Source organism: Eschrichtius robustus, chromosome 19, assembly GCF_028021215.1.
Source record: "Eschrichtius robustus isolate mEscRob2 chromosome 19, mEscRob2.pri, whole genome shotgun sequence".
NCBI classification, from domain to species: domain Eukaryota; kingdom Metazoa; phylum Chordata; class Mammalia; order Artiodactyla; family Eschrichtiidae; genus Eschrichtius; species Eschrichtius robustus.
Genome location: NC_090842.1, coordinates 70046121 through 70115845, shown reverse-complemented (window position 1 = coordinate 70115845; position 69725 = coordinate 70046121). Strand labels below are relative to the sequence as shown.

At 52.7% G+C, this 69725-nt stretch overlaps 4 protein-coding genes and 1 long non-coding RNA gene across 5 annotated transcripts in view; 2 read left to right on the top strand and 3 right to left on the bottom strand.

Annotated features, from left to right (window-relative positions):
• Positions 1 to 23872: 23872 nt before the first annotated feature.
• Positions 23873 to 28279, bottom strand: A1BG (alpha-1-B glycoprotein). The gene is given in 9 exon segments (XM_068527277.1): positions 23873 to 24051; positions 24407 to 24694; positions 25488 to 25784; positions 26405 to 26701; positions 26978 to 27250; positions 27732 to 27867; positions 27869 to 28011; positions 28097 to 28132; positions 28221 to 28279. Coding segments are annotated over 9 exon segments (1512 nt in total). The 5' UTR covers positions 28255 to 28279; the 3' UTR covers positions 23873 to 24043.
• Positions 28280 to 30023: 1744 nt separating this feature from the next.
• Positions 30024 to 30978, top strand: LOC137752603 (uncharacterized). The gene is made up of 3 exons (XR_011071217.1): positions 30024 to 30050; positions 30169 to 30228; positions 30879 to 30978. It is a non-coding gene; the product is annotated as an uncharacterized lncRNA (long non-coding RNA).
• Positions 30979 to 31054: 76 nt separating this feature from the next.
• LOC137752583 (alpha-1B-glycoprotein-like) lies at positions 31055 to 35461 on the top strand. Its single transcript, XM_068527278.1, is given in 9 exon segments — positions 31055 to 31113; positions 31202 to 31237; positions 31323 to 31465; positions 31467 to 31602; positions 32084 to 32356; positions 32633 to 32929; positions 33550 to 33846; positions 34640 to 34927; positions 35283 to 35461. Coding segments are annotated over 9 exon segments (1512 nt in total). The 5' UTR covers positions 31055 to 31079; the 3' UTR covers positions 35291 to 35461.
• Positions 35462 to 44060: 8599 nt separating this feature from the next.
• On the bottom strand, positions 44061 to 52747 carry ZSCAN22 (zinc finger and SCAN domain containing 22). Its single transcript, XM_068527276.1, has 3 exons — positions 52692 to 52747; positions 49291 to 49743; positions 44061 to 45582 (listed from the first exon to the last, which is right to left on the bottom strand). Exons 2-3 carry the CDS (start codon positions 49688 to 49690, stop codon positions 44447 to 44449), a joined length of 1536 nt encoding a protein of 511 aa, XP_068383377.1. The 5' UTR covers positions 49691 to 49743; positions 52692 to 52747; the 3' UTR covers positions 44061 to 44446.
• Positions 52748 to 67491: 14744 nt separating this feature from the next.
• ZNF8 (zinc finger protein 8) overlaps positions 67492 to 69725 on the bottom strand; it is an 11355-nt gene continuing 9121 nt past the window's right edge. The window contains exon 4 of the mRNA XM_068527250.1: positions 67492 to 69166. Within this exon, the coding sequence (XP_068383351.1) occupies positions 67770 to 69166 (1397 nt within the window). The 3' untranslated portion in view covers positions 67492 to 67769. The remainder of the gene's footprint in view (positions 69167 to 69725) is intronic.

The window sequence follows — 69725 nt, the reverse complement described above, 5'->3', positions numbered from 1 at the left end:
ACTGACTACTCTACTTACTGTAATTTTTTTGAGATATTAGTCATGTACCATAAAACTATTTCAAAGTGCACAACTGAGTGTTTTTAGTATCTTCACAAAGTCATGCAACCATCACCACTTTTGTAATTCCAGAACATTTTCATAACCCCAAAAAGAAACCCCATACCCATTAGCAGTCACTCCCATTCCCCCCACCCTCCAGCCCCTGGCAGCCACTAGCTTACTTTCCGTATGGATCTGCCTATTCTAGACATCGTATAAAAGTGGAATCATGGAATATGTGGCCTTTCATGTCTGGCTTTTTCACTTAGCTCCAAGCCCAGCTCCACTTTGTCCAAGCGACCCTTTCCTCCAGCACGTGCCTCCTGTGCTTCATGGTTTTCTTTACACCAGGGTTTCTTCACCTCAGCACTACTGACGCGTTGTCCTGGGGTTGGGGGTGGGGCTGTGCCGAGCGTTACAGGGTCCCTGGCCTCCGCCCAGTGGATGTCACAGCTCCCTCACCCCCAGTTGTGACAACCAAAACTGTCTTCAGACATTGCCAAGGGTCCTCCTGGGGGGGCAAAACTCTCCCTGGTTGAGAACTGCTGATTTACATCAACTCACTTGTTTTTGCTTAGAAGGAAACCTGACGGCATCCACCAAAACATACAAACAGCCAGAAAAAGAAGGGAACTCGAAGTGTGAATTCCTGGACAGACTCCTTTGGTTAAACTGTGCTTGATGATGCTGAAAGCAGAGGCCCCGGGCTTGAGGCCTGCCCTCGCTCTGACAAGAGAGAGAGGAGCCAGAGTGGAAATGTCAAAGACCTCCCAGTGCCTCATGGAGGTTTCCTGCTCGCTGCTGCTGCAGCAAATTACCACAAACTTAACACATGTTTATTATCTTAAAGTTGTGGAGGTCAGAAGTCCAAAGTGAGTCTTAGGGGCTAAAATCAAGGTGTGGGCAGGGCTGCGTTCCTCCTGAAGGCTCCGTGCCTTTTCCAGCGTCCAGAGGCGGCTCGAATTCCTCATTTCTGTGGCCGCACCGCTCTCACCTCTGTTTCTGTCATCACACCTCCTCCTCCCCTGACTCTGGCTCTCCCTCTTATAAGGAGCATCGTGACCACATTTAGGGCCCACCTGGCTGATCCAGGGCACTCTCCCTATCTCCTGGTCTCTCATCCCATCCACAAAGTCCCTTTTGCCGTACGAGGTGGCACGTCCGCAGGCTCTGGGGATTGGGATGTGGACCTCTTTGGAGTCTGTTATTCCGTCGAGCACACGTATACATTGCACTTTAATCCCTGGTCAGCAGCAGTTTCCATCGTGGGGCTGGCGCAGACACCAAATGGCCAGCACTGGGTGAGTGCTGTCAGATGGGCAGTCCGGAAGTATGTGCAGGGCAGCTGGTGAAGGGGATGGGTCTGAGGGAAGCAGAGGTCAGCCGGGGGCCAGTGGTCAGACAGGTGAGAGAGGACAGTGGAGGGGCGGGGCAGAGCCAAGCCTGGAGACGCAAAGAGTTACCCCTGACCACCTCACCCACTGAGCTGGCTGCTTAAGCTCCTGCTGAAACGCCTTTCTTTATGTTCTCCCCTTTTTACAGCTTTCAAGACTCTCGAGGAAGTTTGGCCAAGCCATCCGGGATGCCTCAGCCATGGGGGTTTGCTTTCATGGCTCCTGGCACCTTTTCCCCTCTTGGAAACGTCCAGCCTCTCCATTTCTCGGCTCTTCGGGCCAGTACACTGAGCAGGCTGGTTCCCAATGAGCTGCCCTGGGATGTCAGGAGAGGCTGAGGTGGAGCCTAGGACTCCGGCCGAGGACCGTGCTGAGAGGCCCCCCGCTCAGGAGGGCGGCCTGAGTGGAGGGGTGGTGGGCAGCAAGACAGCTACCCCGGGGCGCAGGCTCCCCGGGCTGTGGCCTTGGTATGAGCCCCAGTCCAGGACCTGACATTTCAAGGAACCTCGTGTGGGAGCCCCACTTCCTCTCCAGTGTCCTGTGTGACCAGGGGTCTTGCTCCTAATCCCCCCCCCCGCACCCCGTGAGTGTACTGAGGTGCTTTTCTGATGCTGCTCCCAGCATAAGCCCTAGGGGGCAGGGGGCAGGGGGCTGGGGTAGGGGGAGCGCATCTTATGCAACAAGCTTCTGTAAAGGCAGACGCTGCAGCCGGCCCCCGTCCAGACAAGCGCCGCACACTGGCGCCCGCCTTCAGTCGGCGTTCCAACCTCCAGGCCTGCCTGACAGCAAGAAGGCCTTTGGTAGGCGGGCCTGTGGCAGCGCCAGATTATTCACTCGAGAGGGAGTGGCCCTTTCTGTGCACCCAGAGTGCGAGGTCCTTCCACAAGAGCTCCACGCTCTTCCAGCAGCAGTGCGCCCACAGACATGAGAGGTCCCAATTTTGTAAGCCTCTTGAGCCCTGGGAGAGCCAGCAGTGAGAAGCCCCAGGGAGTGCGCAAGGGCCTTCTGCCAGAGGTGGAAGTTGCCCACACGCCGGCACACCCGCGCACCCACACTTTTTCCTCTGCAGCAACCCTGGCCAAGCCTCCGTGTTCCATCAGGGTAGGCATGCAGGCGAGCGGCCCTCCGAGTGCCCTTCAGCCACCGCTCCAACCTCACTGAGCGTGGTAAGCCCCACCAACAGCGTCAACCAGGCCCTAACACTGCCCCTGGGCAGGGAGACAGACCTCACCGAGGCAGGGCAAACACACCCATAGGATGGAGAAGGGGACACACAGTGGGAGCAGACCGTTGGGGCCGTCACAGCCGGCTGCTGAGTGCCGTACGGGGGCCGCGTCGGCTAACAACATCAGATGTGTCTGTATGGTTGTGGTGCAGGGGCCACGGGATAGGTGGGCACAAGATGCGGGTTGACATAGGGGGCGGGGGAGGGCGGGGCCTGACCAGCGCATCCCGCCCAGGAGAGCAAGCAGGCTCAGGTCACCTTTGGGGCCCCGGGGGCCGCGGAATCTGCCCTGAAGCTTTCAAACCCAGATGCTCGAGCCCCACTCCCAGAGATTCTGATTTCAGCTCTGGCGAGCGACCCGCTCACCGGGACGTTTCAGAGCCGCCCAGGTGTTTCCCACCCGCGACCCTCCCACGCCTTTCCCTGTCCAGATCTCCCAGAAGTCTGACTGGGGGCAAGGGCTCTCAACCACCGTCCTGGCCACTCACCCGCTTTTCCCCGGCCGGGTGGGCCGGACTGCCCCGTCCGGGACGCCATCTCCTTGGCGACGACGCAGGCTCACGCCTCGCTGGCCTCGGTTACCACGACAACCGGAGTCCTGGGGCGGACGGAGAGCCGGGGACCCGTGCCGGCAGCCCTCAGCGAGTAAGTGGCATCCTGCGCGTACCCACGACCCCAGCCAGCGAGGCGGGGCCTCGGGGCGCTCGGCGCGGCCGCCACCCCCGCACGCGGGGTCCCCGGCGGAGGCCTGACATGCGCACTTCCGGTCCGCATGCTATGGGCCGGGGCTGGCCGCCGCACGTGGGTCCTTCAGGTCCGGGCGGGTCTGTCTTCCGTAGATCTGGCTCCCGCGTCCCCCATCCCGATCGTGGAGGCTGAGGCCCACGAGGGGAGGCAGCACCGGGAGGACAGGCCTAGAAGGGAGTTTAGCCCGCACTCAGAGGGTACTCCTTTCGCCCTACTGTGTGTCATGCTCTGCCTTCCCATTGGGTGTACGGTGTAGAATAGGACAGACGCGCTAGGATTTGCGTCCTCTGGGGCTGTCAGTGGGGGTGAGCTTGGCTTGTGATTCAGGGTGGTGGAGCCGCCCCGGCCTCGGCACGGAATCGGTGCCCTCCTCACCTCAAAGCTGCCTCTCTTGATTTCCCTGAAAAGCCTCTTATTAGCCTCAGTGGGCCATGTCCAGGTTCTGAGAACGTTCACCCTCACTAACCTCCTTTCCATGGGCTGTTGCCATGCGGTTCTGCAGGACTCGGCCTGGGTCATATTAACCTCTCAGCACCCCGCCTCCCTGCCCAAAGGTGGCTGCCTCGTGCCCTATTCCCATACACCAGCAGCCCCGGGGACAGTTAGAAAAGCTGGGCGAGCACTCAGAGTGGAGGTCATGGTTACCCAGGGCAGACGGGAGGTTACCGGTAGAACACCTGGAGCAGCTGCAGTTCAGGGCCAGGGACAGGCTCCTGGCAGCCCTTGCCGAGCTCAGTCACAGATCCTGGGTCCATGGCGGGAAGGTCATCCAGCTACAGGTAAGGGAGTTCGATGGTGCAGGCTAGGAGCAGGGCAGGAGAGGCAGAGAGACGCAGCCATGGTCTGCAGCTTCCCTCTGCTGAGTCCAGTGTTGGGAAGCAGTTGGGCAGAGGGGCCACGGTGGGAGCAGGGTGTCTGGGGACAGTTCTGGAGGTGCCCTGTGCACATGGCTAATGGGTGCCCTCAGCCCCTGCCTCCTGTGAGTTCAGGGTCCCTTCCTGTAAGACGGGGGCTGCTGCTTCCTGGGACCACCCAGTCTTCCTGACCCTCTGTCTAGGCACTGAGCAGTCATCTGACTCTGCATCACCAGGGATCAGGAGAGGCCCCTGTGCAACCCACCCATCCTGTTGGGGGTGCTGGGCTGGTCTCTGCATTGGTTTCCTGTAGCTACTACAAATTACAACCTACTGGGCATCTTAAAACAACAGAACTTTATTCTCTCAGTTCTATAGGCCAGAAGTCTGAAATCAAGGTGTTGGCAGGGCCATGCCCTCGGCAGGCTCTGAGGCAGAAACCATCCTGTACATCTGTCGTGGCTGCTGGTAGTTCCATGTGTTCCTTGGCTTGCGGCTGCCTCACTCCAATCTTGGTCATCTCTGTCTGCCTCCCTCTTATAAAGATTCTGTCATTGGATTTAGGGACCACCCCAGGAATTCAAGATGATCTCATCTCAAGATCCTTTTTTTTTTTTTTTTTTTTCTGGCCGCACCCAGCGGCATGTGGAACTTCCCCAACTAAGGATCAAACCCGCACCCCCTGCAGTGGAAGCACAGAGTCTTTTTAAAAAATTTTATTTATTTATTTAATTTTTAAATTTAATTTTATTTATTTTTTTATACAGCAGGTTCTTATCAGTTATCTATTTAATACATATTAGTGTATATATGTCAATCCCAATCTCCCAATTCATCCCACCACCACCACCACCACCCCGCCACTTTCCCCCCTTGGTGTCCATACGTTTGTTCTCTACATCTGTGTCTCTATTTCTGCCCTGCAAACCGGTTCATCTGTACCATTTTTCTAGGTACCACATATATGCGTTAATATACGATATTTGTTTTTCTCTTTCTGACTTACTTCGCTCGGTATGACAGTCTCTAGATCCATCCACGTCTCTACAAAAGACCCAATTTTGTTCCTTTTTATGGCTGAGTAATATTCCATTGTATATATGTACCACATCTTCTTTATCCATTCGCCTGTCGATGGGCATTTAGGTTGCTTCCATGACCTGGCTATTGTAAATAGGGAAGCACAGAGTCTTAACCACTGGACCACCAGGGAAGTCCTCAAGATTCTTAAGTACACCTGCAAATACCCTTTCCCCAAATAAGGTCACATTCACAGGTTCCAGGGATTAGGGTGTGGACGTATCTTTTGGGGGTGGCGGTGCCATTCAATCCACTACAGCCTCCTTCAGTGGAACCTGCTCAGTCCTAGGTGACCTCATGTCCACTGATTCCACGGTGATTGGTTGTCCTGGGTTGGCCAGGCTGCCCTGGCGTCTTCTCTCATCCTGTGGGTCCTTGGCCTCTGGGCCCCTGGGGGTCCAGGAAGTCATACTCGGGGTGGCCTGAGGCCCTGCTCTGGCTGCCAGCTGTTGTGCAAACCGGGATGTGAGGCCAGCAGTCATGACCCCACGGGGGCAGCATTCACTGGAAGCCTTGGGGCAGGTCCCAGTGTCCTTCACACAGGTGACCTGGTGTCGTGTCATAGGGACCTGGAACCCGGCTGTGGGGCTTCCAGGATGCACATTGTAGAAGTCTGGTCCCTCTCCTGAGCTGATGCACAGACACCTGGGCGCCTGCCCTCCTGCTGCTCAGCACCCATGCGGCGTCCCCTCCTCTGTGTGAGGGGCTGGAGCTCCCCCTGGGGTTATAGTTGTACAAGGAGAAGGGGTGGCAGGGTCCCCACATCAGCACTCGTGGCTGGGGAGCCCCCACTCTCTTGTGTGTGGGGACCTCAGATCCTAGCCTGGTAGTGTCCCTGGACTGATCCCCTTTAGTAGAGGGTCCTGGTGGCAGCGCCAGCAGCTCTGCAGTTGGTCCCCCTGCAGGGTCAGCCTGGCTTCTCGGAGGCAGACCAAGGAAATCCACAAAACCTGCAGCGCCCAGAGGCAGAGACTCGGGGGTACAGGGGAAGCTGGGGTGATGGCAGCATGGGCCTGCCCTGCACAGCTCTCTGGCTGGCAGACACCTGCCAGAGGGTGGAGCCCACACCTGTGAGAGGCAGATGCTGAAAGCCGTGGGTGGTGGTAGGAGCCAGTGGGCCCCCTGGGTGCGGAGACAGGGCTCCAGGGTCAGACAGACTCGGCATGAGCACACGTGCTCCACGTCCTGCCCAAGTCTCGCTCTCGCTGAATCACAGCTTGCCATCTGTGAATTGGTGACAGCAGTGCCCTGGGGCTGGGGAAACCATAAGTCATCACCCTGTGCCCAGCATGCTACCCATTATTCCCAGCAGCTGTGTCCATCTTCCCACAAAGCGTTTTCTTCTTGAAACGAGTGGATTAAGAGACACCCAATTGAAGAAAAGTCTGTGCCCTGTGGGAGAATGCTGTCAACCCGGCATTAAGCTTCTGATGTGAAAACTGCTTGGTGTGCAGTTAGCTTGGCCACGGGCAAGAAGTTGATGTTTTATTTTTACCTAACAGTTTTGAAGACCTTGTTTTTCTTACTACAAGAGTATTGTTTAAACACACACACATGAGACTTCCCTGGTGGCACAGTGGTTAAAAGTCTGCCTGTCAATGCAGGGGACATGGGTTCGATCCCTGGTCCGGGAAGATCTCACATGCCGCGGAGCAACTAAGCCCGTGCGCCACAACTACTGAGCCTGTGAGCCACAACTACTGAAGCCCGTGCACCTAGAGCCCGTGCTCCGCAACAAGAGAAGCCACTGCAATGAGAAGCCCACACAGCACAACGAAGAGTAGCCCCCACTCACACCAACTAGAGAAAGCCCGCGCGCAGCAACGAAGACCCAACTCAGCCAAAAATAAATAAATATAATTAAAAAAAATAAAAAAATAAAAAAAATAAACACACACACACACACACACACACCTCCTTTCCATGCAGTATTGTCCCTGTGGCCGGGGCTCAGATGACATCCCGGATGTGGCAGGGTGGGCTGGCCCAGGCGGCCTTGGGCAGACACACCGGCACGCCAAAGGCAGGAACACCTTGTGGCATGAGTGCATTCCATTTTTTTGGGGGGGGGGGGGATACAATTCACATAACATAAATGAACCATTTTAAAGTGTACAGTTCAGGTTGGTTTTTGGTATATTTTTTAGTTTATGTATTATCTGTGTTGTGCAGTCATCATCACTAATTCCAGCACCCCAAAGTGAAACTCCATATTCATTAAGCAATTACTCCCCATTCTTCTGCCCCTCAGCCCCTGGCAACCATGAATCTAACCTTTGTCTCTGGATTTGCTTTTTCTGGATTTTTCATATAAATGGAATTATACACTATGTGGTCTTTTGGTGTCTGGCTTCTTTCACTGACCATGATATTTTCCGAGGTCCAACCGGGTATCAGTACTTCATCCCTTTTTATTGCTGAGTAATATTCCATTGTATGGATAGACCACAATTTGTTTATCCATTCATCAGTTGATGGACATTTGGGTTGTTTCCACCTTTTGGCTGTTATGAAGAATGCTGCAGTGAACATTAGCATACAAGTTTTTGCTTGAACACCTGTCTTCATTTCTCTCGGCTAGATACATAGGAGTGGAGTTGCGGTGTCATGTTTAACCATCTGGGGCAACTTCCAGGCTGCTGTCCACGGTGGCTGGCCGCGTCCTTTTCCATTGCCACCAGCCGTGTGGGAGTGCGTTCTGCACTTGCCTTTTTCTGCCAGCTCTTCCTGCGCATCTGTCCTTGTTGGGGCAGACGCTGCCTGTGGAGAGTGCTGGATGAGTCTGAGCAGTTTACCTGCAGTGGGTGACGCACAACAGGGCTTGCTGCCGGCAGCTCTGCCAGTCCTGGGGGACAAGCGACGCTTTTTGGGACCTGGACCCTCCAACCTGTCTACTTGCTTTGCACAGCAGGCTCCACATTCTAGAGAAAGCACCTCCCTTGACCTCCCCCAGGCAGGGCCCCTCAGGAGCCACGGCCACTGAGCCCAGCTCCATCAGCCCTGAGCTGGTGTCCGCTGTAGGTTAGATTTGTCCCCACCTGCTGATGATCACGCTGGTGGGCAGGTGGGGCCCACAGCTGCCTGTTCCCCAGTGTGCCCACGTCACCCCCACCCATGTTCTCAGGAAGCTGCACAGTCAGTGTCTCAGGTGGAGAGGCAGGATTGCAGCCAGGCCACTTCCCACCTGGGAAGAATATCCTGGGACTCAAGCCCACAGGTGTTTGGGGAAGAGATGTTCTTTCTCACATCCTCCCATTTGTTCACGTGGTGACGGCTGGTGACTCTGTCAGGGCCCCGTGGGCAGTTTGGCATGGGGTGAGATGGGCCGGTGTTCATTGCCACCCAGGTGTCCTCACACTTGCTTGGAGAAGGGGCTCCGAGTACCCACCCTTTGGTCTCGACATCCAGCTGGCTAACTTGTCAGGTGGAGAAACCAAGGTACAAAGTGGCAGTTGCCACAGTGCGGGGGAGGTGTTGGATTTCCGAGGAATTAGCCCTGATCAATGCCACCGGTGGGGGAAGGAGAGCCAGCAAGGGGAGGGGGTGGTGTCGGCTTCACCTGCCCTGGGTCAAAGGCCAGTCCTGCACAGGCCCAGAGGGGATGGAAGCGTTGTGCAATTATCACATGTGTGATGAGTGAGGGCTGTTTGAGAAACCTCGGGTCCTGGCCGTCTTGTCATCCTTTTTTTTTTTTTTTTGAATTTTATTTTATTTATTTTTTATAACTTGTTATACAGATAACTAACTTATTAGTTATCTATTTTATACATATTAGCATATGTATGTCAATCCCAGTCTCCCAATTCATCGCCCCCCACCCCACCTGCCACTTTCCCCCCTTGGTGTCCATACGTTTGCTCTCTACATCTGTCTCTGTTTCTGCCCTGCAAACCAGTTCATCTGTACCATTTTTCTGGGTTCCACATATATGTGTTTATATATGATATTTGTTTTTCTCTTTCTGACTTACTTCACTCTGTATGACAGTCTCTAGATCCATCCACGTCTCTACAAATGACCCAATTTTGTTCCTTTTTACGGCTGAGTAATATTCCATTGTGTATATATACCACAACTTCTTTATCCATTCGTCTGTTGATGGGCATTTAGGTTGCTCCCATGACCTGGCTATTGTAAATAGTGCTGCAATGAACATTGGGGTGCATGTGTCTTTTTGAATTATGGTTTTCTCTGGGTATATGCCCAGTAGTGGGATTGCTGGATCATATGGTAATTCTATTTTTAGTTTTTTAAGGAACCTCCATACTGTTCTCCATAGTGGCTGTATCAATTTACATTCCCACCGACAGTGCAAGAGGGTTCCCTTTTCTCCACACCCTCTCCAGCATTTGTTGTTTGTAGATTTTCTGATGATGCCCATTCTAACTGGTGTGAGGTGATACCTCATTGTAGTTCTGATTTGCATTTCTCTAATAATTAGTGATGTTGAGCAGCTTTTCATGTGCTTCTTGGCCATCTGTATGTCTTCCTTGGAGAAATGTCTATTTAGGTCTTCTGCTCATTTTTTTGATTGGGTTGTTTGTTTTTTTAATATTGAGCTGCATGAGGTGCTTATATATTTTGGAGATTAATCCTTTGTCCGTGGATTCATTTGCAAATATCTTCTCCCATTCTGAGGGTTGTCTTTTTGTCTTGTGTGTAGTTTCCTTTGCTGTGCAAAAGCTTTTAAGTTTCATTAGGTCCCATCTGTTTATTTTTGTTTTTATTTCCATTACTCTAGGAGGTGGATCAAAAAAGATCTTGCTGTGATTTATGTCAAAGAGTGTTCTTCCTATGTTTTCGTCTAAGAGTTTTATAGTGTCCGGTCTTACATTTAGGTCTCTAATCCATTTTGAGTTTATTTTTGTGTATGGTGTTAGGGAGTGTTCTAATTTCATTCTTTTACATGTAGCTATCCAGTTTTCCCAGCACCACTTATTGAAGAGACTATCTTTTCTCCATTGTATATCCTTGCCTCCTTTGTCATAGATAGTTGATCATAAGTGCGTGGGTTTATCTCTGGGCTTTCTATCCTGTTCCATTGATCTATATTTCTGTTTTTGTGCCAGTACCATATTGTCTTGATTACTGTAGCTTTGTAGTATAGTCTGAAGTCAGGGAGTCTGATTCCTCCAGCTCCATTTTTTTCCCTCAAGACTGCTTTGGCTATTCGGGGTCTTTTGTGTGTCTCCATACAAATTTTAAGATTTTTTGTTCTAGTTCTGTAAAAAATGCCACTGGTAATTTGATAGGGATTGCACTGAATCTGTAGATTGCTTTGGGTAGTATAGTCATCTTCACAATATTGATTCTTCCAATCCAAGAACATGGTATATCTCTCCATCTGTTAGTGTCATCTTTGATTTCTTTCATCAGTGTCTTATAGTTTTCTGAGTACAGGTCTTTTACCTCCTTAGGTAGGTTTATTCCTAGGTATTTTATTCTTTTTGTTGCAATGGTGAATGGGATTGTTTCCTTAATTTCTCTTTCTGATCTTTCATTGTTAGTGTATAGGAATGCAAGAGATTTCTGTGCATTAATTTGGTATCCTGCAACATTACCAAATTCATTGATTAGCTCTAGTAGTTTTCTGGTGGCATCTTTAGGATTCTCTATGTACAGTATCATGTCATCTGCAAACAGTGACAGTTTTACTGCTTCTTTTCCAATTTGTATTCCTTTTCTTTTTCTTTTCTGATTGCCATGGCTAGGACTTCCAAAACTATGTTGAATAATAGTGGTGAGAGTGGACATCCTTGTCTTGTTCCTGAGCTTAGAGGAAATGCTTTCAGTTTTTCACCTGAGAATGATGTTTGCTGTGGGTTTGTCATATATGGCCTTTATTATGTTGAGGTAGGTTCCCTCTATGCCCACTTTCTGGAGAGCTTTTTTTTTTTTTATAATAAATGGGTGTTGAATTTCATCAAAAGCTTTTTCTGCATCTACTGAGATGATCATATGGTTTTTATTCCTTAATTTGTTAATATGGTATATCACATTGATTGATTTGCGTATATTGAAGAATCCTTGCATCCCTGGGATCAAGTGGGATAAATCCCACTTGATCATGGTGTATGATCCTTTTAATGTGTTGTTGGATTCTGTTTGCTAGTATTTTGTTGAGGATTTTTGCATCTATATTCATCAGTGATATTGGTCTGTAATTTTCTTTTCTTGTAGTATCTTTGTCTGGTTTTGGTATCAGGGTGATCGTGGCCTCATAGAATGAGTTTGGGAGTGTTCCTTCCCCTGCAATTTTTTGGAAGAGTTTAAGAATGATGGGTGTTAGTTATTCTCTAAATGTTTGATAGAATTCACCTGTGAAGCCATCTGGTCCTGGACTTTTGTTTGTTGGAAGATTTTAAATCACAGTTTCAATTTCATTACTTGTGATTGGTCTGTTCATATTTTCTATTTCTTCCTGGTTCAGTCTTGGAAGGTTATACCTGTCAAAGAATTTGTCCACTTCTTCCAGGTTGTCCATTTTATTGGCATAGAGTTGCTTGTAGTAGTCTCTTATGATGCTTTGTATTTCTGTGGTGTCCATTGTAACTTCTCCTTTTTCATTTCTAATTTTATTGATTTGAGTCCTCTCCCTCTTTTTCTTGATGAGTCTGGCTAAAGGTTTATCAATTTTGTTTATCTTCTCAAAGAACCAGCTTTTAGTTTCATTAATCTTTGCTATTGTTTTCTTTGTTTCTATTTCATTTATTTCTGCTCTGATCTTTATGATTTCTTTCCTTCTACTAACTCTGGGTTTTGCTTGTTCTTCTTTCTCTAGTTCTTTAGGTGTAAGGTTAGATTGTTTATTTGAGATTTTTCTTGTTTCTTGAGGTAGGCTTGTATTGCTATAAACTTCCCTCTTAGAAATGCTTTTGCTGCATCCCATAGGTTTTGGATCGTTGTGTTTTCATTATAATTTGTCTCTAGGTATTTTTTGATTTCCTCTTTGATTTCTTCAGTGATCTCTTGGTTATTTAGTAACGTATTGTTTAGCCTCCATGTGTTTGTGTTTTTTATGTTTTTTTCCCTGTAATTGATTTCTAATCTCATAGCGCTGTGGTCGGAAAAGATGCTTGATATGATTTCAGTTTTCTTAAATTTAACGAGGCTTGATTTGTGACCCAAGATGTGATCTATCCTGGAGAATGTTCCATGTGCACTTGAGAAGAAAGTGTAATCTGATGTTTTTGGATGGAATGTCCTATAAATATCAATTAAATCTATCTGGTCTTGTGTCATTTAAAGCTTGTGTTTCCTTTTTAATTTTCTGTCTGGATGATCTGTCCATTGGTGTAAGTGAGGTGTTAAAATCCCCCACTATTATTGTGTTACTGTCGATTTCCTCTTTTATAGCTGTTAGCAGTTGCCTTACGTATTGAGGTGCTCCTATGTTGGGTGCATATATATTTATAATTGTTATATCTTCTTCTTGGATTGATCCCTTGATCATTATGTAGTGTCCTTCCTTGTCTCTTGTAACATTCTTTATTTTAAAGTCTATTATATCTGATATGAGTATTGCTACTCCAGCTTTCTTTTGATTTCCATTTGCATGGAATATATTTTTCCACCCCCTCACTTTCATTCTGTATGTGTCCCTAGGTCTGAAGTGGGTCTCTTGTAGACAGCATATATATGGGTCTTGTTTTTGTATCCATTCAGCAAGCCTGTGTCTTGGTTGGAGCATTTAATCCATTCATGTTTAAGGTAATTATCAATATGTATGTTCCTATTACCATTTTATTAATTGTTATGGGTTTGTTTTTGTAGGTCCTTTTCTTCTCTTGTGTTTCCCACTTAGAGAAGTTCCTTTAGCGTTTGTTGTAGAGCTGGTTTGGTGGTGCTGAATTATCTTAGCTTTTGCTTGTCTGTAAAGCTTTTGATTTCTCCGTCGAATCTGAATGAGATCCTTGCCTGGTAGAGTAATCTTGGTTGTAGGTTCTTCCCTTTCATCACTTTAATATATCATGCCACTCCCTTCTGGCTTGTAGAGTTTCTGCTGAGAAATCAGCTGTTAACCTTGTGGGAGTTCCCTTGTATGTTATTTGTCATTTTTCCCTTGTTGCTATCAATAATTTTTCTTTGTCTTTAATTTTTGTCAGTTTGATTACTATGTGTCTCGGTGTGTTTCTCCTTGGGTTTATCCTGCCTGGGACTCTCTGCGCTTCCTGGACTTGGGTGGCTATTTCCTTTCCCATGTTAGGGAAGTTTTAGACTATAATCTCTTCAAATATTTTCTCGGGTCCTTTCTCTCTCTCTTCTCCTTCTGGGACCCCTATAATGCGAATGTTGTTGCGTTTAATGTTGTCCCAGAGGTCTCTTAGGCTGTCTTCATTTCTTTTCATTCTTTTTTCTTTAGTCTGTTCCGCAGCAGTGAATTCCACCATTCTGTCTTCCAAGTCACTTATCCGTTCTTCTGCCTCAGTTATTCTGCTATTGATTCCTTCTAGTGCAGTTTTCATTTCAGTTATTGTATTGGTCATCTCTGTTTGTTTGTTCTTTAATTCTTCTAGGTGTTTGTTCTTTAATTCTTCTAGGTCTTTGTTAAACATTTATTGCATCTTCTCGGTCTTTGCCTCCATTCTTTTTCCGAGGTCCTGGATCATCTTCACTATCATTATTCTGAATTTTTTTTCTGGAAGGTTGCCTATCTCCACTTCATTTAGTCGTTTTTCTGGGGTTTTGTCTTGTTCCTTCATCTGGTACAAAGTCCTCTGCCTTTTCATTTTGTCTATCTTTCTGTGAATGTCCTTCCTGTCATCCTTGTTTCTTTCTTTTTTTTTTAATTTACTTTTTTATTTTTTTGGCTGCCTTGGGTCTTTGTTGCTGTGTGTGGGCTATCTCTAATTGCAGCTAGTGGGGGCTAGTCTTCGTTGCGGTGTGCGGGCTTCTCATTGTGGTGGCTTCTCTTTGTCGTGGAGCACGGGCTCTAAGCACGCAGGCTTCAGTAATTGTGGCTCGCGGGCTCTAGAGCGCAGGCTTAGTAGTTGTGGCGCACAGCCGTCATTGCTCCACGGCATGTGGGATCTTCCTGGACCAGGGATCGAACCCGTGTCCCCTGCACTGGCAGGCAGATTCTTAACCAGTGCACCACCAGGGAAGTCCATCCTTGTTTTTTTGGAAAATGCACCAGACCAGTTACTTGCTGAACACAGGACCAGACAAGATACCCCTACCTTGGGCCTTCAGCTTCCCGGGCTCCAGCAAGCAGCCCCCTGACGAGCAGAGCAGTGGCACCGGCTGGTGAGATGGCCCCTCGCCATCTGCGGGACATGCCTTCCTCTGCATTTTCACCTTTTTAAAAAAATTTTATTTATTTTTGGCTGTGTTGTGTCTTCGTTTCTGTGCGAGGGCTTTCTCTAGTTGCAGCAAGCGGGGGCCACTCTTCATCGCGGTGCGCGGGCCTCTCACTATCGCGGCCTCTCTTGTTGCGGAGCACAGGCTCCAGATGCGCAGGCTCAGTAGTTGTGGCTCACGGGCCTAGGTGCTCCGCGGCATGTGGTATCCTCCCAGACCAGGGCTTGAACCTGTGTCCCCTGCATTAGCAGGCAGACTCTCAACTACTGCGCCACCAGGGAAGCCCCTGCATTTTCACCTTTAACCAATTCAGTGTGTCCAATTTCCACTCAAAAACATTTTCTCCCAGAGCGCAGACCATTGATGCATCTCTGCCGTTGTGGTTGAGATATCCAAGGCAAAATAACCCACCAGTGATGGCTGGCAGCAGAATCCTAAAAAGAACCCACATCCAGCCATTCTGATGTGTCCTTGGCTGAAAATGTGTAGCGTCCTGGTTAAATGCGTCCTGATTGCTTTTAGTTCCTGGGCAACTGCTTGTTATAAATTTGCAAAACTGATGGGAAAGCAACAGTGGGTGGAAGGAGAAGGTTGGAGCAAGCAATTTCCCTAAATAAACTCGGAGCTCTGGAATGTTTGATGGAGGAATACCTGCCTTCCACACAGCAAAAGGAGGCGAGCTTGAGCCCTGGCGCTCAGCGAGGTGGTGATTTACTGTGGTCACACATTCATAACCCAGAGGCTGCACTGGACAGATCTGTCTTTGTTCTGGAAGGAACAAGAACCTAGAGAAAATTCTCGTCCTTACCCATGGGCTCTTTAATAGGTCAGTTTTCTGGTCATCAGTGACTGTCACTGGCCAGGAACCTGATTGACATGCACGTCCTCTTCTTCCCCTTCTTTCCATCTTCCTCCCCACCGGGTGGGCCTTCTCCTCTGTCCTGCCCTTCCTCGCGGGGTGCAGCTGCATGTTGCAGCCACGCCCCACCGAGCGAGCCCCTCCCCAGATGGGATGGTTCTGAGTATCCGTCAAGATTCCAGGCTAAATATTTATAGTTTTGTTTCACCGAAATGGCATCTTGATGCATTTACTGTTTTTCCCCAGTAAATCATATAAAAAGCTCAGAAAAGGCCACTGTGGTAGGCAGAATAATGCTCCCCGCTTCCCCGAAAGATATGCACGTCCTAGTCCCCAGAACCTGGGAATTTACTCCACGTGGCAAAAAGGACTATGAAGTGTGATTAAGGACCTTGATACGTGAGATTCATGGTGGGCCCAAGGCGTCTTTGCACAAGAAAAGGCAGGAGGGTCAGAGTCCATATGCAGGAGATATGATGACATACACAGAGAGTGATGTTTCACTGCTGGCTTTGAAGATGGAAGACAGGGCCACAAGACAGGGAAGGAGGTGGTGTCTAGAAGCTGGATAAGGCAAGCAAACCGAGCCTCAGAGCCTCCAGAAGGAAGCAGTGCGGCCGAAACCTTGATTGAGGACTTCTGACCTCCAGAACTGAGATAATAAATTTGCATTGCTTTAAGCCACTAAACTTGTGGTAATTTGTTACAGCAGCAGTAGGAAACCAACAATGGCCACAGATGAATTTGGACATAGTAATTGCAGACATCAGTCCCTTTCCGGTGTTGGTCGTCACTGGAATGAGCGGGGGGCCCCCGTGCTCGGCTGTTTACATTTAAAGTTATCATACCCATTTTGTAGATGAGGCTGGCAGTCCTGAGAACCAAGCTTGCCTGGTAGAAGTGGGGAGGGGCACACTGGGCTTCCAGCCCTGCTGCCAGGTGAGTCGCATCTCACACCTTACAGAAGAGCTGGCTAATGGCAGGTGGACGGGCCTGGGCCAGACCGAGGCGGGGAGCCATCGGGGCATGGCTCCGGGGGCCTGGTGGTCAGGAGTGGAGGAGGGATCCTGGGGACTGGGCAGCTGAGCAACTGGGGTGTCCCCGTTGCTTGAGGGAGGGGCCACTGAGGTCCCAAGCCAGGGGTGAAGGTACTCCAGCAGTGGCGAGGAGGAGGGAGGGTGCCGGGGAGCAGAGAGAGGCAGGGAAGCAGGTCTCTGGAGTGTCGTGGGTGCTGAGCGTAGGGACAGGAGGCTCCAGTGTTCTCATGGCCGGTGTCATTCCTCCTGCCCCTTTCCCTGGACTGCCGAGAGTGGGGGCCACTCAGTAGGCATCCATCCTGCGGTCAGCATTCTTGGGGAACTGCAAACCTTCATTCTCTTCTGCTCTTCCAGATCCCACAACCTGGACACCGTGTTGTGGGCTGGCCTCGGGACGCAGCCTTGGGCCCAGAGCTCTCGGCAGGAAGGCAGCCCCAAGGTAGACCCCCAGGGAGCCCACAGGGGCCAGGCGGAGAGGCACAAGACAGAGCTGAGGCCCCTGGAGGAGGACCCAGCCGAAGGACACCCCTCTCAGTGGGGGAGACCTGCATGGAGGGACCGTGGCCGGCAGGACAGCTCCCCTGGGTGTGAGCCCCACTGCAGGGACTGTCAGAGTGCAGGAGCTGGACGCCTGGTGCAAGAGCCGCGTGGCCCCACCTCCTCTCCGGACCCCGACCTGGTCATCCCCAGGGGCCGCATGCCGGGCAGGGCCTCTGTCCGTGCCCAGCGGGTGCCAGGGCCTCCAGCCAGAGCTCCTTCCTCGTGCAGCATCCCATGACACCCCCTGGGGAGAAGGCCCCCGCGTGTGACCACCGTGGGGCCCAGGTGCTGCACTGGAGCTGCCCCCGCGCTGCGCTGTGCGAGGTCCGCTCGGACTGCCCCCCGCGCACACATCCCTGTGCCAGGACCCTGCCGCCGGCCTCTCTCCAGCAGAGTCCCTTCGTGGAGCTTCCTGCCGCGGGCCGGCACAGAGAGGCCTGTACCCGAATGTCCCCGCTGGCCCCTCAGGAGCTGATGCAGGCGGCAGAGGAGCCCCTTCCGTGTGCCCGGTGCGGAAAGCGCCTGGGCCCCAATGAGCAGCGGATGGGACGAGGGCCCCCCGATGTGTCCTAGGTGCGACCAGGCCTCGGGTCCTTTCCCCCATGAGCCCGGCCGCCCGGTCCAGCAGCTGTACGCCTGCGTCGAGTGCGGCAAGGCCTTCACGTGCACCTCAAGACTGCTGCAGCCCGAGGGCATCCACACGGGTGAGCGGCCCTACGTGTGCTGACCGCGGCCAGGCCTTCGTGCGCTGCTCCGGCCTCCAGGGTCACCAGAAGACGCACTCGGCCGAGCACCGCAACCGCGCCGCGGCCCTGGCCACGCGGGCCTTCCGGCCGAGGTGCTCGCCGCGCGGGGAGAAGCCCCATGAGTGCACCGAGTGTACCAAGGCATTCGGCCTGCTCTCGCACCTGGCGGAGCACCGGCGGCGCGCGCACACCGGCGAGCGGCCCTACAGCTGTCCCGAGTGCGGCAAGACCTTCCAGGGCTGCTCCGAGCTGCACCAGCACGAGCGCCTGCACTCGGGGGAGAAGCCCTGCATCCGCGCCGACTGCGGCCGGGCCTTCGTGCGCAACTGCAGCCTCGCGCGCCCGGCGCGCGCACACCGGCGAGCGGCCCTACGCGTGCGGCCGCTGCGGCCGCGACTTCAGCCAGCGCTCCAACCTCCACGAGCACCAGCAGCGGCCCGCGGGCGGCGCGTTAAACCTCGCCTCGCGCACACGGCGTCCACAGGTGTCCCCCACCTGAAGCTTCCTAGGGGGCTTCAGTAGCCCTCGGTCGCCTCGGGGGTGTCTGCACACCCTCTGGTGTAGCTGGGCCCCCCAACTCCCTTAGATCTGGCGAGGCCTCCGCCTCTGACCCCCCTGGCCTCGGGAGTGGGACCCTGCACACCTCGTGCACCTACCCGAGGCCGCTGGCCGGGGGCTTCTGGGGCTGGGACTCTGCCTGCCCACCGCCCGGCGGTTCAGTGGTCGCCGTGGAGAGGGCTCTGCTGGGGGGGATTCCCTGGCAACCTTGGGCTGGTCTGTGATTGGCAGGTGGGGATGTCACGTTACATCAAAGCCAGGGGGTCCTTCCCACCCCGAGCGCTCGTCTCCTCCTGTCGGGACGCCAGGCTGGACTACGTCTCCCAGAAGCCCCTGCGGCGTGGGCGCAATCAAGGAGGGCGACTTGAAGGTGTGGCTACACCTGCCCGAGGCCATCACTTACGTGGAGTCCAGCCGAGACCCGGAGCAGCATGTTTCTTTCCTAGCTGTATGTATGGTTTTGTTTGTATATGATTCTGATTTACTCCCCACCCCATCCTCCACACTCTTTCCAAAGTGAAACTCCGAGGACTCTCCACTCCAGAAGCCAACGTTTGCACACACTCATTGCAGGCCGGGCACCGTGCTGGGCACTCTGCCCTTAATCACCCCTTTGGATCCTCACCTTAACTGAGGGTGGGGGGCAGGGAAGACTCTCAACCATATCAGGGTGCCCAGAGAGGCCATGGGCGGGGGGCCCAGCCAGAGCCTACTGGAGGGAGGGCAGAGCTGGGCTCAGCACCAAGTCCCTCACCGTCTGGGCCTCCGTGCTTCCAAAGGGGTTCCCTGAATGTGGCCATGTACCCTGCAGCAAAGCCCTGGTGAATCACCCTTCACTTTCTGTCTCCTGTCCCGAAATCCTGTCGCCTGGGAAGGGGAGGATGTGTGGGTCCCCTGGGGTAAGGAAGCTGTTGGCTCTCCATTCCCAGGCCTGGCTTGCAGGACACCATCCAGCCCTTTATTGTGTCTTGCTTAATTCAGGACTCACCTCCCGAGGGCTTGAGTTCCCCTGCTCTGCGGCAAGACGTCCTTCTTGAGGCAAGCCCAGCCCACTGTGTCCTGCCAGGTGGTCTCCTTGAAACCCTCCCCTGTCCTGCCCCCATGAGGCAGGACCCAGTCACCCAGTACTCTTTCCAGAGGTTTCTCCCAAGTTGCAGCTATCCTGGCCACGTCACATTCCACCCGGGAGTAGAGGCTAAAATTCGCAAAGCTGGTCTCTTCGCAAGTCCAGCAGAAATGAAAACACATGCCCCTGCCGTTCTATTCTCAGCATTTTAGGGGCGCATTTACACTTCCTTGTATACTTACTAAACACCAGCAAAGTCGTGCTGGACAGATATCCTGGGTAGTGCAAGAATGTGAGGAAGGCTGCAGTTGCCACCCACATGGCACACCTGACAGCTCATTCCAGAGAGCAGTGCGGTGGGGCAAGTGGAAGAGGCCATTCAGGAGACCTGGAAGTCCCCCCACCCCTGCGGCCAATGGAGCACCTCAGGCAAAAGTGGAACTTGGGTTTTTTCTTTTTACTGTCCACACAATTCATCCTGAGGAGAAACCCAACTAGAGCGGTACCCCCAAGGACAGCTCAACCTTTTACAGACACCCAGGACATTTATTCTGAAGCGACGTTCTGTTGTTGAGAATGCAATCCTTGGTGGACACGAGGGGGTTGATGAGGGAGGCAGACTCCCAGTGTGGTCAGTGTGTCACGGGTGATGCACACCCGTCGGTCGTCGTGATAGACCTAAACACGTTCAAACCAAAGAGGAACCCGGTTGATATGCAAGTGTAGTGACAGTTTCCATCAAGCCTGAACACAAGGGGAGTCTTTCTGGAGAGAGCCTAGGAATGTGACCAGGTGGGCTCAGCTCCGCTGCGGTGACAACGCTGATGCCCTACCGACTGAAAACACTAAAACTAACCCCCCACTCCCACCATACATTGTGGGTTGGCAAGGGCAACACTCGCCCCCACTCACTCACCAGGGCCCCTGACAACGGAGCAGCCACTATGTGAAGCATGGCTGGCTGCTAGTGTGGTTGGCAGGTGGTCCCTCTCTATGTGGACCTCTGTGCATGTCTGCTTGAGTGTCCTCATGACACAGCAGTTGACTCTCCCCAGAGCGAGTGAGTTGAGTCCAGGTCACACACTGTCACTCATGCCGTATAATATTCATGCCACAGACCATCCCGGATTCAATGCAGAGAAGAATATGCAAACAAGGGTGTGGAGGCCAGGAGACGAGGATCATTAGCAGCTGTCTCGAAGGCTGGTTACTACACTGTCTGAGTGAGAAGCATGTGGAAAAGCTTCTGCTGGTGGTTCAGCTTCATCAAGCACCAGACAGTCCATGTGGGCAAGGAGGGCTGTGAGCCCAGTCAAAACCCCTCTCTCTCTAACTTCCTGCTAGGGAGAACCCTTGTGGATGTAGGGGGCATCCTCAGTGAACCCAAAACAGCATAATCCTAAAGAAATCCATGCCCAGACACATCATAAGCAAAGCTGAAAACTAAAATTTAAATTTTTTGAAAGCAGCCTGAGAAAAACTATGCCTCACATAAAGATTGATACAAAAGATCATAGATTTCTTATCAGATATCATGAAGTCCAGAAGGCAGGGAAACAACATTTTTAAAGTGCTGAAGAAAAGAACTGTCAGTCCAAATTCAATATACAATGAAAATCCACTTCAAGAAAGAAAGCAAAATAGGGACTTCCCTGGTGGCGCAGTGGTTAAGACTCTGCGCTCCCAATGCAGGTTTTGATCCCTGGTCAGGGAACTAGATCCCACATGCATGCTGCAACTAAGAGTTCGCATGCCACCACTAAGGAGCCCACGTGCTGCAACTAAGGAGCCAGCGAGCTGCAACTAAGGAGCCTGCGTGCCACAACTAAGACCCAATGCAACCAAATAAGTAAATAAAAAAATATTTAAAAAAAAAGAATGAAAACAAAATAAAGACATCCTCAAATGAAGCAAAACTAAGACAATTTGTTGCAAGCACGCCTGTTCTAAAAGAAATGCTAAATAGGGAGCTTAGCATTTGTCAGAAGGGAAATGAAAGCAGAAGGAAAATTTGAACCTTGGGAATGAAGGAAGAGTAACAGATTGCATATGTTTGATCCTTAATATATGTATGATTGTTGAAAGAAAAATTTATAACATTGTCTGGTAGGGTTTTCTTGACAATGAAATGTCATTTATACCACAGGGTTTTAATGTGGTATAAATGACAACTACAGCATAAAGAGAGGAGGGTATCAAAATTCATTCAGTGATATATTTGAGATTTGAACATTTTACTGTTTATAAATATCTCAAAGAAAACCATTAGTGTACCAAATTAAAAAAAAAGTTTTAAGAGCAGTAGGTAAAGAGACCTATATAGTGCTAAAGTTTCTACATCCACTTTAAGTGGTAAAATATTAATTCTAAGTACACTGTGAAGAGTTATGAATACTCTAATCCCTGGAGAAACCCCTTAAAAAGACTATAAAAGGAGATGATCAAAGGCTCAGTAGATGAATAAAAATGGAACCGAGAAAGAAATGACCCAAAAGAAGGCAGGAAAGGGGAAACAGATGGATAACAGAAGGAATAAACAGAAAAGAAAAAGGTGGATGAAAACCCAAGCATATCCATTGTTACATGTAAATGGTCTAAATATACCAATTAAAAGAATGTGCCAGAATGAATATTTTAAAAAGAATATAAGAAACATACCTTAAATATAATATACGTAAGCTTAAAGTAAAAGAGTGGGGAAAGGTATATAATATGAAAACTCCATCAAAGAATGCTGCAGTGACTATATTAATATCGAACCAAGTAGACTTCATAACAGGGAAAATTACCAGGAATAAAGAGAGAAATTACACAGTGATAAAGGGCCAATTCACGAAGAAGACATCATTCCAAATATGTATGAATCTAACAACAAAGCCTTAAAATACAGGAAACAAAAACTGGTAGAGCTGAAAGAAAATAGTAGACAAATGCACAATTATACTTGGAGACTTCAACACCCCTCTCTCTATAATCAACAAAACAAGAAGACAGAAAATCAGTAAGGTTACAAAAGAACTGAACAACATCATCAACTAACTGGATGTAATGGATGAACTTGCCAATAGTCGATTTTTTTTTTTTATCCACAAAGAAGTAATTTCCCATGATTTAAAGTAACACAGGGCGTCCCTGGTGGCGCAGTGGTTAGGAATCCGCCTACCAATGCAGGTGACACGGGTTTGAGCCCTGGTCTGGGAGGATCCCATATGCCGCGGAGCAACTAAGCCCTTGAGCCACAACTACTGAGCCTGCGCTCTAGAGCCCGTGAGCCACAACTACTGAGCCCACGTGCCACAAATACTGAAGCCCACGCGCCTAGAGCCTGTGCTCCGCAACAAGCGAAGCCACTGCAATGAGAAGCCCGTGCACCGCAACAGAGAGTAGCCCCCACTCGCCGCAACTAGAGAAAGCCCACACGTAGCAACGAAGACCCAACACAGCCAAAAATTTAAAAATAAGTAAAATAAATTTATTTTTAAAAAGTAACACTGTTACTAATGTTTAACCCCAGAAGCCAATGACCTAAGTTTCCACCTGAAGAAAAGGAAAAAGAAGAAATTAATTCAGAAGTAAGTAGAAGGAAGGGACCAGTAACGATACAAGAAGAGATTCACAAAGTAGAAAAGAGACAGTACAAAAATGAGCAAAGCCAAAATGTAGTAAGTTCTTTGAAAAGATTAATGCAGTTGATGAGCCCCTAGCTAAACTGACAGAGAGAGAGGGAGAAGGGACACCACATCAGTCATGAAAGAGGTGACATCACTACAGACCCTGCAGGCACTAAAGGAATGCAGGAGTGTTATGAGCAACTCCATGCCAGTAAATCAGACCTCTCAGAAGAAATAGGCAAACACACAGTTTATCAAGTATTAGTTGATAATGCTAGCCTAATACACAACTGCTGTATGCCAGCACCTCGAGGGCCAAGCTCCAGGCAGGGGTTGGGCAACAGTCCAGGAGGGCGTCGGGTGGGGTAAACGGGGCTCAGGATCGAGGGACAGTGGGGAAGGACAGGACTCCCACTCCTCCCACAGCTCCAAGCTCGGATGTGGGAGACCTGGCCTCTGGTTGGAGACACAGTCTGGCACCACCACATGGTGGCCACTCAGACTGGGAAGACAGAACTACACAATGCAGCCTCTGAACTGCCTCCCAGTTCAGTCAAGGTATGTCTGGAGCCTCAAGCTGCCCACCCACACCTGCTGGGGACTGGGCAGAGGTGACTGGGGAGTAGCTTAATGGAAGAAGGCAGAAGAAGGCAGTCTTGAAAAGTGGGGGCCCGGAAGCCAATCCTCGGCACGCCTACCCTCAGGATCCAACCCGGAGCCCATCCACCTTCAAGACCCAGGATCCCAGCCCGCTTCCCTCGGCTCTGGGACTCCAGCCCCACTACACCGGGGCTGCCATTGGCCAAAGACACATTTTTAAAGTCTGTCTTCACATTTATTGATTCTGGCATGGTTGAGGGAGAGCCGTCCCTGCCCTCTCCCCCCAGGGCAAGTCCAGCTTCCAGCTGCAGGAAGAGGGATCAGAGCCAGACTGGAGAAAGGACTTCCCAAGGATACCATCAGCAGCCTGGGTCTGCAGCTGGATCAGCTTCCTAGACAAATTTGACAGAAGAGAAATGCTAGGGGGAGGAGGCTCCCTGGTGAGTCAGGGCAGACCTCACTGAGAGCCCCCAGGAAGGATGTGGCTTGGTCAGCTGCCAGCTAAGACCCCCCCCCCCCACACACACACACCCCTGGGCCTCCCTCCAGGTGCTCCAGCTGGCCACGCCACTCTCTGCCTTAGGGCCTTTGCCTATGTGGTTCCCTGCCTGCAATTCCCCCCACGCACCCCAGCAGACTAGGCCAGTGTTAGTGCTGGGAGGAGGTGCGGGGAAGGGCACTCCTGGAGGAGGGTACAATCCGGGCAAAGGCCGGGAGCCTCGACGCGCCCACGGAACCGAGCTCCACCTGCCACTTGGAGCTCCACCGGGTCGCTGAGCTGGGACAGCAGGGAGTGGGGCCAGTTGGAGCGGTAGCCGCAGCTGTAGTTGCCGGCGTGTTGGGGCCCCACGTAGGTCAGCACGAGGTCCGCGTAGGGGTGGGTGGTCCAGACCACCGCCGAGGGCTCCTCTTCGCCGGACCGTAGCAGCAGGAAGGAGACGTCGGGCACGTGGCCCTCGCAGCGTAGGACAGCGTCGCGGCCCGGAGTCACGGCCCCCGTCCACAGGGGCCGGAGCCGCGGCCTGGGCAGGGGTCCTGGGCGAGAAGCGGGTCGGTCAAGTGAAGCCCCTCGCCCCAGGCAGCAGCGGCCCAGCCCCGCTCCGCTGCCAGCCCCCTTCTCCAGCCCAGGTTGCTGGCCTCACACCGTGGTCACTGCGCTGTAACCGTAGTGTCTCCCCTTACACGCCCCACCCCCCCAGACCCGGGCCTTCTCTGAGACTTCCTGGGGTCCCCAGCGAACGGCACTCAGGGCTTCAGGACAGGTGAGGAGAAGGAAGACAGGATCCAGGGGAACGGGTTCCCGCAGAGGGCACAGCGCAGTCAGTGGTCTGGCGGTGGACGCTGTGCCGGGGGCTCTGCCTGACCTCCGACCCCAGGAGATCCGGATGAGGAAATCAGAGGAACACACAAACCCCAGGGCCGGCGGGGGCTCGGGGAGAATTATAGCTCAACCCTCCACCGTGGGCACCTGGGCGCAGGCAGCGGTGGGGTCATAATCTGACTACAGCCGACAGGCGTGTCGCACAGGGAACCTGAGGCGTGAGCCAGTGCAAAGCCGTTAGCACTCTGAACCCTAAGTTCTGGGGCCTCTCTCCACGACCACCACCAGGGCGCTACACGTAGCCCCGGTGCTCACGTCGGTGGGAAACAGGCCGAAAGGCTGGGTGTCCCCGGGCCCTGGCGGCCGACCTCGCGCTCCCCTAAGGAGCCGACTCCGCGGGCAGGGCCGAGGCCCAGAGCGCTTCCCTTCGGCGTCCTGGGACAGGCGGGCGCCCTCGTGTTGCGCACGGGCAGAAGGAGGCTCCGGGCCGCTGTGCCCGCCGCTCACCGTCCACGCGCAGCTCCACGGGCGCGCTGGGCGCGGAGCCCGCCAAGGGCGGCGCCGTGTCCGTGTAGACGCAGCTGTAGTTGGCCGAGTCGACCGCCGAGACGTCGCGCAGCTCAAAGTGGGCCTCCGTCCCCGCGGGGCTCAGGAGACCGTGCACCCGGCGCTGGCCCGCGCCCTCGCGCACCAGGGCGAAGCGCACGCCGGCGCGGGGGGCCCGGCACCGCAGCTGCACCAGCGTCCCCGGCTCGGGCCTCAGAGTCGCGGGCTCGGCCGACAGCTCCGGCGCCGGGAGCGTCCCTGCGGGGAGGACGCGGCAAGGCTGACGCCCAATGCCGCATCTTTCCGCCGGAGAGAGTGCGCCCCGCTGCCTCTGCTCCCTCCCGGGAGGCCCGCCCGCACCGCCCTGCGTAAAACCGCGCCATCCGCCCGACGTCCCGGCCCCCGTCCTCCCTGGACGCTCACGCACGCTCCTACACCGTGCCTAACTAATTTGTGTGCCCACCAAATTAGAGGCGTGTGGGGTCGTGTTTTGTTGGGGGAGCATCCGCGCCGGCCTCGCCCGCCGGCGTCCGCTCCTGGGGTTTACGCCCCTGGTCCGAGTCCTTGGCGGGTCCTGCAGCCCCAAACTGGCCACCCTCAACAGACAGGCCTCAGCGCCCACCCGGACCCCGGAGGCTGGGGGCCCCCGTGCATGTAGCGCCTGCATGGCCAGACTTGCGCGTGGACCCAATTATTCTTCGCGGGGCCACGAGGCTGGGCTCATTTTTCTATCCTCAGCTGGGGAAACTGAGGCCGGGCAGATGAGTCGGGATTGAGCCGTGCAGTTACCGGGACCCTTCCCTGGGTCTCTCCTCCCGCTGCCCCGAGGGCAGAGCGCCCCCGCCCTCCCTCCCCGCTGCCACATCCCCCAGGCTCACCATCGCTCAGCACCAGCTCGGCGGGCGCGCTGTCCAAGGACCAGGGCGCTAGCTCGTCTCGCAGCCGGTAGCGGCACGTGTAGACACCGCCGTCTCCCGGGGCCAGCGTGTTCAGCTGGAAGAAGACGCGGTCTGGGCTGGTACTGGCCATGGGTACCTGCAGCACCTCCTCGCCCCGCCGCAGCTGGAAGTCCACCCCGCTCAGGGGCGCCACGCAGGTGAGAGTCGTGCGCGAGCCGGGGCGCAGGAGCCCGGCGAACCCGCTATTCAGAGTCAGCGTGGGTGGCGGCGGCGTGGCTGCAAGGCAGGGACAGTCACTGGGGCGGCCAGAGTCCCAGCCACCCCCGCTGTGGGGGCGTTCCTTGGAGCCCAGCCTCCAGACCTCGGCCCCCGGAACAGCCTTCCTTGTGGCAAATTCCCACGCCACTATCAAGGCGGGGCAACTGCGTGGCCACTGTTTCCCAGACCCAGTCCTGGGCAGGGGTATTCAGGGCCGGGGGACAGGGTAAAAGCTACTCTGTCTCCAGGAGCCTCCGCCCCCAGGAAGCCCTCTGGGATGGTCCACACACTCACCCAGCTCCTCTATGGTCACAGTGGCACTGGGCTCCGAGGGGGCGCCTGATGCGTGGGTCCGGTAGCTGCAGCTGTAGTTGCCAGCCCGGTGGACTGGGAAGGTGGCCTGCGTGTCCTTTGGGGCCTCAGCCACCTCCAGAAACTGGTCGTCGCCTTCCCGCCTCAGCAGGAAGGTCACACCGCGAAGTCCCCCGAGGCACAGCAGCGTCGTGTTCAGGCCCCGTGTGATCCAGGGCACGGGCTTGGTCGAGAGCAAGGGTGGGGGCAGGGGCTCTGCGGCGGGGGCGGGGGGTGGGGCGCAGGGGTCATGGGTGGTTCTGCCTGAGTTGGAAGATACAGGGCCCCAGCCGGACCTGGACCTCCACACTCATGGGAATGTGAGGGAGCCAGGAGATGGAAGGCATTGGCGGGGGTGGAGGGGTGGAGGGGTGGCGGGGTGGCGGGACAGGCCGAGACGGGGACAGGGGACTACAAGGGGAAGTCGCGTTCAGGGCCCAGCTGTGGCCAGGCCTGCCCTAACCGCTTCCTGGGGATTCAGTCATTTATTCCTCACAGCCTTCTAGGGTTGCTACAAACATCACCCTCATTTTACCAGTGGGGAAACTGAGGCTCAGAGATGTCACCTGACTTGCCCAAGGCCACCAGCCACTCGGGGAGGGGGCCGGAAGAGAGCAGGGAGAGTGAGGAGTGGAGGAAGGGAGGCCTCTCCAGCGGCCTCTCTTCCGGCCTCGAGGCCCGTGAGCCCTCCACTCACCTGCTCCAGTCACCTCCACGAGGTTGCTCAGGCTTGTCCTCCCACTGTCCATGCTGTAGTGGCAGCGGTAGAGGCCCCGGGTGTCACCGGTCACTGCTCCCAGCGGGAACCTGTACTCGGTGGCAGGTGAACCCAGGGTGCACCAGTTCCTGGGCCACCCCGTCCTTGAGGAGCTGGAACTCCAGGGTCCACAGGGGGCTCTGGCATGTCAGCGTCACGTTGGCCCAGGGTTCCAGCAGCGATTCGGCCTCTGCCCACAGGGTTGGCCTTGTGTCGAAGACTGCGTGGGGATGGGTGTCAGACCTGGGTGCCCAGGCAGGGGCTCACCCCGCAGCGCCCACCATGCCCAGGCCCGGCCCACTCACATACGGCCTCCTCGGTCACTGGGTTCAGGGCGAGACCTGCGGAGACCCACCACCTGTGAGGCCCTATGGCTGTTCTTTCCCGCCCCTCATCCCGGCCCCGGGGACCCCAGGCCGGGCGCCTCACCCCAGAGCAGCAGGAGGGCCACCCGTGCGGACATGGTCAGCCTCACTGCAGCCCCAGGAGTGTCTGCCGGGTGATAAGGCCCAGCCAGGGCGGCCGGGAGGGTGGGGCGGTGGAGGGAGGGCGCGGGGCACTGACCTCGCAGCTCATTCGTATTTCCAGGAAAGCAGGGCTCCAGGGGGCCGGGACAAAGGGCAGATGTGGCCTCAGGAGTCTCAGCTATAGCAACAATCAAAAACTATGCAGAATGAATAAACTAAATTAATAATAAAGAGTAAAGATAACAAAATAAATGATATAACAGTAAACAATAACAAGTGAAGAAAATTAATAAATTATAAAATGATGTAAATAGAAAAATAAGTACAATTTTTAAAATAAAATAAAATAAATACTAAACCAAGTAATGTAATAAATAATAACAAATACATGTAAGTAATAGTATGGAATCATAGTTCGCAAATAAAATTACCAATAAGCAATAAAATGATTAAAGTGAAAATAATAAATTATTTAATGATGAGAGAGAGGATAAAACACTAAATATTAAAAATAGATAATGCAATAAATGACAACAAATTAATAATAAAAGTAAAATAATAAATGTCAGAAATAGATAGTATAATAAATAAAAGATACATTATAGTGGGAATTTCCTGGGTGTCCAGTGGTTAGGGCTCCGCGCTTCCACTGCAGGGGTCCGGTTTTGATCCCTGGTTGGGGAACTAAGATCCCGCAAGCTGAGTGGCATGGCCAAAAAAAACCCATGAGAGTGTAAATGAATATTTATATTGATGATTTGTTTATAAATAATAATCCATGAGAATAAAATAATAAATGATAAATAAAATAAAAATAAGTAATAAAATTACGAGGCACCTCCTGCTGTGTGTTCACGGTGTTGTGCACCTTCCCCGCTCCCCCACTCCCACCATCCTGGTTTCCTCACTGCTCAAGCTGCCTCACAGCCTTTACGCTGTCTGTCCCCTCTGCCTGATGCTCCTCCCCCAGTGACCCGCAGGGCTCAACCTCCCCAAGAAGCCTTCCCTGACCCTCCAGAGCCACGTGGCCCCTCTGCCCCGGTCTCCACCATGTCCTCGGGATGTGTGTTCTTCCCAGCACCTCTGTCTCCCTGACCAGCCTGGGCTCCACACGGGCAGGGCCTGGGTGGACATTTTCACACTGTCATCTCTGTGTCTGGCACACAGGAGGTGCTCAGTACAAGCTTGTGGGATGCATGGGGGAGGAGGAAGGCGGGTCAGCTGGCAGATGAGAGCTGGGAGGTTTTCACAAGCCTGCGACGAGCTGGAGAGCTGCGGCCTGGACACCCGCGCTGAGGACCAGACCTCCAGGGGTGGGATGACCGGACCCCCTCAGAGGTCCAGAGTGAGAACACACCTCCCACTCTCTCCCACTGGGCTGTGTCTTAGGGGGAGGGGGAGGCCCACTGGGGACAGGTGAGGCCTGGCCTCTCCGCAGTGAGCAACAGCCACAAGAATGACCAAGGGCAGCTCAGAAAACTGTCCACAATCTGAGCACAGGGGCAGGACCAGGGTGGAAGCACAGGTCTGAACTGAATGGCCTGGGTGCGAATGTGTCTCCAAATCCATGGTGGGTCACACATTGCGGAATCAACCAGCGCTGGAGGAGGAATCAGCTCCAGGCAAGAGCCAGGATGCGCCTGCAGGAGGCCCGCAGGACGCCAAGCGTAGAAAACCCAGACACGGGCGAATTCCACCTCGGCCGGCACACCTCCGACACTGCACGTCGGGGGGGCCCACGTGGGGCTTGGGGTTGGCCTGGGCCCTGCCCGCTGCCTTCACCTGCCCCAAGGTGAGTGGGGACCCCAGTACTGCTCAGCTGTTGGGGGAGGAGAGGAGAGGCCTTGCACAGGGGAACGTGCCAGGAGGACAGGCCCCCACCTGCCTCATTTCCTTCACGCCTAACGCAGAACTGACAGTAACACCACCTACTGCCCAAGTCCACGCGCAGAATGCTGTGAACCACAACAGTAGGTGCCTCATAATTTTATGACTTATTTTTATTTTATGATTTATTGTTTTATTATCAATTATTTATTACTTATAAACAAACCATCAATTTAAATATTCGTTTATTACTTTAATGTATTTCTTATTTATTATACTATTTCTAACATTATTTTATTACTTTTATTAATTTGTTGTCATTTATTGCATTATCTATTTTTAATACTTAGTGTTTTATCCTTTCTCTTATCATTAATTAATTCTTTTCACTTTAATCATCTTATGACGTATTGGTAATTTTATTTGCTAACTATGATTCCATTCTATTATTTAAATGTATTTGTTATTATTTATTACATTACTTGGTTTAGTATTTATTTTATTTTAATGTATTTCTTTTCTCTCTTTTTTTTTTTTCTTTTGCCACACTGCCTGGCATGTAGAATCTTAGTTCCCTGAACAGAGATCGAACCCTTGCCGCCTGCAGTGGAGTCCTAACCACTGGACCAGCAGGGAATTCATAATTTTATTTTTATTTTAAAAATGTTCTTGTTATTTTTCCATTTACTATTTATTATTAATTGTCTTCATTTGTTATTCTTTGCTGTTATTACATCATTTATTTTGTTATCTTTACTCTTTATTATTAATTTAGTTTATTCATTCTGCATAGTTTTTGATTGTTGCTATAGCTGAGACTCCTGAGGCCACATCTGCCCTTTGTCCCGGCCCCCTGGAGCCCTGCTTTCCTGGAAATACGAATGAGCTGCGAGGTCAGTGCCCCGCGCCCTCCCTCCACCGCCCCACCCTCCCGGCCGCCCTGGCTGGGCCTTATCACCCGGCAGACACTCCTGGGGCTGCAGTGAGGCTGACCATGTCCGCACGGGTGGCCCTCCTGCTGCTCTGGGGTGAGGCGCCCGGCCTGGGGTCCCCGGGGCCGGGATGAGGGGCGGGAAAGAACAGCCATAGGGCCTCACAGGTGGTGGGTCTCCGCAGGTCTCGCCCTGAACCCAGTGACCGAGGAGGCCGTATGTGAGTGGGCCGGGCCTGGGCATGGTGGGCGCTGCGGGGTGAGCCCCTGCCTGGGCACCCAGGTCTGACACCCATCCCCACGCAGTCTTCGACACAAGGCCAACCCTGTGGGCAGAGGCCGAATCGCTGCTGGAACCCTGGGCCAACGTGACGCTGACATGCCAGAGCCCCCTGTGGACCCTGGAGTTCCAGCTCCTCAAGGACGGGGTGGCCCAGGAACTGGTGCACCCTGGGTTCACCTGCCACCGAGTACAGGTTCCCGCTGGGAGCAGTGACCGGTGACACCCGGGGCCTCTACCGCTGCCACTACAGCATGGACAGTGGGAGGACAAGCCTGAGCAACCTCGTGGAGGTGACTGGAGCAGGTGAGTGGAGGGCTCACGGGCCTCGAGGCCGGAAGAGAGGCCGCTGGAGAGGCCTCCCTTCCTCCACTCCTCACTCTCCCTGCTCTCTTCCGGCCCCCTCCCCGAGTGGCTGGTGGCCTTGGGCAAGTCAGGTGACATCTCTGAGCCTCAGTTTCCCCACTGGTAAAATGAGGGTGATGTTTGTAGCAACCCTAGAAGGCTGTGAGGAATAAATGACTGAATCCCCAGGAAGCGGTTAGGGCAGGCCTGGCCACAGCTGGGCCCTGAACGCGACTTCCCCTTGTAGTCCCCTGTCCCCGTCTCGGCCTGTCCCGCCACCCCGCCACCCCTCCACCCCTCCACCCCCGCCAATGCCTTCCATCTCCTGGCTCCCTCACATTCCCATGAGTGTGGAGGTCCAGGTCCGGCTGGGGCCCTGTATCTTCCAACTCAGGCAGAACCACCCATGACCCCTGCGCCCCACCCCCCGCCCCCGCCGCAGAGCCCCTGCCCCCACCCTTGCTCTCGACCAAGCCCGTGCCCTGGATCACACGGGGCCTGAACACGACGCTGCTGTGCCTCGGGGGACTTCGCGGTGTGACCTTCCTGCTGAGGCGGGAAGGCGACGACCAGTTTCTGGAGGTGGCTGAGGCCCCAAAGGACACGCAGGCCACCTTCCCAGTCCACCGGGCTGGCAACTACAGCTGCAGCTACCGGACCCACGCATCAGGCGCCCCCTCGGAGCCCAGTGCCACTGTGACCATAGAGGAGCTGGGTGAGTGTGTGGACCATCCCAGAGGGCTTCCTGGGGGCGGAGGCTCCTGGAGACAGAGTAGCTTTTACCCTGTCCCCCGGCCCTGAATACCCCTGCCCAGGACTGCGTCTGGGAAACAGTGGCCACGCAGTTGCCCCGCCTTGATAGTGGCGTGGGAATTTGCCACAAGGAAGGCTGTTCCGGGGGCCGAGGTCTGGAGGCTGGGCTCCAAGGAACGCCCCCACAGCGGGGGTGGCTGGGACTCTGGCCGCCCCAGTGACTGTCCCTGCCTTGCAGCCACGCCGCCGCCACCCACGCTGACTCTGAATAGCGGGTTCGCCGGGCTCCTGCGCCCCGGCTCGCGCACGACTCTCACCTGCGTGGCGCCCCTGAGCGGGGTGGACTTCCAGCTGCGGCGGGGCGAGGAGGTGCTGCAGGTACCCATGGCCAGTACCAGCCCAGACCGCGTCTTCTTCCAGCTGAACACGCTGGCCCCGGGAGACGGCGGTGTCTACACGTGCCGCTACCGGCTGCGAGACGAGCTAGCGCCCTGGTCCTTGGACAGCGCGCCCGCCGAGCTGGTGCTGAGCGATGGTGAGCCTGGGGGATGTGGCAGCGGGGAGGGAGGGCGGGGGCGCTCTGCCCTCGGGGCAGCGGGAGGAGAGACCCAGGGAAGGGTCCCGGTAACTGCACGGCTCAATCCCGACTCATCTGCCCGGCCTCAGTTTCCCCAGCTGAGGATAGAAAAATGAGCCCAGCCTCGTGGCCCCGCGAAGAATAATTGGGTCCACGCGCAAGTCTGGCCATGCAGGCGCTACATGCACGGGGGCCCCCAGCCTCCGGGGTCCGGGTGGGCGCTGAGGCCTGTCTGTTGAGGGTGGCCAGTTTGGGGCTGCAGGACCCGCCAAGGACTCGGACCAGGGGCGTAAACCCCAGGAGCGGACGCCGGCGGGCGAGGCCGGCGCGGATGCTCCCCCAACAAAACACGACCCCACACGCCTCTAATTTGGTGGGCACACAAATTAGTTAGGCACGGTGTAGGAGCGTGCGTGAGCGTCCAGGGAGGACGGGGGCCGGGACGTCGGGCGGATGGCGCGGTTTTACGCAGGGCGGTGCGGGCGGGCCTCCCGGGAGGGAGCAGAGGCAGCGGGGCGCACTCTTTCCGGCGGAAAGATGCGGCATTGGGCGTCAGCCTTGCCGCGTCCTCCCCGCAGGGACGCTCCCGGCGCCGGAGCTGTCGGCCGAGCCCGCGACTCTGAGGCCCGAGCCGGGGACGCTGGTGCAGCTGCGGTGCCGGGCCCCCCGCGCCGGCGTGCGCTTCGCCCTGGTGCGCGAGGGCGCGGGCCAGCGCCGGGTGCACGGTCTCTTGAGCCCCGCGGGGACGGAGGCCCACTTTGAGCTGCGCGACGTCTCGGCGGTCGACTCGGCCAACTACAGCTGCGTCTACACGGACACGGCGCCGCCCTTGGCGGGCTCCGCGCCCAGCGCGCCCGTGGAGCTGCGCGTGGACGGTGAGCGGCGGGCACAGCGGCCCGGAGCCTCCTTCTGCCCGTGCGCAACACGAGGGCGCCCGCCTGTCCCAGGACTCCGAAGGGAAGCGCTCTGGGCCTCGGCCCTGCCCGCGGAGTCGGCTCCTTAGGGGAGCGCGAGGTCGGCCGCCAGGGCCCGGGGACACCCAGCCTTTCGGCCTGTTTCCCACCGACGTGAGCACCGGGGCTACGTGTAGCGCCCTGGTGGTGGTCGTGGAGAGAGGCCCCAGAACTTAGGGTTCAGAGTGCTAACGGCTTTGCACTGGCTCACGCCTCAGGTTCCCTGTGCGACACGCCTGTCGGCTGTAGTCAGATTATGACCCCACCGCTGCCTGCGCCCAGGTGCCCACGGTGGAGGGTTGAGCTATAATTCTCCCCGAGCCCCCGCCGGCCCTGGGGTTTGTGTGTTCCTCTGATTTCCTCATCCGGATCTCCTGGGGTCGGAGGTCAGGCAGAGCCCCCGGCACAGCGTCCACCGCCAGACCACTGACTGCGCTGTGCCCTCTGCGGGAACCCGTTCCCCTGGATCCTGTCTTCCTTCTCCTCACCTGTCCTGAAGCCCTGAGTGCCGTTCGCTGGGGACCCCAGGAAGTCTCAGAGAAGGCCCGGGTCTGGGGGGGTGGGGCGTGTAAGGGGAGACACTACGGTTACAGCGCAGTGACCACGGTGTGAGGCCAGCAACCTGGGCTGGAGAAGGGGGCTGGCAGCGGAGCGGGGCTGGGCCGCTGCTGCCTGGGGCGAGGGGCTTCACTTGACCGACCCGCTTCTCGCCCAGGACCCCTGCCCAGGCCGCGGCTCCGGCCCCTGTGGACGGGGGCCGTGACTCCGGGCCGCGACGCTGTCCTACGCTGCGAGGGCCACGTGCCCGACGTCTCCTTCCTGCTGCTACGGTCCGGCGAAGAGGAGCCCTCGGCGGTGGTCTGGACCACCCACCCCTACGCGGACCTCGTGCTGACCTACGTGGGGCCCCAACACGCCGGCAACTACAGCTGCGGCTACCGCTCCAACTGGCCCCACTCCCTGCTGTCCCAGCTCAGCGACCCGGTGGAGCTCCAAGTGGCAGGTGGAGCTCGGTTCCGTGGGCGCGTCGAGGCTCCCGGCCTTTGCCCGGATTGTACCCTCCTCCAGGAGTGCCCTTCCCCGCACCTCCTCCCAGCACTAACACTGGCCTAGTCTGCTGGGGTGCGTGGGGGGAATTGCAGGCAGGGAACCACATAGGCAAAGGCCCTAAGGCAGAGAGTGGCGTGGCCAGCTGGAGCACCTGGAGGGAGGCCCAGGGGTGTGTGTGTGTGTGGGGGGGGGGTCTTAGCTGGCAGCTGACCAAGCCACATCCTTCCTGGGGGCTCTCAGTGAGGTCTGCCCTGACTCACCAGGGAGCCTCCTCCCCCTAGCATTTCTCTTCTGTCAAATTTGTCTAGGAAGCTGATCCAGCTGCAGACCCAGGCTGCTGATGGTATCCTTGGGAAGTCCTTTCTCCAGTCTGGCTCTGATCCCTCTTCCTGCAGCTGGAAGCTGGACTTGCCCTGGGGGGAGAGGGCAGGGACGGCTCTCCCTCAACCATGCCAGAATCAATAAATGTGAAGACAGACTTTAAAAATGTGTCTTTGGCCAATGGCAGCCCCGGTGTAGTGGGGCTGGAGTCCCAGAGCCGAGGGAAGCGGGCTGGGATCCTGGGTCTTGAAGGTGGATGGGCTCCGGGTTGGATCCTGAGGGTAGGCGTGCCGAGGATTGGCTTCCGGGCCCCCACTTTTCAAGACTGCCTTCTTCTGCCTTCTTCCATTAAGCTACTCCCCAGTCACCTCTGCCCAGTCCCCAGCAGGTGTGGGTGGGCAGCTTGAGGCTCCAGACATACCTTGACTGAACTGGGAGGCAGTTCAGAGGCTGCATTGTGTAGTTCTGTCTTCCCAGTCTGAGTGGCCACCATGTGGTGGTGCCAGACTGTGTCTCCAACCAGAGGCCAGGTCTCCCACATCCGAGCTTGGAGCTGTGGGAGGAGTGGGAGTCCTGTCCTTCCCCACTGTCCCTCGATCCTGAGCCCCGTTTACCCCACCCGACGCCCTCCTGGACTGTTGCCCAACCCCTGCCTGGAGCTTGGCCCTCGAGGTGCTGGCATACAGCAGTTGTGTATTAGGCTAGCATTATCAACTAATACTTGATAAACTGTGTGTTTGCCTATTTCTTCTGAGAGGTCTGATTTACTGGCATGGAGTTGCTCATAACACTCCTGCATTCCTTTAGTGCCTGCAGGGTCTGTAGTGATGTCACCTCTTTCATGACTGATGTGGTGTCCCTTCTCCCTCTCTCTCTGTCAGTTTAGCTAGGGGCTCATCAACTGCATTAATCTTTTCAAAGAACTTACTACATTTTGGCTTTGCTCATTTTTGTACTGTCTCTTTTCTACTTTGTGAATCTCTTCTTGTATCGTTACTGGTCCCTTCCTTCTACTTACTTCTGAATTAATTTCTTCTTTTTCCTTTTCTTCAGGTGGAAACTTAGGTCATTGGCTTCTGGGGTTAAACATTAGTAAAATAGGTTTGTGTTACATGTGTTTACATGGGAAATCATGGGAAATTACTTCTTTGTGGATAAAAAAAAGATCGACTATTGGCAGTTCATCCATTACATCCAGTTGGTTGATATGTTGTTCAGGTCTTTTGTATCCCTATTGATTTTCTGTCTTCTTGTTCTGCTGATTCTAGAGAGAGGGGTGTTGAAGTCTCCAAGTATAATTGTGAATTTGTCTGTTATTTTCTTTCAGCTCTACCAGTTTTTGTTTCCTGTATTTTAAGGCTTTGTTGTTAGATGCATACATATTTGGAATTGTTTTGTGTTCTTGGTGAATTGGCCCTTTATTACTATGTAATTTCTCTCTTTATCCCTGGTAATTTTCCTTTTTCTGAAGTCTACTTGGTTTGATATTAATATAGTGACTGCAGCATTCTTTGATGGAGTTTTCACATTATATACCTTTCCCCACTCTTTTACTTTCAGCTTACCTATATTATTATATTTAAAGTAGGTTTTTTATTTTCTTTTTAAAAAAATTCCTTTTAATTGGTATGTTTAGACTATTTACATGTAACAATGGATATGCTTGGGTTTTGGTCCACCTTTTTCTCTTCTGTTTGTTCCTTCTGTTTTCCGTCTGTTTCCCCTTTCCTGCTCTCTTTTCGGTTATTTTTTCTCAGGTTCCATTTTAATTCATCTACTGAGTTTTTGATCATCTCTTTGTATAGTCTTTTTTAGAGATTTCTCTAAGGATTACAGTATGCATGCTTAACTCTTCATAGTCAACTTAGAATTAATATTTTACCACTTAAAGTGGGATTTAGAAACTTTATATAGGTCTCTTTATCCTCCCCTTTTTAAATTTTTTAAAAAATCTTGTACCCTAATGGTTTTCTTTGAGATATAATTTATAGACAGTAAAATGTACAAATCTCAAATATATCACTGAATGAATCTTGATACCCTCCTCTCTTTGTGCTGCAGTTGTCATATATACCACGTTAACATACACTGAAAACCCTACCAGAAAATGTCATAAATTTTACTTTCGACCATCATACATATCTTAAAGATCAAATGTATGCAATCTAAAGTCCCTTTAGCATTTCTTTTAGAACAGGCCTGCTTGCAACAGATTGTCTTAGTTTTGCTTCACTTGAGGATGTCTTTATTTTGCTTTCTTTCTTTTTTTTTTTTTTTAATTCATTTTATTTATTTATTTTTGGCTGTGTTGGGTCTTCGTTGCTGCGCACAGGCTTTCTCTAGGTGCGGCGAGCGGGGGCTACTCTTCATTGCAGTGCGCGGGCTTCTCCTTGTGGTGGCTTCTCTCGTTGTGGAACACGGACTCTAGGCACGAAGGCTTCAGTAGTTGTGGCACGTGGCCTTAGTAGTTCTGGCTCGCGGGCTTAGTTGCTCCGTGGCATGTGGGATCTTCCCGGACCAGGGCTGCAACCCGTGTCCCCTGAATTGGCAAGCGGATTCTTAACCACTGCGCCACCAGGGAAGCCCCTGCTTTCATTCTTGAAGTGCATTTTCACTGCGTATAGAATTCAGACTGACAGTTCTTTTTCTCAGCACTTTAAAAATGTTGTTTCCCTGCCTTCTGGCCTTTATGATTTCTGATAAGAAGTCTATGATCTTACGGGACTTCGCTGGTGGTCCAGCGGTTAAGATTCTGCCCTCCCAATTCAGGCGGCCTGGGTTCAATCCGTGGTCAGGGAACTAGATCCAGCATGCCACAACTAAAGATCCTGTACGAGGCAACGAAGATCCTGTGAAACTAAGACGTGGCACAGCTAAATAAATAGAAAAGAAATCTATGATCTTTTGTATTAATCTTTATGTGAGGCATAGTTTTTCTCAGGTGGCTTTCAAAAAGTTTAAATGTTTTTAGTTTTCAGCTTTGACTAGGATGTGTCTGGGCATGGATTTCTTTGAGATTCTGCTGTTTTGGGTTCACTGAGCTTTCCGAACCTGTACGTTTATACCTTTTGCCAATTGGGAAAGTTTGCAGCCATTATTTCTTCAAATATTCTTTCCACCATCATCACAAAGAATGTGATTTCATTTCTGACTATATTTATGGTTTCATGAGTCTCTCATTGTGATTCTGTCCTATAACAAGGCTGTTATAACCTTCCTGGTTTCAAACTATTATGTCATCCTAATGCATTGTTCTTTTTATAAAAATACAGTGATCCTTTGATCTTAATAATGTTTTTCTGCATTAACAGCTATTTTGTCTGAAATTAATACAGCTCCATCAGCTGGCTTCAGCTTCATGCATCCCTTGTATATCCTTTTGTGTTCCTTTACCCTCAACTTTCCCATATCCTTGTTTTAGGTGTGTGTCTTCTAAAGAACATATGCCTGGGGAATTCCATGGCGGTCCAGCGGTTAGGACTCCACACTTCCACTGCAGGGGACATGGGTTCGATCCCTGATCGGGGAACTAAATCCTGAAAGCCCCGTGGTGCGGCCAAAAACATAAAAATACAAAAATAGAAAACATATGCCTGGATTTGAAAGAAATCCAGTCTGTTAGCATTTGTCTTATTTGGTGTGTGGAGTATAGTCATGCTTATTGAAATCACTGACATACTTGGATGTGCTCTCAAATCCCAGGGCTTCCATCCCTCCATCCTACATTCTCTGAGCCCTCTCTGCCTCTATAAAATGGGGATGCTGGGCTTCCCTGGTGGCGCAGTGGTTAAGAATCCGCCTGCCAATGCAGGGGACACGGATTCCAGTCCTGGTCCGGGAAGATCCCACATGCCGCGGAGCAACTAAGCCCGTGCACCACAACTACTGAGCCTGCGCTCTAGAGCCCGCAAGTCACAACTACTGAGCCCGTGTGCCACAACTACTGAGCCCGCGTGTCTAGAGCCCGTGCTCCGCAAAAAGAGAAGCCACCGCCATAAGAAGCCCGCGCACCGCAAGGAAGAGTAGCTCCCGCTTGCCGCAACTAGAGAAAGCCCACGCACAGCAACGAAGACCCAATGCAGCCAAAAATAAATAAATAAATTTTTTAAAAAATGGGGATGCTTGTCCTGCCCTCAGAGTGTTGTGTGAGGATTAAATGAGATGCTGTATATAAATTATTTGGCAGACTGACCAACACAAGCAGGCCATTAATAAAGATTCCTTTCTTCCCCTGACCTCCTTCCCCTTTAGACAAACATGGGCAGACACACTTCTCATGGCAGAGTGGGTGTCAGAGATGCTCAGAGCGCCGAGGGGAAGGAGATTTGGTTCCTCAGCGACAGAGACTGGGAGGGTGGGGGCAGAGAGGCAGAGTCAAATGCCACCGGTCAGCGCAAGTGGCCAGGCCCTGGATCAGGTACTGCACAAAGCACGTCTTGTCATCCCCTCGTTCCAGGCTGAGCAGGTCACTGAGGTTCAGGGAGGTCACTTATCCGACGCCCCCAAAGCAGCCTGACTTCAGGGCCACTCCCTGCAGCCTGTTGGAGGCCTGGGGGCACTGGGAACATGCATCTCTTGCCTCTGAGTTTCCCCCCACATCTGTCAACTTTCTCAGTCCCTCGGCCTCGGCCGCACTCTGTGTGGAAGTCGACCTGGGTCTAGGTGTACCTGGGACTCTCTCGGAGATGCTGACACAAGATCTCCATCTCCCTGGGCCTCAGCCTTCCTGTTCTGAACCACCCACGTCGGTCGGTCTTTGTTTACTCGTGACACAGAAGGAACGAATCCAATATGGAGGGAGAAACACAGGGAGAGACGGTGACGATGACCAGTACACAACAGTATGGGGGGTGGTGTCAGATGGTGTTCACACGCGATGGGGTCATCAGAGAAACAGAGGAAAGAAGGCCGACGCCCTGGCAGTTAGGAACAGAGGCTGGGACATCCAGTTACAGACCTGGACCCTGCAAGAGGGGCAGGGGTACAGCATTGTGAGAGAAGGCAGAGAGCACAGTGACAGGATGCTGGCTGCCAGAGCCCACGACACCAGGGGGGCTCTGGGGCCACGGAAAGGGTGCACTCAATACAGGAACATTTTACTGAGGTTGCTGCGTGCCAGGCTGGTCTGAGTGCTGGGGCCCTGGAGAAATTGGATTGTTTTGCCCTGTAGGGCCCACAGCTGGCACGGGGGAGAGAGCCACGTAAACATCTATAAGGACGACGTAGGGCGGAGCGTGGTGACCGCCACCGGGAAGGCATCGGTCATGCATTCAGCAGACATGGGTCAGGGCCTGTTGCCCTGTGTGCTGTGGATGCTGAGAATAAGACATGGCCCGTGCTCTTGGAAGCTCACAGTGTCCTTGGGAAACACCGTCTCCAAGCTCTGTAAGGAGAACTATAATATGATAGGAGGTTTAAGAGGAGTAAGGGGGAGGCACTCTGGAAGCAGAGGGGGCAAGTTGGAGTCTGTTTGAGGTGGCTGGGGAGGGATATTGGAAACATCTTAGAGGGAAGAAGAGAGGCGGGTTCCAGGCACAGGCACAAAGGCACGTTCGCGGGAAAAAGGGTGGCTTCTTCAGGAACCGCACGTTGTTCGTGTGGCTGGTGTGTGGGAGGTGTGGCCACGGGAGACAAAGGCTGGGGGCCAGTCACGGATGACCGTGAACAGCAGGTGACGGATCTGAGGTTTATCACACAGGGCAGTACTTTGAAACCGTCTTCACTCCACTGCACACACAGAAAAACGACAGTATTCCTATACACATAGGAAGGTAACTGGAGAGACGGCTTGGCACCCAAAGCAACTTATATCTTGGCAAACTTGTAACCCATTCAGGAAGCTTTGCTGTAGAAGGTGATGCGGTGGAGAGCTTCCCACATGGAGAGATACAATCAGATTCGGGCTGTGGAAAGAGCCTGCTGGAGGCTGGTGTGGAAAAGAAAACGATGGTTTGTGTGTGGTGTGTGTGTGTGTGTGGTCTGGGATGTGTGTGGTATGTGGTATGTGTGTGGTGTGTGTATGTACGTGGTGTGTGTGGTGTATTATGTGTGGTGTGTGTATGTGTGTGGTGTGTGTATGTACGTGGTGTGTGTGGGTGCATGTGTGTGGTGTGTGGTATGTGTGTGGTGTGTGTATGTGTGTGGTGTGTGTATGTACGTGGTGTGTGTGTGGGGTGTATGTGTGTGGTGTGTGGTATGTGCGTGGTGTATTATGTGTGGTGTGTGTATTGTGTGGTGTGTGTATGTACGTGCTGTGTGTGTGTGGGTGCATGTGTGTGGTGTATGTGTGTGGTGTGTGGTATGTGTGTGGTGTATTATGTGTGGTGTGTGTACTGTGTGATGTGTGTGGTGTGTGGTATGTGTGTGGTGTATTATGTGTGGTGTGTGTACTATGTGTGTGGTGTGTGTGTGTGGTGTGTGTATGTATGTGGTGTGTGTGTGGGGTGCATGTGTGTGGTGTATGTGTGTGGTGTGTGTATGTACGTGGTGTGTGTGAGGGGGTGCATGTGTGTGGTGTGTGTATGTGTGTGATGTGTGTATTATGTGTGGTGTGTGTATTATGTGTGGTGTATGTGTGTGGTGTGTGTATGTACGTGGTGTGTGTGGGTGCATGTGTGTGGTGTGTGTATTATGTGTGGTGTATGTGTGTGGTGTGTGTATGTACGTGGTGTGTGTGAGGGGGTGCATGTGTGTGGTGTGTGTATGTGTGTGATGTGTGTATTATGTGTGGTGTGTGTATTATGTGTGTGGTGTGTGTAGATGTGTGGTCTGTGATGTGTGTGGTGTGTGGTGTGTGTGTTATGTGTGGTGTGTGTATGTGTGTTTTGTGTGTATGTACGTGGTGTGTGCATGTGTGTGGTGTGTGGTATATGTATGGTGTATTATGTGTGTGGTGTGTGTATTATGTGTGGTGTGTGTACGTGTGTTGTGTGTGTATGTACGTGGTGTGTGTGGGGGCTGTATGTGTGTGGTGTGTGGTATGTGTGTGGTGTGTGTATGTGTGTGATGTGTGTATGTACGTGGTGTGTGCATGTGTGTGGTGTGTGGTATGTGTGTGGTGTATTATGTGTGGTGTGTGTGTGTGGTGTGTGCATTATGTGTGTGGTGTATTATGTGTGTGGTGCGTGTAGACGTGTGGTCTGTGATGTGTGTGGTGTGTGTGTTATGTGTGGTGTGTGTATGTGTGTGGTGTGTGTATGTATGTGGTGTGTGTGTGGGGGTGTATGTGTGTGGTGTGTGTTTGTGTGTGGTGTGTGCATGTGTGTGGTGTGTGGTATATGTGTGGTGTATTATGTGTGTGGTGTGTGTATTATGTGTGGTGTGTGTATTATGTGTGTGGTGTGTGTATGTACGTGGTGTGTGTGTGTGGGGTGTATGTGTGTGGTGTGTGGTATGTGTGTGGTGTGTGGTATGTGTGTGGTGTGTGTATGTACGTGGTGTGTGTGTGGGGGTGTATGTGTGTGGTGTCTGGTATGTGTGTGGTGTGTGTATGTGTGTGGTATGTGTATGTATGTGGCGTATGTACGTGTGTGTGTGTGGGTGCATGTGTGTGGTGTGTGTGTGGTGTGTGTATTATGTGTGGTGTGTGTATTATGTGTGTGGTGCATGTAGACGTGTGGTCTGTGATGTGTGTGGTGTATTATGTGTGGTGTATGTGTGTGGTGTGTGTATGTACATGGTGTGTGCATGTGTGTGGTGTGTGGTATGTGTGTGGTGTATAATGTGTGGTGTATTATGTGTGTGGTGTGTGTATTATGTGTGGTGTATGTGTGTGGTGTGTGTATGTACGTGGTGTGGGGGGGTGCATGTGTGTGGTGTGTGTGGTGTGTGTATTATGTGTGGTGTGCGTATTATGTGTGTGGTGTGTGTATTATGTGTGGTGTGTGTATTATGTGTGTGGTGTGTGTAGATGTGTGGTCTGTGATGTGTGTGGTGTGTGTATTATGGGTGGTGTGTGTATTATGTGTGTGGTGTGTGTATTATGTGTGGTGTGTGTATTATGTGTGTGGTGTATTATGTGTGTGGTGTATTATGTGTGGTGTGGTGTATTATGTGTATTATGTGTGTGGTGTATTATGTGTGGTGTGATGTATTATGTGTGTGGTGCGTGTATTATGTGTGTGGTGTGTGTAGACGTGTGGTCTGTGATGTGTGTGGTGTGTGTATTATGTGTGGTGTGTGTATTATGTGTGGTGTATTACGTGTGTGGTGCGTGTATTATGTGTGTGGTGCGTGTAGACGTGTGGTCTGTGACGTGTGTGGTGTGTGCATGTGTGTGTGATGAAAGCAGGGAGGGGTCAGGAAGGAGACCCCTGCTGGAATCCAGGTGACAGGTGATGTGGGCTTGCATAAGGAAACAGTGGTGGAGAAGATGGAGCAGAGGTGGCTGTAAGCAAGAGCAACAGGGCTGACTGATGGTGGGATGTGGAAGGAGAGGGGGGTAGAAACGGATGCCAGGCAAGTGGCCAGCCGTACCCTCAGGACACGGAAAATGCGATAGAGGCTGAGGGTCTGGAAAAGGCAGCCTCACAAGCTGGCCTTGGAGTCAACGTGAACAGGTGGAGGGAAACAGCACATGCGAAGGCACAGAAGTGGGCACGGGCAGGTGTCCCTCCTGGGCTACGCGGCAGAGGAACGGGCAAGAAGAGACGCCACGTGGGAATGTGAAGCTGGAGCCTCCCCGCCCCAAGCATCCAGGGACCACTGTCCTGAGAGCAACTTGACCCTGACTGCCTTGGCTCCGAGGACCAATCCACATCCTCAACTCAGCTGTCCTCTCTCTGAGATGGGCTTGAGTGGGGTATGGAGGGCAGCAGGAGCCTTCTGGAAGCTTCGCCAGCTGACCTGAATAGCTTTATGTTCATCAGGGGCCGCCATCTGGGTCCCAGAATGAAGAGTTGCTCCCGGACAGCCCCAGAGTTTGCCCTTTAGCACCCGGTCCTTTGGGGGGGATTCATCAGTCACCCGCCCCGTCCCTCCCAGCTCTTTCAGAACTCAGGTTTCTCTTCGATGCTGAGCCGCTGTGGGGAGGCTTCCTCGGCCACTGCAGGACGGTGATGTGGATCTGCAGGTGAACCCTGAGGGCTGAGACGCGGCCGAAGGCCTTCCCACAGTCGCTGCACTTGTAGGGCTTCTCCCCCGAGTGGACCCTCTAGTGCTCGATGAGGGACGAGCTCTGTGCAAAGGCCTTTGGACAAACCTGACACTGATAGGGCTTCTCTCCGGAGTGGATCCTCAGGTGCCGGATCAGAGCCGAGCAGTCGCTGAAGGCTCGGCCGCAGGCGTCGCACCTGTAGGGCTTCTCCCCTGTGCGGATGCACAGGTGCTGGGTCAGGTGGGTGCTCTGGCTGAAGGCCTTGCCGCACTCCTCGCATGCGTAGGGCCGCTCACCCGTGTGCACACGCTGGTGCTGGGGCAGGTGGGTGCTCTGGCGGAAGGCCTTGCCACACTCCTCGCATGCGTAGGGCCGCTCGCCCGTGTGCACACGCTGGTGCTGGCTGAGGTGGGTGCTGCGGCTGAAGGTCTTGCCGCACTCTTCACACGCGTAGGGCTTCTCCCCGGTGTGGATCCTCTGGTGCTGGGTCAGGTGGGTGTGCCGGCTGAAGGCCTTGCTGCACTCCTCGCACGCGTAGGGCCGCTCGCCCGTGTGCACACGCCGGTGCTGGCTGAGGTGGGTGCTGCGGCTGAAGGTCTTGCCGCACTCCTTGCATTTGTGGGGCTTGGCCCCCGTGTGGACCACCTGGTGCTGGGCCAGGTGTGCACTCCGGCTGAAGGCTTTCCCACACTCACTGCAGGTGTGGGGCATCTTCCGAGCACGGCTCTTCTGGTGGGCCTCCAGGGCCAAGGGGCTCCGGAACGTCTTCCAATACTCACCACACTTGGAGGGCTTCCTCCCCAAGTATGTGCCTGGAGGCTCTGTGCCATAACCATCCAGTGGATCCACTTGCTCTCTGGAAGGAGTCTTCTCTTGGGAGGTGAAGTCTGGCCACACGTTGGGACTGTCCCCCAAAGCACCAGCTTCACAGCCGGGCTGGTCTGTGAGGGCGCCCTTGTGAGGCCCTGAAGTTTTCCTGAAATCCATCTCTTGGGTGACAGACTCTGTCCACATCTTCCCTGAGAGTCCGGCCTGCCTCTCTGAGCTGCCCTCAGGTTCGCGGGCATCACCAAAGGTGGGTCCTGGGGAAAGCCCTCCTACCAGGGTTTCAGTGGCCCTGTCTGACGGCTCTGACTCTTCCGAATTGCTCTGCTTACAGCTCGCCTCTGAGAGCTCAGATCCCAGCACCCAGCCTGCAACAATCCGAACCACAGTGTCACCACTTTTTCCATACCAGGCCTCCCCTCTCTGCCGGGCCCTGGCCTCACTCTGAAAGGGGAGATGTGGGCCACTCCTGATATTTGGCCCCATTTCCAAAGGAAAGTTTCTCATTTGGTGTCTTGGATGACAAAAGGGCACAGTGCTGTCCTCCCACACCATCAAAACCGGCGTCACACACACAGATGGCCAATAGGCACATGAAAAGATGCTCGTCATCTCTAATTATTAGAGAAGTGTAAATCCAAATTACAATGAGGTATCACCTCACACCAGTCAGAATGGCCATCATCAAAAAGTCTACAACTAAGAAATGCTGGAGAGGGTGTGGAGAAAAGGGAACCCTCCTATACTGTTGGTGGGAATGTAAATTGGTGCAGCCACTATGGAAAACAGTGTGGAGGTTCTTCAAAAAACTAAAAATAGTCTTGCCATATGATCCTGTAATCCCACTCCTGGGCATATATCCAGACAAAACTATAATTCAAAAAGATACATGCACCCCTATGTTCATAGCAGCACTATTCATAATAGACAAGACATGGAAGCAACCTAAATGTCCATTAACAGATGAATGGATAAAGAAGATGTGATACATATATACAATGGAATATTACTCAGCCATAAAAAAGAACGAAATAATGCCATTTGCAGCAACACGGATGCACCTAGAGATTATCATACTAAGTGAAGTAAGTCAGAAAGAGAACGACAAATACCATATGATATCACGGGGAGTTTGGCATTAGCAGATGCAAACTATTATATATAGAATGGATAAACAACAAGGTCCTACTGCATAACACAGGGAACTATATTCAATATCCTGGGATAAACCATAATGGAAAAGAATTTTAAAAAGAATGTATGGGACTTCCCTGGTGGCACAGTGGTTAAGAATCCGTCTGCCAATGCAGGGGAATGGGTTTGAGCCCTGGTCCAGGAAGATCCCACATGCTGCGGAGCAACTAAGCCCGTGTGCCACAACTACTGAGCCTGCGCTTTAGAGCCCGCGAGCCACAACTACTGAGCCCACGTGCCACAACTACTGAAGCCCGTGAGCCTAGAGCCTGTGCTCTGCAACAAGAGAAGCCACCACAATGAGAAGCACGCGCACTGCAACGAAGAGTAGCCCCTGCTCTCCACAACTAGAGAAAGCCCGCACGTAGCAACGAAGACCCAATGCAGCCAAAAATAAATAAATAAACAAATAAATAAATTTATATATATAAAAAAAAGAATGTATACATGTGTATAACTGAATCGCTTTGCTGTACAGCAGAAATTAACACAACATTGTAAATCAACTATACTTCAATTAAAAAAAAACAAAACCCTGCATCACATGTTTCCATCCACCCCTCAAACCACCCACCGCAAACTCTCCATTCTTTAAGGCTCCTGATTTTGTCACAAGTGTCAGGAGGAAAACCCTGAGGTTGAATGGATCTGAAAGAGAGAGTGAGGGAGAGAGTGAGAGAGCAAGCACGCCAGGCGCCTATGCACCTGCTCCCTTGGGCAGGCTTGAGTTCTGTCCCTGCCACCTGGATCTGGATGCATCTGCAGATGCTCAGTAAATACCGGCTGAATGAGGGAATCAATCCAGGATGCAGTAGACTCTACCCTGAACCCCAAGTAGACACCTGCTGCTGTGGGTGGGTGGGTGATGCCTCTACCTGGCCTCCCTGAGCCCCCGGGAAGCCTGAGGCCTGCTCTGTATAATGCGCTGTGAAGGCAGAGCATGGCTGAGCGGCAGCTGGAGATTGGCTTGTGTACGAGGTAGAAGCATTCCTGAACGGACCAGCCCTTGACGGGTACACAGGGCACCTTAGGACGCGTGCCTGAACATCGTTTACTGGACAGATTCCAGGAAGTGGGCGGGGGGTGGCCGGAATAACTGCTGGTTAAGTCCACAACGGGGCCCCAGCTCTGCCGCTCGCCAGCTCCAAGGGTTGGGTAGTCTTGCCCTCGTTTGGGCCGCAGTTTCCTCATCTGCAAGAGGGGGACGCTATTCTGCTTGCCTCCCAGAGCTGCTGGCCACTGTGAGGCTCTTGTTCTGTGCTCGGCTCCAAGTGCAATGGGTAACTCCCATTGCCTCGTTTCAGCTTCATTCTGCTCTCAGAAAGGGGCACTTTGACAACTGTGTTTCAGGCAAGTAAACTTGAGGCCCAGCTGCGGGGAGGTCTTGAGTAATTGGTACAAGACCACATGATTAATTCAGAGAGGTTCAGTAACTTGTACAAGATCACACAGTTAGCTAGTGGCCAAGTCGGGATTTCAGCTCTAGACTCTCCTCCTCCTCTAGACCCACAGGTGTTCCCTAAGTCCCTCAACCTCCCTAGCCACATGCTGGGTCCCGACCACCCTTTTTTCCTCTATTCCAGAAACACGGCACCACCTGCTCTTCCCAGAATGCACCAGTGCATACCATACCCCAGGGGCCTTTGCCTCTCACCATTCCCTCTGCCTGGAGTGTGGTTCTTTCTTGCTGTTTCAGTGCCGTTTTGCATTTTCCCTGAAGACTCTCTTGACCCTACAGAAGGATGGGGCCGCGCCCTCCCTCCTCCCCCGTCCTTGTGACGTCCATGTCTCGGCATGGCTGATGGGGCCAAGGGAGCGCATCTGACAAGCTCTTTCAGAAAGGTTCATTTCTCAGGGAGCAGAACAAATTTTCCGAACAGCTCCAGTTACCACCTGTCTGATTCATGCAGGCACCGTTTCACAGGCCGCAGAGACTGCCTTGTTCACACCTCTCGATGACACTGAGGTAAGTATTAGGACTACAATCCCCATTTTACTGACAGGGAAACTGAGGCACGAAAGAAACACACAGCCAGGAGGCGGCAGAGCAGTGGTTGGACGTACCAAGCCTCGATGATTCTTCTGAGCCCAAACTCCATGGTCTCCCCGCCCACGACCTCCGCCCTGGTTGCTGGCACACCCACCCCACCAAACGCTCCCATCAGGTGGGGCTGGGTCCTCCTGGTGTCCCATCGGATCTCCCTGGGCTGCGACATCTGAGTGGGTCTCTAAGCAATGGTGCCCACTCTGGCCTGGGGCAGGTCTGTCTCACCCAGATGCTGGAGGTCAGCATAGGGAGGGCTCCAAGGGGGTGCATCGGGACACAGGGCGTTTCTGGCCCCTCCCCAGCCCCAGGCATCCAGCCCCCTTATCTGGCAGCAGCAGCCTGGTTTTCCTTTGGGGAACTTCCCTTGCTCACATCAGGCCCTGGGGCTTTGGTCAGTCAAAGACAAGCACAAGACCCCGACCAGCTCAGTGAAGCTCAGCTCAGTGAAGCTCAACTCGGGGATCTTTCGCTGTTCTCCCCATGAGGTTTCTACATTGATAAGACACAAGCATGAGATTGCTGGGCCAACTGTGTCTCCCTTGCGGACAGAAGCTACTTAAAGATGAACCTAACGTAGGAAAACGCAACTGAGAAAGAAAGGAAAACGAGAGAATCCTGATGCCGTCACCTGAGCTCCTGATACACAGCCATGAAGCCTCCCTCCTTGGCTTCCGTCAGTTTGAGCTGGGCTTTTGGTCAATGGCCGTCAAAACAGACCTGCTTACCGCAGCGTGTGAGGGTTTGGGTGAGTGCCCCCAAGTGCAAACCTGCACCCCCAACATTCCGTCCAGGCTTTGCCCCGTGTGCCATGGGCACCTGCCTGTCAACCCCTCACCTCTCTCGTCCAGTGCCTGGGTCAGGTCCTCCACGAGCGCCACAGCCTCCTCGCCACTCTCGGGGCACCGAGCCCGCACGCGGGCCTGGATCTCGGGGGGCAGCGCGCCCAGGAGCTGCTCCAGCACCAGCAGCTCCAGCACCTGCTCCTTGGAGCGCGCCTTGGGCCGCAGCCACTGGCGGCAGGGCTCCCGGAGCCGGGCCAGGGCCTCACGTGGGTTGGATGCCTCCTCAAAGCAGAAGTGTCGGAAGCGCAGACGGGCAGCCTCAGGGTGGGAGGGGTGGCCAAAGTTAGACTTCTGGGCCTGAGAGAAGCTGGCCTCCTCATCCTCGACCTTCACTCGCAGAAAGTCATCCTGTTCCCAGGGCACCGGGCTCACAAGGCTCCTGGGGATGGCCATCGGGCAGCAGACCTCCAGTGAGATATGGGATGGCTGGAGCCTTGGAACTGGGTCTGCAGGAAGATCAGAACTTGGTCATCCTGTGAACTTGGGGCCCTGCCTTGTGGCTGCCGAGTAGGGCAGATGCGGGCTTGGGGCCTGTGAGATGTGACTCACTCTCACAGAGTCACAGATGATCAAAATAATCAGGGCAGCACCCACTTGGTGCTGAGCACCTTTCTAAATGCTTGCATATAGTAACTCGTTTAAAACTCACAACAAACTCAGGAGGTGGGAGCTTTCTTTCATTACATGGTATAAAAACAGACAGGAGAAAAAGATTTGCCCAAAGTTTCCCAGATAGTGAAAGGAAGGGCGGTTGCTGAGCTACAAACCCCAGTAGCCTGACCCCATGGCCAGTCTGCTTCAGGCCTACGCTCCTCCCACACAGAGTGGGTCTGTCTTCTATCTCACACACACCCCACTCCCCTAGGAGCCACAGGGGCATTCCCTTACTTTATTTGCTAATTATTTTGTAGTTTCTGAGACGAATATTTAGACAACTGACATTCAGCCTTTCTTCTTTTCTAATACATGTATTTCAGGCTATACATTTCCCTATAAACATAGCTTTAGCCGTACACCCACAAGTTTGGTTTTGCATCCTCGTTATCATTTAGTTAAAAATATTTTCTAATTTCTCTTTTGGTTTCTTCCTGAACCATGGGCTACTTAGAACTCTGCTGCTTCATTTCCAAACAATTCAGAGTTTTCTGATAGTCTTTTTATTACTGATTTCCAGATTAACTCTGTTGTGCTCAGCAAATGTGCTTTGGTCGATTTTAATCCTTTGATATTTGCTGGTTTGAGACTTGGTTTGTGACCCAGTGTATGGTTTTGTGGTCAGTGTTCCACATACACTCAAAAATAATGCAAAGCCATCTTAGGTAAGTGACAAAAGAGGAAATAGATAAACTAGACTTCATCAAAATTAAAAACCTTTGTGATCTGCAGGACACCATCAAGAAGGTGAAAAGAGGAATTCCCTGGCAGTCCAGTGGTTAGGAGTTGGAACTAAGATCGTGCAAGCTGTGTGACAAGGCAAAAAAAAAAAAAAAAAAAAAAAAAAGGGTGAAAAGGCAACCCACAGAATGGGAGAAAATATTTGCAAATCATATATCCGATGAGGGACCTATATCTAGAACAACTCCATAATAAAAAGACAAATAATCCCAAATTAAAGAATGGGCAAAGGATTTGACTAGATATTTCTCCAAAGAAGATATACAAATGGCCAACAAGCACATGAAAAGATGATCGACATCATCAGCTACCAGAGAATTACAAATCAAAAGCGCAAGGAGATATCACTTTACACCTGTTAGGATGTAATACTCAAAATAACAGATAACAACTGTTGGCACTGGAGCCATGACCTTGGGCACAGGGAGAAGTGAACACGAGTAAAACAAGACCTCAATCCTGAAACCTTTCAGTGGCAGCTGGTGACTTCTGGCAAAGCTGTGCTCTAGTCCCTAACTCCACCGTAAAGCTTACTTGGGCCTCTTGCAACCTTGCCTTTGCCATTATCCCAGTTCCTGAATTCCTTTGTCCCTGTTACTCTCTCGTCCTAAAATCCCTCTCTGCACCTGAGCAATTCCTCCTAGTCCTCCAGGCCCCACTTTAGCTGTCATCTTCTCCAAGAGCCGTCCCAGCACCTGGGAGCAGGCTACGTATCCTTCTGAGTGCCCCGGGTCACTCTCCCCCAGCTCTGTGCTCTAACCCTGTTTCCCCAGAGAGCCTGGGCATGTTGGAGCCGCAGTGCCTATAGCAAGTGCACAGTGGACAGGTGCTGAGAAGACGGAGGCACCAGGAGAGGCGGAGTCTGAGGCAGGGAATCACTGTTCAGAGGAGGGGGAACAGGGGTGGCAGGACTGACAATAAGTACAGCGACAGTTTCCAAGCTCCCTTCCGTACCCCTGAAACTGCTGTTCTGGAAAATGTCTCTGAGACACGGGGGCGTGAACCGTGCTCAGCTCACCCCCAACGTGCTGACCTCACATCAGGTCGAGGTCCCCTGTCCACTGCTTAACCAGCTTAGGAGAGCAGTTCTTCCATTTCTTGCTCCTTACCGTACCCGACCTGACAGCAGGCCTGGCACACAGCAGACATGCAGTAGATGCCCAATCTGACGACTCCACAGGCCCTGCCAGGCTTAAGCCCACAGAAGGTGCGAGTGGACGTCAACCCAGCTGGGTGACTGCAGGTCACATAATTTCAGCCGCAGACAAATTCTCTGTCACATACTTGGTAAACTCCCCGCAAATCATCCAAATATAGTCCCCCTGACAAATCCCTGACAATCACGTAGTTACATGCATACACCCTACCTCGGGCACAGTCTGTCAGTCACATCCCAAAATATACCCCTGCGCCCAAACTTTCCCAGCGTCACTCACAGTCAGCCCAATAAACACAGGAGCTCACAGCACCGCCAGTCATTCATAATCATCAGTCACTGTCTCAGCCACTCACATACACAGACTCTCGGTTACGCCTGCAATCAGTCAGTCACAGACACACCCTCTCACGCACAACAACACACAACCCTCCGACAAAATCTCAACTTCGTTGTCAGTCGCACACTTGATCGGGTCAGTCAGACATCCTATCAGCCGACCACACGCTCCCAGCTTGTCAGAAACACACCAAAACGAGTCAGACACAGAAACACAACCAGACACACACACACACACACACACACACACACAACTGGTCAGTCAGCCGGTCCCGCACTGGAACAGAGTTCCACACTCGGTCTGTCCGTCTGTCGGTCCACGCGCGGCTCGGGGTCAGCCCCTCGCTCCGCATCCGCGCGTGTCGGTCCCACACATCTCGCTTAGACCACCGCAGGCGTTCGCCGCTTCGGGCTTTCCCGCAGTTTCTCTCCGGCAATCCGGGGGGGACCCCACCCGGGGGGGGGGACCCCACCCGGGGGGGGGGACCCCACCCCCCACCTCACCCGCTGGCGCGCGGGCGGACGCTTCCGGGAGGCGACGCGGCGGCGCTGGAGTGAGGAGTCCGCGCGCCAGCCGGGACCACAGCTCCCAGAACGCGCCGCGTTCAGGCGCCCCGGCTCGTGCGACTGCCCGCCCGCCTGGACTACAATTCCCAGAAGGCGCCGCGTCGGCCACCCCAGCAGCCTGGGGGCACGCCGGGAGTTATAGTCCGGCAGGGTGCGTGGGCCGTGGGGACAGCGGCCGTGACTTTGTGGGGCAGTGGTGGCGGTGTGTGGATGATCCGGCCGGAGGGTGTGCGGGAGGCGGAACCGTGCATGGTGCGTGGGGGGTGAGAGGTGTAAGGGGTGTGTGAGGAGGTGAGGGGGGTGTGAGGAGGTGAGAGCTGTGTGAGCCGGTGAGAGCTGTGAGGGGTGTGTGAGGAGGTGAGGGGAGTGTGAAGTGAGAGGTATGAGGGGTGTGTGAGGAGGTGAGGGGTGTGTGTGAGGAGGTGAGGGGGGTGTGAAGTGAGAGGTATGAGGGGTGTGTGAGGAGGTGAGGGGGGTGTGAGGAGTGTGTGATGAGGTGGAGGGTGTGTGAGGAGGTGAGAGGTGTGTGAGGAGGTGAGAGGTGTGTGAGGAGGTGAGAGGTGTGAGGGGTGTGTGAGGAGGTGAGGGGTGTGTGAGGAGGTGAGGGGTGTGTGAGGAGGTGAGAGGTGTGTGAGGAGGTGAGAGGTGTGAGGGGTGTGTGAGGAGGTGAGAGGTGTGTGAGGAGGTGAGAGGTGTGTGAGGATGTGAGAGGTGTGAGGGGTGTGTGAGGAGGTGAGAGGTATGTGAGGAGGTGAGAGGTATGTGAGGAGGTGAGAGGTGTGTGAGGAGGTGTGAGGGGGTGTGAGGAGGTGAGGGGGGTGTGTGAGGAAGTGAGAACTGTGAGGGGTGTGTGAGGAGGTGAGGGGCATGTGAGGAGGTGAGGGGGGTGTGAAGTGAGAGGTGTGGGGTGTGTGAGGAAGTGGGGTGTGTGTGAGGAGGTGAGGGGTGTTTGAGGAGGTGAGAGGTGTGTGAGGAGGTGAGGGGGGTGTGAAGTGAGAGGTGTGAGGGGTGTGTGAGGAGGTGAGGGGGGTGTGAGGAGGTGTGAGGGGTGTGTGAGGAGGTGAGAGCTGTGAGGGGGGTGTGAGGAGGTGAGGGGCATGTGAGGAGGTGAGGGGGGTGTGAAGTGAGAGGTGTGGGGTGTGTGAGGAAGTGAGGTGTTGAGGGGGTGTGAGGGGTGTGGATGCTGTGGGAAGGTGTGTATCATGTATGTAATGTGTGTGGCCCACTGCAACCATGTGGTCACAGTGCCTCTTTACCTGGTCCTCTTTCCATTTTCTTTCCCCTTTAAAAATTTTTACCATTTTTTTGGAGCTGTAATTCACATACCTTCAGTTCACCCTTCTAAAGTGTACAATTCAGTGGTTTTCAGTATCTTTACAAGGCTGTGCAACCATCACCACTATCAGGTTCCAGAACACTTTTATCACCCCCAGAAGAAACCCCATGCCCATTAGCTGTCACTTCCTACTCCCCCTGCCCCCAGCCCCTGACACCACCAGTCTGCCTCCTGCCTCTGGGGATTTGTTTGTTATGGATATTTTATGTAAATGGTCCCTTTGCATTTCCTGACCACTGGTAGGCACACCATGGGCACCCTAATCCAGGGAATCCTTCACTTTCCCCAACAAAGACCCATCTCACCCATCAAGTGCTGGGCTTTGGCCTGTGGGTGGCACTGGTGGCCTTCATTTCTTTGGGTCTTCTTGGCCTTCTTTGTGGTCTTCTGCCTTCTGCTGTCCCACTTCTGTTGTCAAAGGCACAGCCCCATGATGCCCACCCCCAATAATCACAACAATAAACCACATCTGCACTGAGCCCCGTTTGCACACCAGGCAATTACTGAGCCTAGTCCATTCATCCAGATTGTCAACTCTGCCCATGACCTTCTCCCTTTTTGCACCACCAAAGGCTTTCTCTCTGGCAGCTCTTGCTTCCCACCCTCCAGCCCTGCCCTCTCCACCAAGCCCAACTTCACATCACTGATGTCTTGCGGCACTTGCCTTGATACCTCCCCGCCTCCAAGCCTAACTTGCCTCCCACCGGTGAAGGGAACCCCAGATTTTCCTGGTTCCTATTTCATCACTTCTATGAACCGTCATGTCCTTCTTCCTATTATACACGTGGGTGCAGTTGGCTCTGCTAACTGGTCTGGTTTGTGTCTAAAGAGGCTGTATTAGTTTCCTATCACACTACTGTAACAAATTACCACAAATGCAGTGGCTCATAACAACCAAAATCTATTATCTTAGGTTTCTGGAGGTCAGAAGCCCAAAATGGGTCTCACTGGGCTAAAATCACCATGTTGGCATTTGTGTTCCTTCTAGAGGCTCTAAGGGAGAAATCCATTTCCTTGCCTCTTCCACCTTCTAGAGGCTGCCCTCATTCCTTGTTCTGTGCACCTGCCTCGCCGTCATTCCATCCCCTTCTCTGACTGACCCTCCTGCATCTCTTTTTCACTTATGAGGACCCTTGTGATTACACTGGACTCACCTGGTAATCCAGGATACTTTCCCCATCTGCAAATTCCCTTTTGCCATGTAAGGTAACATACTCACAGGTTCTGAGGATTAGGATGTGGACAACTTGGGGGGCAGGGGAGGCATTATTTTGCCTATTACAGATCCTAATTTCATTGGTCTGGGTTTGGCTTGGGCATCCAGACTTTTTTTTTTTTTTTTTTTGGCCACACCATGCAGCATGCAGGATCTTAGTTCCCCGATCAGGGATCGAACCCGTGCCCCCTGCAGTGGAAGCGTGGAGTCTTAACCACTGGACTGCCAGCGAAGCCCCCATCCAGACTTTTAAAAGTTTCCAGATGATTCTAATGTGCAGGCAAGGCTGAGAGCCACTGGATAAGAAACAGCATGATGCAGTAGGAAGCAAAGGCTATGGAGAGGGACCCAGCTGATTTCAATTCCCAGTTCTGCCTCGTTAACTCTTTTATGGGCAAATGACTTCATTTATCTGGCCTTCTACTTCCTTCTCTGTAACAGGGAGATAATAAACCCTCCCCTCTTCGCAGATGATCATGACGCCCTCTGCTTCTCCATGTCCATGGTGGGAGGCAGAGTTGTACCTGTTAGACACAGCCACACACCTAGGCTCACACAGACATGCAGACCCACACAAAGACACACAGACACACAAACACACAACTTGCATCCAGGATATATAAAGAACTCTTACAACTCAAATAACCCAACAACAAAGTCCCTAAATAACCCAATTGAAAAATGGGCAGGGAATTCCCTGGTGGGCCAGTGGTTAGGACTGCTGGGGGCCCAGGTTCCATCGCTGGTGGGGAAACTAAGATTCTGCAAGCCACACAGTGTGGCTACATAAATAAATAAAATAATAATGGGCAAAGACAGTAACATTTACCCAAGGAAAACATGCAAATGGCCAATAAGCACATGAATGGATGCTCAACGTCTTTTGTCATCAGGGAAATGTAAATTCTTTGTCATCAGGGAAATGCAAATCGAAGCCACACTGTGATGCCACTTCACACCCGAGAGGATGGCTATGATCAGAAAGACAGGTAACAAGTGTTGGTGAGGATGTGGAGAAAGAGGAACCCTCATACATTGCTAGTGGAAACGTAAAATGATGCAGCCTCTGTGGAAAACAGTTTAGTGGAGAAATGAAAACATAGGTCCACACAAAATCTTGTACAGAAATGTTCACAGTAACATTGTTCAAAGAGGTAAGGGAGGAGCCAGGATATAGAGAAGTTCTTTTTGCTGGAAAAACAAACAAACAAACAACAAAACATGTAGTCGAACATCAAAAGATTACTGCTAATCGCAAAGAACAAACACCTCAAGTTAATAACGTTAGTGCTTTTCTATGTGTGGGGAAGATGCAAGAGTCTGGGTTCATTGAAATTATTCCTTAGATATGTATCTTAACTATCCAGGGCCAGTATCCAAAGCACAGAATGGAAAACATTCTGTGTTATCCACAGAATGCTTCCTGTTTTTCTCCATCCTGAATTCCCCTAAGGGCTCACCGTCTGGAGGCATGCACTGGCTGATGGAGGGAGAGGAGGAGGCTGGCCCTGCCCCAGGACCCACGCTCCCTGGGGGCTGCAGCTCCAGTTCAGCTCGGAGGTGAAGTGGCGCAGAAGCAGGAACGGAAACGGGTGTGCCTGCTGAGAACACTGGCATTTTGGAGACTCACGTGGACGGCAGCTGCCAGGAGTGTGGAGTCCTGGGCCTCAGGCTTATGGTCCTCGATCCTCCCCTGAGAGGGAGGAGCTGGGGGAGGGCAGGGCAGGGGCTTGAGGGAGGCCAGATCTGCCCTCAGACCCCAGGGACCGCAGCCTCAAAGTCCCCTCACCCAGAAGCCCTGCCAGCCAGTGGCCCCTTTCCCAGGGACCCTGGCCCTCCCAGTCCAGACCCTCCCACAGGCGTTTGCTCCTGTGCTGCCTGCCCTCGGCCTGCTCCCTCCTGTTCGCCCTCCAGGGCTCACGGAACCACAGCCCCCAACGTTTGCTTTGTGCCAGGCGCGCTGTGGGAACCTTCCATCAGCTTGCTTGATCGTCACTCTGCCCCTACGAGTGAGGCAACACTACCTGACCCATTTGACAGGAAGGAAACTGAGGCATCAAGAGGGGAAGACGCCTGAGTTCACACGGACAGATGGGGTGATCTGTGCCCCTGGAATTAGTCTGGGGATGTGGCACACCACCTCGGCTCTGGTGCAGGGGTCTGCACAGCCACCATGGATCCAGGGTGACCCGGGGAAGATGCACACTTGGACCAGGAAGTCCTGGACCTCTGGGCCTGTTTCCTCTCAGGTACAGCAGGGACAGTCTCCGGGAGGATGGACAGCATTACGTTGTGAAAAGTCTTTGTGAAATGAAACACAACACGGGAACAGCTCACAGGGCCTTTGCTGCCCAAGGCCACACCGCCTTTACACCCTGCATCCCCGCCTGGCTCCTAGGCTGGGCAAGGGGTCATGGGGCTCAGGGCTCCATAGAAAGCAGCCCTCTGATTTGATGCTTGGGGGCTGGGCCTCAGACCTGTCCCTGAGCCTAGGCTGAGTCCCCGAGCTGCAGCCCCATGCCACCCCCAGCCTGTGAGCTTCTCAAAGGCTCTCTGTGCCACACTGGCCCAGTTCCCTAATGTGGGGACAATCAGATACTGTCACTACCCTCTGTTATAAAGGTGGGGGAAAACGGGGGCACAGAGGGGTTAAATCTAAGGTTGTGAAGCAAATAATGGGTAGGTGGGGATTTGAAACAAGGCAGTCAGACTTGAGTCTGTGCCTTCAAAACGGTAATTTTTAAAAAGAGAGATATCAGGGCTCAGCTCAATGAGTTCTGAGCAATGCACACACCTGTGTAACCACCGTCCAGATCAAGCTCTAGAACTTTCTGTGAGGATGGAATTTGGCAGCCGTCAGCCCCATGTGGCTCCTGAGCAGTAGGAACGCAGGTGATGTGACTGAGAAACTAGATTTGTGATTTTTAAGTTTATTTATTTAATGCAGATTTCAATACGTACAACGTGGCTCAAAAGATACCAGTTGGAAAGTTCAGCCCTGGGGCGTTTCAGCACCATGGACAGACCCCTCCTGGCTCCCCTCCAGGCAATGCCCTCCCCAGCCAGGAGGTGGTTACTGCTGGGATTTCTGACAGCGCGTGAGTTGTGCCTATTCTTGAACTTCGTACAAAGTGAATGATGTGCTGTGTAACAGTATGAAGTCTCAGCTCCAAGCTCTCTCAGGCTCATGGGTGGCAGCGGCAGAAGGCACATTTCAGGATCCCTTGTTACCGGGACGGTTGGGGATGAAGCGGAGCTACCAGGTGGGCGAGTACTCAAGAGGGCTGAAAATCGTAGTCCCAGCTGTCTTGAATTCAGGTCCTGACAGAGACTCCCAGGAGGGAACGGCTGACAGAGGCCTTCTGCCCCTCCCCACAGGGGTGAGAGTGGTGAGCAGATCCCTGGGGCCCAGTGCGCCCTTCCTTCCTCCCGGTGTCATTGCTAAGCTGGGGACAGCGAGAGAGGTGGGTAAGTGGAGTCTGTCAGATCTAGGATCAAACCCACCTTCACCACTCCCTGATGGGTGACCTTGGGCTGCTCAGTTCCCCTGGGGCCTCAGTTTTCTATCTGTAAAATGGGGTAATAGTACCTTTTGTGGGAGGCTGTTTGTTCATTCATTCATTTAACAAGTACTCCACGGATTGGGCACCACATCATGAAATTTACAGTCTGTGATGAATGGGAACAAGTGTAAAGTGTTCAAACGTGGTAAGAGATAAAAGCGTAATGTGGGTTTGGGTGGCCAGGGAAGGCCTCTGAATGGCTAAGCTTATACCCTATCGAGTGGCTGGTGGGGTGGAGGAGGAGAATGATGGGCAAAGGGAGAGCCATAGGGAAGGCCTGGAAAACAGGTAGAAGTCAGGTCATGCAGGGCCTGGAAGGCATGGAAAGATGTGTGAATTTGTTTCAAATCAGGGGTCAGCAAACACGGCCCCGTTGCCTGTTTTTGTACGGTCTATGAGCTAAGAATAGTTTTTACATTTTTAAGCGGCTGGGGGGGAAAGGTGAAAAGAAGACAAATGTTACATGAAAGTCAGATTTCAGTGTCCATCAACAAAGTCGTGGATTTCGTCACGAAGAAAGAAGACAGTGTGGATGTGTGTTTTCTCTCTTGTTAGATAAGAACCTATACGACATCCGTGATTTTGCCTCTTGGACTGGAAAGCTCAAAATACTTGCTATCTGGTGCTTTACAGGGAGAGTTTGCTGACCCTACTCTGATGACTTGGGCAGTGACAGAGGGTTTAAGGGGAGGGGTGGCCTCACCATTCAGGGTTAAAGACCCCTCCAGTCTTATGTGGAGAGAGATGGAAGGGGCAAAGGGTGGCAGAGACCTGTGAGGGGGTGGTGGTCTGGACCAGGCGGAGGAAGGCAAGGAGCAGGACATATTTTGAGGGAGATTTGGTTTCTGAAAAATGTCCAGCCCTGTGACCACCACCCTGCCGTCTGCCTCACCTGGTGCCTCGGGCTCCATCACCTGCCACTGTGCTCTGTCTCTGGGCTGCTTGGCCTCAGCAGATACAGGACAGTGGTCTTGGTCTCAGGCTGAGGAGCCAGGTTGTAGGTGACACTGGCAGGGATGGATTCCTGTTCCCAGAGTCTACTTCTCACACAGCAGCGGGGCTCCAAGCTTCTGGCTTGAACCTTGGGGCCCAGGGCTGGGATTCTGGTAAATGAAGTACTGCTGGCTGGGCACAGGCAGCAGGGAGTGGGTGTGGCCACAGCCAGACACATGGGCTCCCCTGGGACGGACCAACTGCCTCAGTCCCCCGAATTGACAACATATGTCCACACACAAACCTGTGTTCACAGCAGCGACGCTTGAGTAAACAAACTGGTCTATTTTTCCATACGATGGAATATTATTCAACTACAAAAATGAAGTAAGTACTGATACACAGCACAACATGAATGGACTTGGAAAACATTACTTTCAGTGAGAAAAGCACACACACAAAAGCACATATTGTAGGACCCCATTTATATGAAATGTCCAGAACAGAGACAGAAGGTAGATTAATGGTTGCCAGGGGCTGGGGAGGAGGTGAACGGGGGAGTGGTGGCTACGGGTTCAGGGCATATAGGCACACACCTGAGGTCACACCTGCATACATAGGCGGTGTCACACATGCGGGGTCGCGTTCGGATGCATACCTGAGGTCTCAACTGCCAGCACAGGTCGCTCCCCTACCCCCACCCCGTGGCAACACCGCCTCTTCTCTCCCCTCCCCCACAGCCCGGCCGCCCCGGTCCACGCCCCTTGGGCCCCACCGCCTGCACACACGGGCCTCCCCCTTCCTCACACTCGCACCGCCAACCCGCTGGGACCGCGGACTCACCACAGAGTGGGAGGACGCCCCCACTCTCGCGCATGCCGCCCTGTGCAGGCTCACTAAGGCCGCTTCCGCCCAGCGCCGGTGGTTGGGGACTTCATCTCCCAGCGGCCCCCGCGCGCTCCGTGCCTGGAAACAGCCGGCATAGGGTGAAGGGCCTTCTGGGAAATGAAGTCCAAGTGCACCGCCAAAGAAAGAGCGTGGGGACGTGTCAGTCCGTCTTCCCCGGGGGTGGGGGTGGGGGGGGAGGTTGGAGGACTGGACATACAGTGACAGGCACAGTTTCCTGTGTCCTTTTAGATATGCAACGTATGTACTTTTTTTCCTCTTCCTCCTCACACATATACGTGTATAAGTATTAATGGAAGAAATTTTCATGTATTGAGGTACGGGGAAGTCATTCTGGCTTGTACACGGTTTAACTTTACTTTTTTGCTAACTAAAACTTAAGCCTGTTTGCAGCCTATCACACACATATTGTACATCTGCTTTAATCATTAAAGAAAAGGGTGCACTGACCAGAAGTAAAGAATGTCCATGTTAAAAATAAAGATTAAATGCCTTCCTTCCTGGGACAGCAATGCCGGTCCTCCTTCAATAAGGCTCCCTTCCCAGGTGCCAAGGCCATGCTGACTCACTGTTTTTTGTTTGTTTGTTTAAATTTATGTTTTATTTATTTATTTTTGGCTTCGTTGCTGCACCCGGGCTTTCTCTAGTTGCGGCGAGCGGGAGCTACTCTTCGTTGCGGTGCGCAGCCTTCTCATTGCGGTGACTTCTCTTGTTGTGGGGCATGGGCTCTAGGCGCGCGGGCTTCAGTAGTTGTGGCTCACGGGCTCTAGAGCGCGGGCTTCAGTAGTTGTGGCTCACGGGCTTAGTTGCTCCACAGCATGTGCGATCTTCCCGGACCAGGGCTCGAACCCGTGTCCCCTGCATTGGCAGGCGGATTCTTAACCACTGCGCCACCAGGGAAGCCCCCTGACTCACTGTTGATCTGATTGGTTTTGTTTTTAGAAACCTTGAAGGAAGGTATCTTTGACTTCTCTGACGCTCTTCGTTCTGAGAAGATACAAAACTGCACTGAAAACCCTGCTTCAGTGGAGCAGTTCCTCAGAGTTATCTGAGAGGCTGTCTTCCAGGCTATAGTCCTCAGTTTGGCTCAAATAAAACTTTCTTCTATTCCTACTATAGATTGGTTTATTGATGGGAAATGTATGTGCTACAACTAGCTTGCAGGAGACTTTATGGAGTCTAGGCTGTTTTATTACACTCAGTTGGTCCTGTTAGCTCAACACACACGTGTGCATATATACAGAACAGGTGTGGCCAAGACACACAGTCATGGGGACATTTAACTGGGGGGAGACAGACAGTGAACAATGAAACAAATGAACAAACTTAGTTTAATTTGAAAGAATTAAGGTTTTGTTTAAATTTATTTTTTGAACTGGTAATACTTTTACATGTTTCAAAATTCCAAAAATATCAAAAGATATAGAGTGAAAATTATTCCTCATCCTTTTCCCCTCACTTCTCCTCCCCAAGAGCAAGTAGTATGGTAGTATGTTCACTCTGTACCCTTCAGATATAGTGTGTGTGTGTGTCTGTGCGTAAGCAATGGCTTCTTCTTTACACAAATGGAAACACACCATACAAACTGTTTTACACCTTTTCACTTAACAATCTTGGTGCTCTTTTCCACAGTTCATAAAGACAGCCCCCACTTTAAGGGCTGTGTAAAAGGCAGCCAGTTCACCATAAATCACTTAGCCAGTTCCATGTGGCGGACACTGAGGTTGTTTCCAAATTTTCACTTTTGAGGTCAATGCCACGGTTAAAACTACATACAAACAGTTTGCACGGGCACAAATATATCTGTGGGATTCATCATCAGCAACTGGCTTGCTGAGACAAAGTGTTTGTAATTTAGACAGCAACCAACAAAGTGCCCTTCACAGAGGCTGTATCAATTCATGCTCCTTCAGAAATGTGTATGAGTCCCTCCTCCCCCTTTTGGCTAAAAGTCAAGGCTGGTAAGATGCTGGGTGGAGGTCACATTGTTACGATCCTCCTGAAAGGTAATTTAAAAAGCTACATGAAATCCATTTTCAGAGGAAAATGTTCCAGATAGAGTAAGAAGCACATGTTACAAGAGAAACAGAAGGGATTTTAATTTTCTAAACACAAGATAACTACACATAAATATTTTTGTTGTGTGTGTAAGATTTAGTGTTCACTCTATGTATACACACATGTATATTTCAAGAAAAAATTACAAGGAAAATTAACAAAATCTTACGGTAATGACCGTCTCTGGATGGTGGAGGTATGAGGAATTAAATTTTAAATAAACCTCCATACTTACGTGTATTTTACTTTTGTGCATTTTACAGGTTTTGCTACAAAGAATTTGCATTACTTTGACAAACTGATAAAACCATATATTTTCCCTAGTTTATAGTAATTTCCCCTGAGGAGTTTCTTATCTGACTTGGTTTCAAAGCATCTGTAAGGAAATCAGTAGGAATATGATGCCTAGAAAACGTGACCCGAAAAGAGAAATGGAAAATTCCCAAAGATCTGCAGTGCACGGGAGAGGGTGGCAAATGGCAACGGTGACAAGCTTGTTCCAGGCTTACCTGGTGAGGCCACTGTAGCCTCAGCCCACCCAGTGTCCACTCTGAGAACTGTGGAAACATGACCCTTCGGCAGCTGCCATTTTTCGGGCCAAGGCGGAGGGAACGGGGCAAATGCAGGCCTGGATTCCAAGCTGTCCAGAGCTGTGAAGTTACCGCAGGGTCTCCCCTCCTCAGAGCACACTGGTGGGGGGAGCATTCCGAGTCTGCACCCCACACCGCTGATGGGGCCGTGAGGAGGGAAAGTCAGAAGTGGGGAGGGCTCTGGTGGCCAGGCCACTTGGTGTCATGTCACTCCCCCTCTCATGGCCATCCTGCACCAGTGGTGGCAGTGGGAATGGAACGGAATGAAGACAGCTGAGATGTTTAGATGGTAAAACCAACAGGATATCTATCTTCTGGCTTGAGGGGTGGGGTGGCGGGTGGCAACCATCCCCGTGCAAGGGCCCAGGGGAGGAGGAACAGGTTTGGCCTGGAAAATGGCCTTTCCCTCCAGGTAGGCTGTGTTCCGGGACTTCGCAGGACACCTAGGGGAACTGCCCAGCAGCAAGCAGGTGCTGTTCTAGCCTGAAGCTCAGAGACCAAGATGTGGGCGTGAGCAGCACAGAGCCATGGGTGTGGACGAGGACATCTGGGAGTGAGCAGAGCACGCAAGGGGCCTCGGGGACCACACCCCAGAGACCCCAACATTTAAGAGGGGAGGGGAGGGGAGGGGAGGGCAAGAAGCCCCTCAAGAGGTAGAAGGGATCTGGAAGAGTGGCGTGTTCCAGGATGCCAGGGGACCGAGCATTATAGGGAAGGGGGCCTGGCCGGCAGGCTGAACAATCCAGGGGATGAAGAGGCGGAGCCGCGAGGCGGTGGCGGCATCTGATCAGGAAGTGGGGAGCACGAGCGACTCCTCCAAGAAGAGGCTGGAGGAGGAGGGCTGAGGGCGCTGCCAGCTGCCTATCCACTACCCGCTTCCCGAGACCTTCCTCTGGTGCAGTCTCAGCCACAGAGGTTAGAGAAGCTGAACACTAGCTTTCCAAGTGCCCTCGTAGTTAGGCGGCGCCCTGTGGCCCAGGCTTGGCCAGTGAGACATAAGGAGCAACGGCTGGAAGCTTCGGGGAAAGGCTTTTCTTTGAAACCTCAGTGGAGAGATGAGCACAGGCCTGCCCTTTCCCCGTCCTGCAGGCCTGACTGTGGACGCAAGCGCTGAGGCTGCAGCAGTCTCCCTGCGATGAGGAGGGACGGGGTGGGAGAGAAGACACTGCCTTTGACGTAGCTGAGGCCCTGAGGAAGCAGCGTGATCTGTTTAAGCCGCTCTTAACGGGATGCCGACTTCAAGTGCTGGCTCCTAGCTGTGCGAGCTGGCCATGGCTGCTTTGGTCCTGTGCCTCATTTTCCTTGTACGTAAAGTGGCACCGCCTCACAGAACTGTGAGGCACTGCCTGTCTGAAAACACACCTTTTCTGAGCCATGGAAATAGGTTATTTGCTAAGAATGAAGTGGCAGGTGGTGCAGGCTAAGCCGTGAGGACAGAGGTGTTGTGACAGGGAGAGCTGACAAGGGAAGTCCGTGAGGACAAGCCCAGAGGACAGGTGGGCGCAGAGAAGCAAACGCGCGGCTTCGAGGGCTCTTGTGGAGCCTCTGGAGACGAGCAGGGAGGCTGGCTCTGAGCGTCCTGGAGGCCAGCTCTGCCGGGATGGAGACCCCGCTGCTGGGACACCCACAGCCCCCAAAGAACAGAAACGGACACGAGCAAGTTCTGACGGGGTCCTGACACTCAGCCATCACGTCTCGGCAGTGAGAGTTCTGGTGCTGCCATTCTGACGGAGGTCTCAGAACTGCCGCTGTATCCTTCCATCCTTCCACGATGATACTTCTTCCATTCCGCTTGACGCTCTGCCAATCCAACATTCCTTCTGTGGATATTGTTAGGAACAATTTCCACAAGCTGAGATGTGCCATGACCAATTTTCCTTCCTTCCAATTTCTGATGTTTATGGTTTGTGTTTAACTTCACTAGAACTCAGCTGCAGTGGGAACAGCAAACAAACAAAAAAAGGCAACCGTGCTGTATAACTGGAGCACACGACATAGCGTCCCGGTGGGATGGGCATTTCACTCTTTCAGTGTAGGTTAGAAAGCAGGCAGGTTTAAATCCTTGGTTTTTTACATCCTTTCTGCTATGAGATACCAAGGATCACATCTCGAACACAGTGTTCTTCTTTATGTCAAGAACAGCATAGACAAAGGTCACAAGGCTTTGCTTTCCTGAGGGGTAAAGTTGGAGGAAAGCAAAAAGATGATCCAGATGAAGTTTCCAATTGTGGACATGAAAATGGTCATGTTAGAATGTTCTGCATCGCATACAAATAAACCACTTTCTCAGACGTCTCTCTCTCCTGGGCATTGACAGCTGAAAGGTCTTCTGAAGGTCTTCCAGCAGAGACCCCAGCAAGATGGGGAGCCGTGCTTGAGATGGGGCAGACGAACTTTGAGAACAGAACAGTGAGTCACACCATTCACACAGCCCCTCAGCACAGCCTGGTGACTTGACGCCAAATCAGAAGTCACTCCACCAGGCCAAGGAGGGTCTGATGGGCAGGCTTGGGATGGGGACAAAATTTAGGTTATCCTGTTGTTTGTTTCCCCCAACATATAAAAGACTAAAAAAGAAAAAGAAAGAAGGGACACCTATAGATTAAAAGAGACCTAAGAAAAATATTAAGCAAATGCACTGTGTGATTTTTGTTTAGATCATAATTAGAACAAACCAAATAGAAAACAAAACAAAATTTATGAGGCAACCAGGACCATCTGAACACTAGATATTTAATAATATATTGAGGAATTACTGTTATTTCTGTTTAGATGTGAAAATGGTAATATAGTTTTACTCGAGATTTAATGAAATTAATCATTTTTCCTGCTTCATCACAGACATTCTTAAATGAAACCAACATTTTTTTTTTCCTTTACTGAAATGCCGGGGAGGGAAAAATATGAACAACGACCTTGGGACCACTTCCTTGATTCCCACTCAGGCTCTGGCAATTTTACCCACTGTTGCTTTTGCACTATCAGTGCAAACATCAACTTGGTGAAAAAGGCAAATGATGCCTCAGAATGATTATGAAAATGGTTTCTGTCAGCATGGGCTAACATGATTTTATATACATATTTAAAAGTCCATGCTTTTTAGAGATATCCAGAAAAATGGATGAAATGACAAGATTTCTGGGGCTGATGTAAAAATAATCCCGTGGCAGGCAGGGGTGCCAGCGAAAATGTATTATCCACGTTTTACATGGAATGTCCAAAATAAAATGTTAAAATTTAGATTACTCAGAAAAATAAGTGGATTCTTTTCCTTCATACCAACTACGAATGCTACAAAACAGTGAAAAAAAATTACTAAAAAACATGTTGTGCACATGCTCATGATAGCACTTGCTAAAATCAAATGTATAGGATTGTTAATACAGCCCTGATCAATCAATTTACAGAGTCTGGGGGAAATCGGCTCTTGTGCTGGGCATGGTTTCTCCACCTCAGGGCCATGTGATTCTTTGCTGAGGGGCTGTCTGGGGCTTTATAGGATGTTCAGCAGCACCCCTGGCCTCCCCTACTGGATGCCAGGGGCACCCCTCCCTTCTGCCAGTCATGACAACCAAAATTCGTCCAGACATTATCAAGTGTCTCCTGGGGAACAAAAGCACTCTGAGTGACAACCTCCATCATAGGCCACACTGCTGTTCTAAGGCGATGGTTTCCAGCGAGAGCTGTGACACCCACAGGGAACGCTGTGGAATTTCACGGGGGCTCCTCTGACACTTGATTTGGGCATGAGTGTGGCTGCCACGTATGCTCTAATGACTCTGAAGTGCAGAACTGGCCCCCAGGGACCGTGTATGTATGTGTGAAACCACCTGTCTGTAATGTATGAATTGAGACCCTGGGTCGACTCCATGTACAAACCAATTAACTCCTGAAAGTTCAAATGTTATACATAAACCTTCCAGAAATGCACTGGCATTTTGTTTTGTTCAAACCTTTTCCAAGAGTTAGTCACCACTTTGGGAAATCACACCCACACAGGAATGCTTCTCGTAATGTTTCCATGGTCAACACTACACCCCGTGTACTGGACGGCAACAGGCAATGCCCCAGGTCTCCGGGCACAACGGCCACAAGGTCACAGGGAGAGATACCACCAACTTAGCACACGTTACCCTACTGTAAATTACTTTCGCTTTAATTATCCTTTACAAAATGGGGGCACGTATGGATTTTTCAACATTACACGTGAGTGGGTTACATTACCTGTGAATTCATTTCAGGGTACTGGGCTTGATAGATCGGAGAACCACTGATCTCAGGTGTTTGGGAAGCGTCATTTCCTTAGGAAATCAGAGGGCATTTCTACCCCAGTCCCCCTTCCATAAATACACCTTGTAGGACTTACCACATTTTTGTACCTGTGGTTCAAAAGTCATCCGCAGAGTTTCTCCCCTAGGTGGATTCTCTGATGTCAAACAACACGGACGTGCCCACAGAAGGCTCTTCCACCCCAATAACATGCACTGGGTTTTTCTCTTGCATGATTTCGTGGATGTCAAACAGGGCCAGTGCCCTGCCTGCGGGCTGCCCTGCCTTCGTCCCGGCCCCGGGGCTCTCGCCCGTGGGCCCGAGCTGGTGCCGCCCGAGGTGCGGGCTCCGGCCGCAGGGCTGCGGGCGCCGCCGGCCCCGGCCTCGGGGCTCCTCCCTGGTGTGCGTTATCTGGTGTCGGATGAGGTGCGAGCTCTGCGTGAAACACTTGCCACACTGGCCGCACCTGAAGGGCCTGTCGCTGCGGGGAGCCCCCTCCCCAGGGGTCAGGGGCTCCGGCCACGCCGGCGTGGGCTCGAAGGCCAGCCTCTGGCGGCAGTCGTAGGGGCCCTCGCCGGCGTGCTTGCGCTGGTGCTGCGCCAGGGACGAGCTGTGCCGGAAGCCCTTGCCGCAGCGGCTGCACTCGTAGGGTCTCTCGGCCGTGTGCGTCCTCAGATGCAGGAACAGGCACGTGGTACGCGAGAAGGCCTTGCCGCACACGCTGCAGGTGAACGGCTTCTCCCCGGTGTGCGTGCGCCGGTGGCGGCCCAGGGACGAGTTCTGGTTGAAGGCCCGCCCGCAGTCCTGGCACGCGTAGGGCTTCTCCCCGGTGTGGATCCTCCGGTGCACCGTGAGGTGCGTGCTGTGGCAGAACGACTTGCCACAGTCCGCGCACTTGTAGGGCTTGTGGCCCGTGTGGATGCGCTCGTGCTGCACCAGCGAGGAGTTCTGGCTGAAGGCCTTGCCGCACTCCTTGCACGCGTACGGCCGCTCACCCGTGTGGATCCTCCGGTGCACCGTGAGGTGCGCGTTGTGGTTGAAGGACTTGCCGCAGTCCGCGCACTTGTAGGGTTTGTCCGGCACCTGGCTGCGCGCAGGCTCGGGTTCTGGCTCCAGAACCGCCTGACCAGAAGAGTTGCTGCGGTCACTGTTGTCATGCAGCCGTCCTCCCGAGGAGCCCATCCGCTCACCGACTGGACTCGGGTTCTGCTGCGAGCTTGTAAGCCCTGAGTCGGGAGCACACAAACACTCTGTCCTGGAAGTCTCTGCGAGGGGATTTGGGTTTGGACGCAGGACACAGTTTTCCCCAAGTCTGAGACTTTCGTGGCTTCCATCTTGAACCAGTGCTCCCTTGAGGCTGAATTCCAATTGCCTCAAATTACCCTGGTCCTTCTCGGGCCCCTGTACCCGGCCCTCACGTTCCCAGTCTTCCCCAGGTGTAGCGGGACATGGAGCCTCCCCCAGGAAGCCTTCCCGCCCCTTCTCCTCAGGAAGGCCCTGCTCCTGGGGCGGTGCTCGGCCTTCAGGTCCAGGCTCCCAGCCTGAAAGAAAACCCAAGAGCTGTGAGGGGCTGGTGGACACACCCTGGGCCTGTGACCTAACCTCTTGCCTCACCTCTCAATTCTGCTCTCACATTGACCCCAGTGCCCTGTCTGCAAACACAGCTTCACTCATTCATCCTTTCAACAAAAACTTCTTGAGCACCTGCCATGGGCCAGATCAGGAGATGGCCAACTATAGCCCCCAAGCGACCGATGCTTTTTATGTTTTTAAAGGGCTGTAGGAAAAAAATATGTGACAGAGATGGGCGGGATTCTGAAGCTGTCGGTGGCTGTTCAGGCAGTCATCCAGGTACTGCTATCAAGGGATTTTGCAGGTGACATGAAGTTTACACATCAGCTGACCTTAAACCTCAAAATAGGGGGATGATGCTGGATTAGCTGGCTGGGCCCAAAGCAATCCTCTCAAGCTTTAAAAGCAGAAGGAGGAAAAAAAAAAAAAAAAAGCAGAAGGAGGTAGAAGGGAGAGGCTGGCTGGGCAGCGGGTATGAGCCAGGGAATGCGGGTGCCTCTCAAAGCTGAGAGAAGCTCTCAGCTGAGT

Coding starts and splice junctions, on each gene's coding strand:
- ZSCAN22 (XM_068527276.1), bottom strand. CDS start 49,690: ATGGCCATCCCCAGGAGCCTTGTGAGCCCGGTGCCCTGGGAACAGGAT. Junction 45,583..49,290: donor CCAGGCACTGGACGAGAGAG/GTGAGGGGTTGA, acceptor GGATTGTTGCAG/GCTGGGTGCTGGGATCTGAG.